This window comes from Bufo bufo, chromosome 3 (genome assembly GCF_905171765.1).
Source record: "Bufo bufo chromosome 3, aBufBuf1.1, whole genome shotgun sequence".
Taxonomy (NCBI): domain Eukaryota; kingdom Metazoa; phylum Chordata; class Amphibia; order Anura; family Bufonidae; genus Bufo; species Bufo bufo.
Window position 1 is genome coordinate 542,408,553 of NC_053391.1, and position 72,089 is coordinate 542,480,641.

General features: G+C 46.1%; 1 long non-coding RNA gene across 1 annotated transcript; it reads right to left on the bottom strand.

The window, feature by feature from the left end:
* Nucleotides 1-33,518: 33,518 nt before the first annotated feature.
* Nucleotides 33,519-60,197, bottom strand: LOC120993525. The gene is made up of 5 exons (XR_005777298.1): nt 60,186-60,197; nt 49,915-49,919; nt 48,879-48,882; nt 38,666-38,675; nt 33,519-33,612 (listed from the first exon to the last, which is right to left on the bottom strand). It is a non-coding gene; the product is annotated as an uncharacterized LOC120993525 (long non-coding RNA).
* Nucleotides 60,198-72,089: the final 11,892 nt, after the last annotated feature.

Below are 72,089 nucleotides of genomic sequence, written 5' to 3' on the forward strand. Positions count from 1 at the left end.
AAAAGGGGGTTCATGTCGCCCAGCAATAGAACAGAGGATTTTAGGAGATTTAGGACCCTGTCACCCAGGCACAACAGGGGTTTGTATACGCCAAAAATGGTAAAATGTCACCCGACAATTGAAAATAAGAATTTTGCACTTTTTTGCATTCAAATAGCTCTAAAATAGTCCTTGAAAAGGCTAGAGGGATGTAAAAGGCAGTAAAATGTGCTTAAGAGCATGGCAACTGCTCTGCAAACAAATGTGGATAGCGAAATAACTTAAAATGAAATAAAATAACAAAAAATTACAAATTATTAACCTGCAACTCAGAGAAGAAGGTGGATATGGAGTCGGAGGTTGAGGAGGCGGTGAATGTGGTTTTGTAGGTGAAGGCAGCAATGGAGGAGGAGGGGGTAGTAAACAATGTTTTTTTATTTTTTTTATTGGGGTAGGTAGCCCCCAAAATATTGGGACAAATAAAAAAAAAAAGAAAACAAAGAGTCATTGAACTTGACTTGAGTACAAGAATGTATGTTTGATGGTGGTATAAATGTCTATTCTGCACAAGGTACAGACAAGTCTTGTGGGATCCAAGCCTGGTTCATTTTAATGAACGTGAGCCTGTCCACGTTGGCTGTGGATAGGCGGCTGCGTCTGTCTGTAATGACACCTCCTGCCGCGCTAAATACACGTTCAGAGAGTACACTGGCTGCAGGGCAGGCCAGCACTTCCAAGGCATACAGGGCAAGCTCTGGCCATGTGGACAATTTGGAGACCCAGAAGTTGAATGGGGCAGAAGCATCAGTCAGTACATGTAGGCGTGTGCACAGGTACTGTTCCACCATGTTGTTCAAATCCTGCCTCCTGCTAACGCGCTCCATATCAGCAGTTGGGGCCGGTTGTTGCGGCGAGGTGACAAAGCTTTTCCACATGTCGGCCATGCTAACCCTGCCTTCTGAGGTGCTGGCCCTGACACAGCTGCGTTAGCGACCTCTTCCTCCTCCCCTGCATTCGACTTGTGCTTCCACTTGTCCCCCGGCGTCAGTCGGGAACGCTCTCAGTATCGCGTCTACCAGCGTGCGCCTGTAGTTGCGCATCTTCCTATCACGCTCCAGTGAGGGAATTAAGGACGGCACATTGTCTTTGTAATGGGGATCCAGCAGGGTGGCCACCCAGTAGTCAGCACACGTTAAAATGTGGGCAACTCTGCTGTCGTTGCGCAGGCACTGCAGCATGTAGTTGCTCATGTGTGCCAGGCTGCCCAGAGGTAAGGAGAAGCTGTCCTCTGTGGGAGGCGTATCGTCTGCATCCTCCGTATCCCCCCAGCCATGCACCAGTGATGGGCCCCAGCTGCGTTGGATGCCACCCCTCTGTGAACATGCTTCATCCCCATCCTCCTCCTCCTCATCCTCCTCCTCCTCCTCCTCATCCTCCTCCTCCTCGTCCTCCAGTAGTGGGCCCTGGCTGGCCAAATTTGTACCTGGCCTTTGCTGTTGCAAAAATCTTCTTTCTGAGCCACTTCTAAAAGACTGGCCTGAAAGTGTTAGAGATGACCCCTCTTCCTCCTCCTCATCCTGGGCCACATCCTCTTCCATCATCGCCCTAAGTGTTTTCTCAAGGAGACATAGAAGTGGTATTGTAACGCTGATAACGGCGTCATCGCCACTGGCCATGTTGGTGGAGTATTCGAAACAGCGCAACAGGGCACACAGGTCTCGCATGGAGGCCCAGTCATTGATGGTGAAGTGGTGCTGTTCCGCAGTGCGACTCACCCGTGCGTGCTGCAGCTGAAACTCCACTATGGCCTGCTGCTGCTCGCACAGTCTCTCCAGCATGTGCAAGGTGGAGTTCCAACTTTTGGGCACGTCGCATATGAGGTGGTGAGCGGGAAGGCCGAAGTTACACTGTAGAGCAGACAGCCGAGCGGCGGCAGGATGAAAACGCCAGAAGCGCGCACAGACGGCCCGCACTTTATGCAGCAGCTCTGACATGTCGGGGTAGTTGTGAATGAATTTCTACACCACCAAATTAAGCACATGCGCCAGGCAAGGGATGTGCGTCAAACCGGCTAGTCCCAGAGCTGCAACGAGATTTTCTCCCATTATCGCACACCCCCAGGCCAGGCTTGAGGCTCACTGGCAGCAACCACTCGTCAGTCTGTTGTTCTATACACCACCACAACTCCTGCACGGTGTGGGGCCTGTCCCCCAAACACATCAGTTTCAGAACGGCCTGCTGACGTTTACCCCTGGCTGTGCTGAAGTTGGTGGTGAAGGTGGTGTCGCTGACCGGATGAGGAGGTGGTAGAAGAGGAGGAGGAAGCCGGGTAGGAAGAGGAGGCAACAGGAGGCAAAGAATAATGCCCTGTGATCTTTGGCGGCGGAAGGACGTGCGCCAAACAGCTCTCCGCCTGAGGCCCAGCCGCCACTACATTTACCCAGTGTGCAGTTATGGAGATATAAAGTGTCCCTGGCCGGGCTTACTGGTCCACGTATCTGTGGTTAGGTGGACCTTTCCACAGATGGCGTTGCGCAGTGCACACTTGATTTTATCCGATACGGTTGTGCAGGGAGGGCACGGCTCTCCTGGAGAATTAGTCTGCGGCTTGGAACGACGTACTGTGGGACAGCAAGCGACATGAGCTGTTTGAAGCTGTCCATCTCCACCAGCCTGAATGACAGCATTTCAAAGGCCAGTAGTTTAGAAATGCTGGAATTCAGGGCCAGGGATCGAGGCAGGCTAGGTGGGAATTTACGCTTTCTCTCAAAGGTTTGTGAGATGGAGAGCTGAACGCTTCCGTGTAACATGGTGGAGATGCTTGGTGACGGTTTGCTGGGCGGCAGGTGCCAACGTTTCTCCAGAGGCGGAGGAAGAGGCCGAGGCGGCAGCAGAAGAGGTAGCAGGAGGGGCCTGAGCCCTTTCTTGGTTTTGAAGGTGCTTACTCCACTGCAGCCCGTGTCTCGCATGTAGATGCCTGGTCATGCAGGTTGTGCTAAGGTTCAGAACGTTAATGCCTCGCTTCAGGCTCTGATGGCACAGCGTGCAAACCACTCGGGTCTTGTCGTCAGCACATTGTGTGAAGAAGTACCATGCCAGGGAGCTCCTTGAAGCTGCCTTTGGTGTGCTCGGTCCCTGGTGACGGTGGCCAGTAGCAGGCGACGGCTGCTCTCCTTTTGCACCCTGCTCCCGCTTTTGCTACGCTGTTGGCTCGGTCTCACCACTGCCTCTTCCTCCAAACTCTGAAAGTCAGTGGCACGACCTTCATTCCATGTGGGGTCTAGGACCTCATTGTCCCCTGCATCGTCTTCCATCCAGTCTTCCTCCCTGACATCCTTTTTGGTCTGCACACTGCAGAAAGACGCAGCAGTTGGCACCTGTGTTTCGTCATCATCAGAGACGTGCTGAGGTGGTATTCCCATGTCCTCATCAGGAAACATAAGTGGTTGTGCATCAGTGCATTCTATGTCTTCCACCCCTGGGGAAGGGCTAGGTGGATGCCCTTGGGAAACCCTGCCAGCAGAGTCTTTAAACAGCATAAGAGACTGCTGCATGACGAGGCTCAGACAGGTTCCCCGATATGCATGGGGGTGATGTGACAGACTGATGGGCATGGGTTTCAGGCGCCACCTGTGCGCTTTCTGCAGAAGACTGGGCGGGAGTTAATGTGAACGTGCTGGATCCACTGTCGGCCACCCAATTGACTAGCGCCTGTACTTGCTCAGGCCTTACCATCCTTAGAACGGCATTAGGCCCAACCAAATATCGCTGTAGATTCTGGCAGCTACTTGGACCTGAGGTAGTAGGTTCAGTAGGAAGTGTAGCTGTGGCAGAACGCCACGTCCTCTCCCTGCACCAGAGGCTCCACCAACACCACGACCATGACCGCGCCCCTTATTAGATGTTTGCCTCATAGTTAGCTTTCACAAAGCAAAGTAAAAAGTGGTTAAGTCTGTTAAAAATAATTAACCGCCAATAAAAACCCTGATGTAGGGTATTGCACAAAATTATTTATTTTTAAACTCTATATGACAGCGGTATTTGTGGCCTAAATTTCACAGTAACTTATGCACGTCTAATCCCAGATGTGCAGTATATCAGAGGGTTTTTTCACCCCAGTAACCAAAAAGCCGTATTTCTGGCCTAAATGTGACAGTCACTTATGCACGTCTTATCCCAGATGTGCAGTATATTAGAGGGTTTCTTCACCCCAGTAACCAAAAAGATGTATTTCTGGCCTAAATGTGACAGTCACTTATGCACGTCCTATCCCAGATTTTGCAGTATATTAGAGCAATTTTTCACCCCAGTATGCAAAAAGATGTATTTCTTGACTTGCAGACATGCAGATAGCCTATTCTGGTGCACTATCGTTGCATAAAATGGCTGCCGATTATGTATTGATATTGACAAACTGAAGTAAAAAAAAGTTAGTTTTTAGCAGGGCAGGCTTCAGGCTCAGGGCTGGCTTAAAAAAATTGTGCACTGCACCCACAAAACACATTTGCTGTAGATCGCTGAGTAAAAAAAGCAGTTCTTGATAAGATTTCTCCCTAATCTCTCCCTCACAGCAGCTGCAGCCTCTCCCTCTACACTAATCCGAGCAGAGTGACGGGCGGCGCTAAGTGATTCCAGCTTAAATAGAGGCTGGGTCACATGCTGCAGTTGGCCAATCACATCCATGCCAATAGTAGGCATGGCTGTGATGGCCTTTTGGGGCAAGCAGTATGACTCTTGTTGATTGGCTGCTGTGCAGCCTTTCAAAAAGCGCCAAGAAAGCGCCGAACACCGAACCCGAACCTGGACTTTTACGTAAATGTTCGGGTCCGGGTGCCGAAAAACCTAAAGTTAGGTACGAACCCGAACTTTACAGTTCGGGTTCGCCCAACTCTACTTATATTGCAACAAATACAATGTTCAATTTATATGATCCCAGTGGATACATGAAGTTCTAGTGGGTGCATCACATGTTCCTCCTGCTAAGTATAGAAAAAAAACATATCTTTCTACCAGAAATAGAGAAAATAGATTGTATTCAAACAATAGATTGCGTTCAAACAGTTGTTGCAATAATTTGGTAATACCTTTTCACACCTACACACAGGCAAGAGTTATACAATCAAACATAGATTTTCATGCCACACTGACTTTGTTATTAATCTTATACAATGTACGTGTGGCCTGTATTATTTTGGTGAGACAATCAATGGATGTGGAATCCGACTGAATGGTCATAAATCCTCAATCTGAAAGAAGAGGATGGATCTCCTGGTATCAAAACATCTTACTGAACAAGGCCAGAGGATTAGTCAACTTAGATTCAGAATAATAGATCATGTCCCCCCACTACGGAGAAGTGGTGATAAAGAAAAAATTCTGTATGTTTTTAACCTCCTTCGTTTTTTCATTCTTTTTGTCATATTTTTATGCATTTTTGGTTTTACTTAAGGATATGTTTTTTTTCTCTACACAGCTGCTAGAACTCCATGTATCCACCGGAATCATATAAATTGAATACAATATTTGTTGCAAGTAGCTTGTTTTTTTTTACTTACCCCTGCGATGCTGTGGCCCTTTTTTTTTTGGCATGTGAGACTGAACTGCTGTACTGGGTGACTACGTGCACACCAGAAGAGTATGTTTGCTGACCCCTTTCTGTTATTATTAGTCACTCATCTAGTTACTGGATGACATTGACAAGTCAACTGAAAAAAAGTCATTTAATTGAAGACTCAAAAAGAACCGGAAAAAAAGAGAGATAAAATTATTCGAACTGTATTCAACATGAATTTGCAATGGACAATTAAATGGACAATTAAAGTGCATTTGTAGCGTCCCACTACGTGTGTGTGGGCACTGCTTAAAAGCACTTTTTACTCTAAAAATGGAACTATTCTGTATTATATGAATTTGTACTAATTTATCTGCAAAATCCCTGTTACCAGGCAGATTAGGTGTAATTTATACATCCCACCACTAGATGGGGATAAAACTTAGGTTCTATATATATCTATGTCAGGCCTAGTGAGGTAGATTAGTGGAGTTTTCCATCTGTGGCCGGACTATATACTTGCATCCCTGACCAGTAGGAGAGAGTTTGCCTCCCTGGAATAGAAAACAAGCTTCCTAATGATTCATCGGTGATAACAGCCATTATTGATGGGCTACAGACACCTTTGCACATGGTGGAGGATTTATAGCTTCCGGCAGCCACACCATACTTCTGGGAAACAGATGAGTTACCTGTTCCAATATTCTGCTTGTAGGGAAAAGACAAGGTATAAGACTGAGCACATCAACAGGAATAAGGTACTCCACAACCACAGCTAAAACCAAAACCTAAATCAAGCCTAAGAAAGCCTGGAAACAGTGGATCTGCAGAATTATCTCTCATACCAACAAGAGACTGTATTTTGTACTGCTGCAACCAAAGTCATCAACAATAAAAGTTGTGAGTTGCATCTTACCACTGTCTACCTCATTATTACCACTATTGGTTCTACCTCCATTAATGGTACTGGCGTCACGACAAAAACCATCAAGGGACTCAGCCGCAACAAGCACCCTAAGCACCCCTAACATCAAGGGCACCTGAACCACCATCTTGGCTGATGCTTCCCTACCACAGAGCGTGCCCCAGAGGATTTCGTGCTGTCCACCTCAACACTGTGCTGCCAGCCCAGGGAGGCTCTGCTAACTGTGAGTAAACTGATGAACTGTGTGTTATTATTTGGCCCCTCATGGGTCCACCGTGCACCTCATGTGTTGCCCCTGCGCTACTGGCTGGCTGTACATTTATAAAGTTATATTAAAAAGCTATTCCAGGAGGTACTATTAGATTGAAGTTACATATGCAAAATGTATATGCATACAATTTTAATCCGAATATTCTTTCCAGTTCATTAAACCAGGACCAACTGCAAATAGTGTAGGACAGCTGTTGTAAAGGGAGGGGGGGGGGATTTTGCTCTTTTGGTGCTACAATGGCTCGTCTGGACCATGAATTTCACCTAATCAATTCTACATGCTCATGAATGTTCTCTTACTCTGCTCATAGGTAAAGAGGAGCGAATGTCCCAAAATATGTTTTGAGTCAAATTCTGTAAATACAGCCATCATATTCGATTTGGTCCAAATAAATTCAACCTGAATTTGAAAGTGCCCCAAAAGTCCTGAATAGTCATGTATAACACTCTGGTGTCATAAGACTTTATCTGACCTCTTGTATGCTCTTTAATGCCAAGAATTTTTTAATTAATTAAGTGGTCCAAAAATTATTCCTATTTGGTGGAAGAATTCATGCAGGAAAAAATCACAAAAGTTTTTGTGAAATTAGAATAGTTTGGGAAATAGCTAATACTAATAGCTCGTTCTTGGTTTGCGCGAGTTCCCCCCCAGTATGAATACATGGTTAAATCTGATAAATACCAACAAGAGATATGAACATATTCTGTATAAGCAAAGAAATATCGAGAAAAAATGGCTTAGAATTTAGGGAGACTGGAGTCCCTAGAGCTTCCTCCGTTTTCTCCAGCCCTCTCCATCTCTCCCCTGTCTGGTTAAGGGGGAAAGGTGGTGAAGGGAGGACGCATCATAGGTGGGATTGGGAGGGAATTTTGTTTGAAAATTTTTTAAGATTTATATGTTTTTATAACACTGATTGTAAATGTTGGATCTTTAATAAAGAAAGTTAATAAAAAAAAATTGAAATGAATTTGATTCATGTAGAATAGATTTGCTCATCTCTTCTCATAGTTGCTCTATATATTGATGACAAAATGTGGCAATCATAGAAAACTATTATAGAGTCTACTGAAAGCCATGTTTGATCACAAAACCTCTGTACAAGCACTGACAGACATTTTCCTCCTCTCTATTCTGGATGTTCTCCGTGCATATAACAAAAAGGTTGATGCTTGTCCTTTGGATATGCCCTATTATTTCTGTGCCTAATAAGAGACATATATATTGTTCTGCCCAGCAGAGTTAGAGAATCATTACAGATCACATCTGCCCCAGTCTTGGTATTTCTGAAGTGTTTAGTGTGGTTATAGCACAATCTAGTGGTGGTAAGTTGTAATACACTTAGTTTTTTCTGTTACAAAGACTACTGCATTGTGGGTGGTGCACTGCATTGTGGGAGTGCAAAGCATACTGGGAACGAGAAGTCTTGAGTCTCCAGGACACATCAGCAGAGCTGTTCTATGCATTTCTCCTTCTCAAACTCCACCATGCTTGTAAAACATATCTGGTGAGAGAACTACCTTTGTTTCAGGGACATTATGTTATGCAGAGCTGTTCAGTTAGTTGTAATTGTTACTCATGGAGTTGTTATTACTGTTAGCTAGCCATACAGTCTTATGTACAGGCATCCATTTTACCATGTGATTCAGTGTTAATGTAATGTTATAGTACATGCCACGCTATTTCCTAATACTTATACATGTTATTTGTATTGTTGTAGTACCAAACAATCCTGTTTTATCAATCAATAAAAAATCATACTTGTACAATCTCTCACTCATGTGCATCGTGCAGAGAGTACAACCTGTTGACCAATAAACAAGTTAGACTACAAAGAACAGTCCTCTTATTTGGAAGACAGGAATGGTTTATGCTGATTGTCAGACACACTTTGTGAATGTATATGAAGACAGAACATATATCACTATCATGTTCATTAGCACAAGAAACCTCTTATGCTCCTATGGCACCAGAGACTGCTAGAGATAAAATCCACTACGCCCACACCACATACCATATGGGGATAGCACAACAAATTATCCACTGCTCAAAACTATTAATGGTCTATCCACATTCAGAGAAACACTGACTGCAATGTAATTCTTATTATAACCAGTTTGAATCCTGCATGGTCCTTGATCTGCCCAGGGTGGATATCCTCCAGATAGAAGTCATTAAATAAGTCCCAGTGCTGTTGCAGAGAGCCCTTGAGGATCCGGTGCGGAGGATGGGAGTGGTAATGGTTCTGATGAGATGATGTGTTACAGTGTACTCCCATTGCTCCCTGTGAAATAGTGGTTTAACCACTTAAGGACCACAGGTTTATACCCCCCCTAGTGACCAGGCCCTTTTTTACAAATCGGCACTTCACAACTTTAACGGTTTATTGCTTGGTCATGCAACTTGGCACCCAAATTAATTTTACCTCCTTTTCTTCTCACAAATACAGCTTTCTTTTGGTGGTATTTGATTGCTGCTGAGATTTTTCGTTTTTCTGATATTAATCAAAATAGACCGCAATTTTCTCAAAAAAGTGTATTTTTAACTTTTTCTGGTAAAATTGTTCAAATATAATTACATTTCTATACAAGTTTGTGCCAGAATTTATTGTGCTACATGTCTTTGATAAAAAAAAATCCAATAAGTGTATATTTATTGGTTTGCGCAAAAGTTATAGCGTTTACAAACTATGGTACAAAAATTTGAATTTCCGCATTTTGAAGCAGCTCTGACTTTCTGAGCACCTGTCATGTTTCTTGAGGTGCTAGAATGCCAGGATAGTAAAAATACCCCCCAAATGACCCCATTTTAGAAAGAAGACACCCCAAAGTATTTGCGGAGGGGCATGGTGAGTTTATGTATGATTTAATTTTTTTTCACAACTTAGCGGAAAATGACACTTTCTGAGGAAAAAAAAATAATAATAAAGTTTCCATTTCTGCTAACTTCTGGCAAAAAAAAAAAATCTCCCACGGACTCACTATGCCCCTCAGTGAATACCTTGGGGTGTCTACATTCCGAAATGGGGTCATTTGTGGGGTGTGTTTACTGTTCTGGCATTTTGGGCGGGGCTAAGTTGTGAGCAACTCTGTAAAGCCTGACCCTAAGTTCACACTTGCGCGTTTTACAGCGCGTTCGAACGCGCTGTAAAACGCATAACCGATGCAAACCAATGCTTCCCTATGGGACTGTTTCACATTTTCGCGTTTTACAGCGCGTTCGAACGCGCTGAAAAACGCCCGACGCATAAACAAGTTCTTGAGCTTCTTTGGGGCGTTTTGTCGCGCGTTTGCGGCCATAGGACACTGCTGTCATTCACACAAACGCGCGTAATACGCGCGTTGACTATGGACGAAAACTCGCACAAAAACGCGCGAAAAAAACGCGCGTTAAACGCGCATATCAAATACGCTCAGGTCTGAACCCAGTGTAAAGGTACTCGTTGGACTTTCGGCCCCTTTGCGCACCTAGGCTGCAAAAAAGTGTCACACATGTGGTATTGCCGTACTCAGAAGAAGTAGGGCAATGTTTTTTGGGGTGTATTTTTACATATACCCATGATGGGTAAGAGAAATATCTTTGTAAATTGACAACTTTGTATAATTTTTTTTTTAAAGTTGTCATTTACAGGTCTGAACCCAGTGTAAAGGTACTCGTTGGACTTTCGGCCCCTTTGCGCACCTAGGCTACAAAAAAGTGTCACACATGTGGTATCACCGAACTCAGGAGAAGTAGGGAAATGCGTTTTGGGGTGTATTTATACATATACCCATGCTGGGTGAGAGAAATCTCTGTAAATTGACAACTTTGTATAAAAAAAATTGAAAAAGTTGTCATTTACAGAGATATTTCTCACACATGGTATGGGTATATGTAAAAATGCACCCGAAAACACATTGCCCTACTTCTTCTGAGTACGGCGATACCACATGTGTGACACTTTTCTGCAGTCTAGGTGCGCAAAGGGGCCCAAATTCCAATGAGTACTTTTAGGATTTCACCAATAGGCGTCGCTGAGACCTGAGAGCGCTGCCGCCCGGACGCCTATCGGCGTTACAGTGGCGGCAAACGGTTAAGGAATCAGGCCAGAAATAAATAAATAAAAGGCTCTCTTTACTTAGGGCAAAATAGGAGTTGTAGCACATACAGCAGTAGATGTGTGCAGTGCAATTTCTATCCTCAGATAATGAGGTATGCTGGCTGGCAAAGTAGCTGATAATGGTACCATTGCTGCCGCAGAGGGTGCAACTGTGACTGGGCCCGGCGGGAGGGGGGTCCGAAGTCCCGCAAGTGATTTTAGTAGCCAGTCACCATCGGGACCTACTTAATTTGCTGGCTGCGCTACTGCGCACATCCCCGACAAAACCCATACCGTCCCGAACCCACCCATACCCTCTCTGCCTGGCGTTGCGCCACCAGACTCACATACACTGTCAATTCATTCTGTGACAGAGCAAGAGCCGGCGCTGAGGTCACGGGTCTAGCCGGATCACAGGATGACGTAATGACGTGGCGCCGCAAAGAATGTATGACGGGATTGCGCAGAGTCTGACACCTCCCTGAAGGCCACAGCCAGCAGCACGCAAGTACAGACCAACGGACGGAGCGGAACAAAGTAGGTAAGTATTATTTTTTTTATGTATGTCCACACCAGCTTCATACTGGGGGGAGAGGGGGCACCTGGCAGTGGCGGCATATAATTAACTACCTAACCCTGCATTCAGAAAGGGGGGCCATATGACGGCAGGGCGGGGCACTGGAAGTCTGGCAGCAAATCATTAATTACTCAGGGGGCAAAATGAAATATATAGGGGGCAAAAAATTAAATATATAAATTGAGAGAAGGGGCAAAAAAATAAATACACTGCTCAAAAAAATAAAGGGAACACTTAAACAACACAATGTAACTCCAAGTCAATCACACTTCTGTGAAATCAAACTGTCCACTTAGGAAGCAACACTGAGTGACAATTAATTTCACATGCTGTTGTGCAAATGGGATAGACAACAGGTGGAAATTATAGGCAATTAGCAAGACACCCCCAATAAAGGAGTGGTTCTGCAGGTGGTGATCACAGACCACTTCTCAGTTCCTATGCTTCCTGGCTGATGTTTTGGTCACTTTTGAATGCTGGCGGTGCTTTCACTCTAGTGGTAGCATGAGACGGAGTCTACAACCCACACAAGTGGCTCAGGTAGTGCAGCTTATCCAGGATGGCACATCAATGCGAGCTGTGGCAAGAAGGTTTGCTGTGTCTGTCAGCGTAGTGTCCAGAGCATGGAGGCGCTACCAGGAGACAGGCTATTACATCAGGAGACGTGGAGGAGGCCGTAGAAGGGTAATAACCCAGCAGCAGGACCGCTACCTCCGCCTTTGTGCAAGGAGGAACAGGAGGAGCACTGCCAGAGCCCTGCAAAATGACCTCCAGCAGTCCAAAAATGTGCATGTGTCTGCTCAAACGGTCAGAAACAGACTCCATGAGGGTGATATGAGGGCCCGACGTCCACAGGTGGGGGTTGTGCTTACAGCCCAACACCATGCAGGACGTTTGGCATTTGCCAGAGAACACCAAGATTGGCAAATTCGCCACTGGCGCCCTGTGCTCTTCACAGATGAAAGCAGGTTCACACTGAGCACATGTGACAGACGTGACAGAGTCTTGAGACGCCGTGGAGAACGTTCTGCTGCCTGCAACATCCTCCAGCATGACCGGTTTGGCATTGGGTCAGTAATGGTGTGGGGTGGCATTTCTTGGAGGGCCGCACAGCCCTCCATGTGCTCGCCAGAGGTAGCCTGACTGCCATTAGGTACCGAGATGAGATCCTCAGACCCCTTGTGAGACCATATTCTGGTGTGGTTGGCCCTGGGTACCTCCTAATGCAAGACAATGCTAGACCTCATGTGGCTGGAGTGTGTCAGCAGTTCCTGCAAGACGAAGGCATTGATGCTATGGACTGGCCCGCCCGTTCCCCAGACCTGAATCCAATTGAGCACATCTGGGACATCATGTCTCGCTCTATCCACCAACGTCACGTTGCACCACAGACTGTCCAGGAGTTGGCAGATGCTTTAGTCCAGGTCTGGGTTTTAAGGACATTACATCAAAGTTGGATCAGCCTGTAGTGTGTTTTTCCACTTTAATTTTGAGGGTGACTCCAAATCCAGACCTCTATGGGTTGAAAAATTTGATTTCCATTTTTTTTTTTTGTGTGATTTTGTTGTCAGCACATTCAACTATGTAAAGAACAAAGTATTTCAGAAGAATATTTAATTAATTCAGATCTAGGATGTGTTATTTTTGTGTTCCCTTTATTTTTTTGAGTAGTGTATATACATTGAGAGAGGGGGCAAAAAATTAAATATATACAGTGAGATAGGGGGCAAACAATGAAATATATAAATTGAGAGAGGGTTCAAAAATTAAATATATACATTGAGAGAGGGGGCAAAAAGGTCAAAGGGGGGCGGGCTAATGGGGGTGGGGGACCCCAATACAAAGTTTGACCTGGGGCCCATAGAACTCTAGTTGCGCCACTGAATGGCACATTTGGTATACTATCTTGCGAATGTATCTCTCCTGAACTTCTGGCTAACACTGGGAAGCTGGCACTTGTGGCTGTAGTTGTCCACTGTGTAATGTAGGCTTTTGAGTTGGTTTGCCCTGGATGTAATCTAGTTGATGGGTGTCTGAGCCATAGTCCCTCATCTGCAGCAGGATCTGTAAAGCTGTGGCTTGATGGTCACTCTGATGACTGTAAACACTGTAGCTTTTTAGGTATCTATATATTTGATATTCTTACAGTCTGGAGTAGTAGTCTACCAAAAGAGTTGGAACAAGAGCTGGTCTGTCCCGAGGGGTAAGGGAAACATGCACCCCTGACTCCACCCACTCTTCTGTCCCTGCCTACTTTCACTACACGTCCTAGGCAACGGAGCACAACTGGGCGGCGATCCCTAACCTGCGTAAGTGCGGAGCGACAGACAACAGACAAAGTCAGGGAGGTCAAACAAGCAAGGTCAAAACCAGGATATCACAATGGTACCAGGGAACAAGCAGAAGCAGCTTTAATGTACAAACCGAAAGTCAATACCAGGAGAAGCAAAAATAGGACGCAGGGAGCAAGCAAGGAAAGTCAAAGTCAAGCAGAGGTCAAATACCAGGAGATGCAAAAGTACAAAAGGAGCAAGCAAAATACGAAGTCGAGTAACTAGCCAAAGTTCAATACAAAGTGAAAAGCCAACGGAATATACACTAGGTATAGGACCTTAATCTCAGGCCACCGGTGGCAAGCAGGCTGCCTGTTAAATAGGGGAGAGCAGTTCGCATGAGATGCTCTGATGCCAACATCAGGAGGGCTGCCTGGGTGAAAATAAGGGTATGTCCTGGTTCACCTCTGAACCCGGACAACCCCTTTAAATGAAATAGATTAAATATACCCATGCGAAGCCGGGTCCTTCTGCTAGTCCTATATATAACTGTTTTGTACTTTGACATATGCTTAATTATCATTAACCTATCTAAAATAATACCAAGCTCTAGACATTTTCTTTATATATGCACTCTTCCTATATCCTACCTTCTCCAAACCACACACATCCGTATCCTTCACAATCCCTCCATGTCACTCCAAATAATGCTTAGATAAAGGATGTCTCAAGAATTCCTTTTGAATATTATTAAAGTGATCTTGGATCCTCCTTTGCTGCCTACATATACCATAGCAATCCGAAGTCGGGTTTGGTACCGAGGTACCAGTTTGTAACAAACCTGACTTCAGATTGCTATTTTAAAATGTTTTTAAAGACATATATGTGATTACTGAATTAATTCACCGAAATCTCGAGCGACTTCAGGTGAGATGAATTTTGTCTACAAGGAGGCAATACATTTTAACTCTGTATGCGGAGACAGCATTAAAACCAAAGTGTTTGAAAGAAACGACTTCGGATCTCTGATCAGAAGCTCAATTCGCTCAAGACAAGTTACGACCACCCTGTAGTCCATGTAGAGGGAAGTCAGGTGGGCGTATGTACAGGGAGTGCAGAATTATTAGGCAAGTTGTATTTTTGAGGATTAATTTTATTATTGAACAACAACCATGTTCTCAATGAACCCAAAAAACTCATTAATATCAAAGCTAAATATTTTTGGAAGTAGTTTTTAGTTTGTTTTTAGTTTTAGCTATTTTAGGGGGATATCTGTGTGTGCAGGTGACTATTACTGTGCATAATTATTAGGCAACTTAACAAAAAACAACTATATACCCATTTCAATTATTTATTTTTACCAGTGAAACCAATATAACATCTCAACATTCACAAATATACATTTCTGACATTCAAAAACAAAACAAAAACAAATCAGTGACCAATATAGCCACCTTTCTTTGCAAGGACACTCAAAAGCCTGCCATCCATGGATTCTGTCAGTGTTTTGATCTGTTGTTCACCATCAACATTGCGTGCAGCAGCAACCACAGCCTCCCAGACACTGTTCAGAGATGTGTACTGTTTTCCCTCCTTGTAAATCTCACATTTGATGATGGACCACAGGTTCTCAATGGGGTTCAGATCAGGTGAACAAGGAGGCCATGTCATTAGATTTTCTTCTTTTATACCCTTTCTTGCCAGCCACGCTGTGGAGTACTTGGACGCGTGTGATGGAGCATTGTCCTGCATGAAAATCATGTTTTTCTTGAAGGATGCAGACTTCTTCCTGTACCACTGCTTGAAGAAGGTGTCTTCCAGAAACTGGCAGTAGGACTGGGAGTTGAGCTTGACTCCATCCTCAACCCGAAAAGGCCCCACAAGCTCATCTTTGATGATACCAGCCCAAACCAGTACTCCACCTCCACCTTGCTGGCGTCTGAGTCGGACTGGAGCTCTCTGCCCTTTACCAATCCAGCCACGGGCCCATCCATCTGGCCCATCAAGACTCACTCTCATTTCATCAGTCCATAAAACCTTAGAAAAATCAGTCTTGAGATATTTCTTGGCCCAGTCTTGACGTTTCAGCTTGTGTGTCTTGTTCAGTGGTGGTCGTCTTTCAGCCTTTCTTACCTTGGCCATGTCTCTGAGTATTGCACACCTTGTGCTTTTGGGCACTCCAGTGATGTTGCAGCTCTGAAATATGGCCAAACTGGTGGCAAGTGGCATCTTGGCAGCTGCACGCTTGACTTTTCTCAGTTCATGGGCAGTTATTTTGCGCCTTGGTTTTTCCACACGCTTCTTGCGACCCTGTTGACTATTTTGAATGAAACGCTTGATTGTTCGATGATCACGCTTCAGAAGCTTTGCAATTTTAAGAGTGCTGCATCCCTCTGCAAGATATCTCACTATTTTTGACTTTTCTGAGCCTGTCAAGTCCTTCTTTTGACCCATTTTGCCAAAGGAAAGGAAGTTGCCTAATAATTATGCACACCTAATATAGGGTGTTGATGTCATTAGACCACACCCCTTCTCATTACAGAGATGCACATCACCTAATATGCTTAATTGGTAGTAGGCTTTCGAGCCTATACAGCTTGGAGTAAGACAACATGCATAAAGAGGATGATGTGGTCAAAATACTCATTTGCCTAATAATTCTGCATGCAGTGTATATGGATATATATATGTATCTGTCCCTTCTTTGATATGTCTATATATGTATATACAGTACAGACCAAAAGTTTGGACACACCTTCTCATTAAAAGAGTTTTCTTTATTTTCATGACTATGAAAATTGTAGATTCACACTGAAGGCATCAAAACTTTAAATTAACACATGTGGAATTATATACATAACAAACAAGTGTGAAACAACTGAAAATATGTCATATTCTAGGTTCTTCAAAGTAGCCACCTTTTGCTTTGATTACTGCTTTGTACACTCTTGGCCTTCTCTTGATGAGCTTCAAGAGGTAGTCCCCTGAAATGGTTTTCACTTCACAGGTGTGCCCTGTCAGGTTTAATAAGTGGGATTTCTTGCCTTATAAATGGGGTTGGGACCATCAGTTGCGTTGAGGAGAAGTCAGGTGGATACACAGCTGATAGTCCTACTGAATAGACTGTTAGAATTTGTATTATGGCAAGAAAAAAGCAGCTAAGTAAAGAAAACGAGTGGCCATCATTACTTTAAGAAATGATGGTCAGTCAGTCAGCCAAAGAATTGGGAAAACTTTGAAAGTAAGGGCTATTTGACAATGAAGGAGAGTGATGGGGTGCTGCGCCAGATGACCTGGCCTCCACAGTCACCGGACCTGAACCCAATCGAGATGGTTTGGGGTGAGCTGGACCGCAGAGTGAAGGCAAAAGGGCCAACAAGTGCTAAGCATCTCTGGGAACTCCTTCAAGACTGTTGGAAGACCATTTCAGGGGACTACCTCTTGAAGCTCATCAAGAGAATGCCAAGAGTGTGCAAAGCAGTAATCAAAGCAAAAGGTGGCTACTTTGAAGAACCTAGAATATGACATATTTTCAGTTGTTTCACACTTGTTTGTTATGTATATAATTCCACATGTGTTAATTTAAAGTTTTGATGCCTTCAGTGTGAATCTACAATTTTCATAGTCATGAAAATAAAGAAAACTCTTTGATTGAGAAGGTGTGTCCAAACTTTTGGTCTGTACTGTATACAGTATATTGGCCCTGTATGGCCAGAGGGGGGAAGGGTATATATAATATATATAGATATGCCCCAATTGTCTTATATGTACTTATACATGTGGCCAGTTATGTCCCCCAGTCACGGCGCCCCCCACCCCCGCCTCCTCCTGCATACCTGCGGGTGATGGCACCAGGTGGCTAGATTGTCCAGCTTCTGGTCACTTCAGAAGATCAATAGATCCTTTTGAAACATCCCCAGCAGGGCTCCCCCACCTTCTGTTTAGGGACTGTTTATGACATGGGTGTGTGTGTGGTGCCATGGTGTCTTTGGCTGTACAGATTCTGAGCCTCAGGGGGCCAGTTAGTTATCTGCTGCAGTCTGAGTGCATGCATTCCGTCACACGCACACGATGATGTAATTTCCCTACACCTTGGATGGGGGAAGGGGGGGAGTGAGAGTGACTTATACAGTACAGACCAAAAGTTTGGACACACCTTCTTATTCAAAGAGTTTTCTTTATTTTCATGACTATGAAAATTGTAGATTCACACTGAAGGCATCAAAACTATGAATTAACACATGTGGAATTATATACATAACAAACAAGTGTGAAACAACTGAAAATATGTCATATTTTAGGTTCTTCAAAGTAGCCACCTTTTGCTTTGATTACTGCTGTGCACACTCTTGGCATTCTCTTGATGAGCTTCAAGAGGTAGTCCCCTGAAATGGTTTTCACTTCACAGGTGTGCCCTATCAGGTTTAATAAGTGGGATTTCTTGCCTTATAAATGGGGTTGGGACCATCAGTGGCGTTGAGGAGAAGTCAGGTGGATACACAGCTGATAGTCCTACTGAATAGACTGTTAGAATTTGTATTATGGCAAGAAAAAAGCAGCTAAGTAAAGAAAAACGAGTGGCCATCATTACTTTAAGAAATAAAGGTCAGTCAGTCAGCCGAAAAATTGGGAAAACTTTGAAAGTAAGGGCTATTTGACCATGAAGGAGAGTGATGGGGTGCTGCGCCAGATGACCTGGCCTCCACAGTCACTGGACCTGAACCCAATCGAGATGGTTTGGGGTGAGCTGGACCGCAGAGTGAAGGCAAAAGGGCCAACAAGTGCTAAGCATCTCTGGGAACTCCTTCAAGACTGTTGGAAGACCATTTCAGGGGACTACCTCTTGAAGCTCATCAAGAGAATGCCAAGAGTGTGCAAAGCAGTAATCAAAGCAAGAGGTGGCTACTTTGAAGAACCTAGAATATGACATATTTTCAGTTGCTTCACACTTGTTTGTTATGTATATAATTCCACATGTGTTAATTCATAGTTTTGATGCCTTCATAGTCATGAAAATAAAGAAAACTCTTTGAATGAGAAGGTGTGTCCAAACTTTGGTCTGTACTGTATATCAGTCCAAGACAAAAGGAAGGGCGCTTGGAACTGGACTACAAGGAGAGACACATGGGAGAGAGCAGCTTCATGACGTGCCCCTGGAGAAGGCCTAGTAACCCTGGAAGGGCTAAGTAACCCCTGCTCCACCAACCATCCCCTAACCCCGGCTGCTGAACTCCTGCAGTAACCCCTGCTGCTGACCTCCTGTAGCATTAACCTCAGCCCTGTCTGCCTCTGCCCATATCCTTAACTCATGCATTCCCGGTGTGCAGCCCCAGCATACCCTTGCTGGCCTGTAATATCCTGGTTCCCTGCAATAGCCCCAATACCCCTGACCCAGGAAACCCTGGGTTTACCCCTTTATGTCCATCATCCCCTGCACTGTGATTATCCCTACATTGCAGTGATTGTGTAGTTTACAGCCCCGCTTTAACCCTTCCATTGCTGGGCTGTATTAACCATGTATTCCCTGAACCTGTACCCCTGCCTGTATTTACCCTTACAACCCTGTGTCTGTGGCCTGCAGTGCCACTGTTCCCTGTAGGGATAGTTTTTAGTCCAGGTTGGGTGGGCTGCTAATGTATGTGTGTGTGTACTGTATAGTTAGTTTGTGGGTGGAACTTGGGATTGAATAGTGTATTTAGTGCTGTATCTTTGGTGCTGTATTGTGTGTATTGTGCATTGTAGGTTAATAATAAATATCTTGTATTATTCGTATTATACCTATCGTGCTACGTGTGGTTATTAGCAGTAGCTAGCTCAGTTAGGCGCTTGCAGCTAGTTTAGTGATTAGCGTAAGGCAAAGTGAAAGTGTTACTATTATAAAGGCATAAATAGGCGGAGTCATCGGTAGACTCCTCCTATTTATGAAAATTATTGATATTTGCATAAATATTGGCAATTAATATTCTCCCTTTACAGTCCATCACTGGTGGTCTTGCTTGCGCACTGTAGGAAAAAGCATCGACCACTCTGGTGGCCGGGACTGTGGGAGCACACATAGGCTAGTGCTTTTTTCTATAGTGTGCAAGTACAGTTACCACAGCTGTATTACAGAGTGGTCGTAACCATGGAAACAAGCAGTGTATAATGTGATGAAAAAATGAATAAAGACAGCAAAGGAGGCAATATGGACAATAACAATACATTAGTAAGTGGCTTGTATTAACTTCCTCTACATAATAAATGCCACTTACTGAAGTGAGACAACCCCTTTAACTGTAGGGGCTACTAAATTCCCAATTGTCTTTGCCCGTCTAAACACAAAATTAGGTCTATCTAATAATAGGTCCTGTCTTCCTGTTTTTAAAATGGCCATTATCTAGAAAATAGACGTTCAAATGTTCCAATTTGATAATTATATATCTCATGATCATGGGAATTTTTTTTTTTTCAAAAGCCATATTTTTTTTCGGACTATAAAATGCACTGGACTATAAGATGCAACTAGGATTTGGAGGAGGAAAATTTGAAAAACAATATTTTTAATCAGACCTCAGATCAGATCCTCAATTCTCTTCAGACCCCCAAATCAAAACCCCATTCTTAATCAGACTTCAGATCAGACCCCCAAGCTCCATCAGACCTCAGCTCAGACCCTCATCAGATACGCATGCTCCACCAGCCTCCGATCACACTTCCCAGCCTCCATCAGCCTCAGATCAGACCCCCATTAACCTCAGATCAGACCCCATCAGCCTCAGATTGAACCCTAACCTCCATTAGCCTCAGATTAGTTCCCCCATCAGCCTCAGATCAGACGCTCATCAGACATTAGATCAAATTTTAAAATAAAATAAAAATTCTTACTTTGCTTGCTCCAGGTGGCACTGCCACTCAGAGCTCCATGGTCTTCTTCCAGCCCGCACTGCACTGTGACCTATAGTTGCATGGAGGCAGGTCATAGTGCACATCTACATCCACTACATCCTGACGCTGTATGCCGTCAGGAAGCAGTGCAGAGCGGGGCCCGGAAGAACACCATGGAGGGCGAGTACAGCCATGTAGCGCTGTCCTCACCGCTCCCCATGCCTCCGATATGCTGATGACCACTTCTGTAATGGAAGCGGTCATTAGCAGTCAGACTATAAGACGAGGGTATTTGTATCCTGTACATACTCCTCAACATGGGTGCAGTTATACCAGGCTCTTGTAAATTGCACTTTCAGGATATTGGTAAGCCATATTGGAAACAAAACAGCTTGATATATGGACAAAACTATTAGAATCTATGATTTTGCAATAGCTCTTAGTCAAAATCTGATTGTTATCATTATGTCTAAAAAAGTTGATAGATGTCTTGCTTCAACTTGGAGTAAAGGAAAGAAAGAAGGAAGTCTGATTTAAATCCTCCAAAAACTGAGAAAGTTATTCCTCATTCCTCCTCCATATCAACACAATATCGACTATGAAACGTTTCCACAGGACCAGTTTTGCCCCAAGCTCGCCTCCAGAAAAGAAGGCTTTCTGTGCCTGCTCAGATTTATACACCAAGAAAGGCTCATGACATGTACCCCACAGATATAGTAGCAGTGCAAACAAGTACTTTAAGTTTATTCAGTCCAATAGATGCCAATAGCCATTACCTGGGAAAATGTATCATTCCCTGTACACCAGAAAACTGGCATCTAAAAGTCAGAAATTTTGCTGCAGACCATGGTTTTGCTAAATTTTTTGACTTTTTGGGGAATACTACTGAACCTATTTCTGAGTCATCACTCATGCAATACAAATGAACTGTATCTATACTGACTACCTGAAGACAATTGATTCAGCAAATGTTCAACTGTTTGATTACAACCGACTCCTCATCATTTCTACTACTACACTCAATATTTGCACCTTAATGTGCTGGCATCACGAACACAGGGGCCCAGCCACCAAAGCACCTTAAACACCTATACCATCAAGGGCACCTCAACTTCCATCTGGCTGATGTTCCCTGCAATAGAGAGTGACCCGGAGGATTTAGTGCTGTCTTCCCCATCACTGTACGCCTGCCCAGGGTGGCTCTGCTAACCGTGAGTAAATGAACTCTTACCCCATCAGCCCACCGTAGCCTCACATGTTGCCCCTGCGGCCTGGTCACTGCACATCCCTCTGCCTTCACTCACAGGTACCGCAATCAGCGTTGATTGTGGCACCTGAGGGATTAAGTGACAGGGGCGGCACCATCGCCGCTTCCTGTCAGTGTGGGTGGGAGCCGGCTATATTATACAGCCAGCACCCTCCGTGCTCATGAATACGGGGACTCATTGGCTGCGCTGGAGCTGTTAGGATTTAGGCTCCATTCGTCCGCAATTTGTAATCTGCATCCGTTCCGCAAAATTGCAGAACAGATGCGGACCTATTTATTTCAATGGGGCCGTAAAAGATGCGGACAGCATTCAGTATGCTGTCCGCTTCCGTAGTTCCGTTTTGTTATATGGATCTGCACAAAACATAGAGCATGTCCTACTTTTGCCCGCAAATTGAGTTCCGTGGCCACATTGTATTCAATGGGTCTGCAAAAATGCGGATGACATGTGGAAAGGTGCCAAATGTCATCCGCAATTGCGGATCCGCAGGAAATAGAAAAAAAATAGGCCTGCCCCCTGTGACTTTCAGAACCACGGAAAGTAGTGAGAAGCAGAAGTAGAAAAGAGAAAAAGAGAAGAATATGACAATGGCCTCATTTGAGGTAGAAAAATTTATAGTCTTAATTGAGGAGCGCCCAGCCCTATGGGACACCCGTTCTGAGGTCTATCATGATTGTGTCAAAAAGGACCAGGCATGGGAGGAAATATCCAGAGAACTGCTACCGACAGCATGGTCCTCAGCCTCAATCCAGAAAAAAGAAAAAATTTGTGAGTATATCAATTCATTTAAAAGTATGTGTATTTAAAATTTCTTCATACACACATCCGTGGAGCACGGTCTGTGAAAACCCGGCCTGCCGTGCTGCTTAGTGCAGGAGCGCACAGCGTCATTGGTTGCTATGACGCCGTGAGCTCCTGCACTCATCAGCACGGCACGCCGGGTTTTCACGGACCGTGCTCCACAGATGTGTGCATGACGCCTCCGTGAGTGGGCCATATCTCCTGGAACAGCATAGATAGTGTACTTTTGAGTGATACAGTACTTTATATGCTCATTTGCACATATTCTATGCTTCTTCATGACAGATGCCAACTCACCTTTGTGTATATATTGCAAATTAAATATATATTGTGCAAAAGGCCTAGTCATCAAATGTCTTGCATAGCATACATTATAAATTCCTTTTCAGCAATGCATAACTTATTGCATAGCAACCGATGAACATGTAAAAAAAAAATTTACACTTTAATAACCACATTTTTTATTCAATATTTCTAATGTCTTTGATTTAAATTGATAATAGATAGGCCTTTTTCACAAATTTGATTATTAGGGCTCATGCAAATGGCGGTTGAGCGGCCATTCCGTGCATTGGGGAGTGCCGTATGCTGCCCGCAATACGGCCACAGCCGTGCAACGGCCATGTGCATGTGCCCTAATAATCGAATTTGGGAAAGAGGTAAAGAGGCCTATTATCAATTCATATCAAAGACATTAGAAATATTTAATAAAAAATGTTTGTATCAGCCGTACCGTATGCCCTTTGAGACACATGGTCCATGAGCGGGCTATATGTCCTAGAACCGCATTGATTGTGTGCACGGGAGCAAAATAACACTTTGAGCTTTAATTTAAGTTGCATTAATAATAAATGTATAATATTTTTTTATTTATTATTTTCTATTCAGTACAACAACTTAAGAAAAGATGGAACACGTGCAGGGACCAGTTCCGCTGAGAAATTAAGGCCAAACAGAGAAGTGGACAAGGTTCTTTTAAGTAAAATCTGTATATGTGCACCCGATATCACCAATTTTTGAAGCCAATAATGGAAATGAGAACGTAAGTCATTTTATATTATATTTTTAACTCCTTAAGGACACAGCCTTATTTTACCTTAAGGACCAGGCCATTTTTTGCAAATCTGACCAGTGTCACTTTAAGTGGTGATAACTTTAAAACGCTTTTACTTATCCAGACCATTCTGAGATTGTTTTTCCGTTACATATTGTACTTTATGACACTTGTAAAATGGAGTAAAAAAAATCATTTTTATTTATAAAAAAATACCAAATTTGCCCAAAAATTTAAAAAATTTCAAAATTTCCAAGTTTCAATTTCTCTACTTCTATAATACATAGTAATACCTACAAAAATAGTTATTACTTTACATTCCCCATACGTCTACTTCATGTTAGGATCATTTTGGGAATGAAATTTTATTCTTGGGTGACGTTGCAAGGCTTAGAAGTTTAGAAGTAAATCTTGAAATTTCTCAGAAATTTTCAAAAAACAACTTTTTAAGGACCAGTTCAGGTCTGAAGTCACTTTGTGAGGCTTACATAATAGAAACCACCCAAAAATTTCCAGTTACAAAGCAATGGTTAACAGCCAAACAAATATTTATGGCCCTGATTCTGTCGTTTACAGAAACACCCCATATGTGGTCGTAAACTGCTGTCCGGGCACACGGCAGGGCGCAGAAGGAAAGGAATGCCATACGGTTTTTGGAAGGCAGATTTTACTGGACTGTTTTTTTTGACACCATGTCCCATTTGAAGCCCCCATGATGCACCCCTAGAGTAGAAACTCCATAAAAGTGACCCCATCTAAGAAACTACACCCCTCAAGGTATTCAAAACTGATTTTACAAACGTTGTTAACCCTTTAGGTGTTCCACAAGAATGAATGGAAAATATCGCGCTGCCTTCCATGCCTTCGGGTCCCCCCTACAGCCCCATGTGGACCCGATGTCACCGCCGCCCGCCGGATAAGGTAAAACCGCAAATCGCAGGTCTGAATTGACCTGCGGTTTGCGGCGATCTCTGACACGGGGGGGTCACGGGACCCCCCCTCGCATTTAGCCAAGGTGCCTGCTCAATGATTTGAGCAGGCATCGGGTTCCGATCACCGCCCGCCGAGCGGCGGTGATCGGAAATACACAGGGCGTACAGGTACGCCCTGTGTCCTTAAGTACCAGGACATAAGGGCGTACCTGTACGCCCTGTGTCCAGAAAAGGTTAAACTTTATATACATTTTTATATAAAAAAATGTAATTAGAATATTTTTTTAACAGAACTGTAGACAATCTGTCAGAAGAATGCGGGTCTCAACCACTGTCTACAGCGTTGGAGGCGACAGAGATGGTGGAAGATAACCAGGAGGCCAATGGAGAAGATTCAGTAACTCCACCACTGCAGCCTTCTGACCAAATTGAGGCGATTGCTGAAGAAATCACAGAGCCCAACCATGAAGTCACCCCTGTAGGTGCTGCGCCAGTTTGCCGTTCATCTGGCAAACCAGGGTGACGTACACAGATCAATTCCGATTTAGATCTTCGAGGCCATGTTGATAGTCTGGTACTGGACGGCAAGGAAGAATTGGCTTTAAAAGAGCTAGCTCCTTCCTTGCGTCGTGTGCCAGATGAACGGCAAACGTGGTGCATTGCAGCTATAGCACTGCTGATTGACCAATTTGCAGGGCCTGAAGAGCTGCATCATGTGGTCAATTTATTAGAAAATTCTCGCTGTAAAATGTTGGATATTTTTACCCCACCTTCCCGTCTAAATCGCCCTGATCCCCCGGTCGTTCATACCCCTGGCCAATTTTTGCGAGAATTGTTTAATCTGTAAATTTATTTTGTATTTTGTTCTAATAAAAAGCATTTTATATTGTTACTATTTTGTCTGTATTTTATCTTGATGACCTATTATCTGTTTAGGTCATTATTATTTAAAAAAGCCTTGAATGGGTCCGTGAGCCGTCCGTTCCACAAAAAGATAAAACATGGAGCTTGAGTAAACAGGCTGTTTCACATGAGCGGATGCCATGCGTGCCATCCGCTGTGTGAATGAGAGCCAAGACTCGCTGCGGACAGCAGAAGCACAGAGCATGACGGTGGTATTGGTTATCCACCGTTCGACCCCTAACCATTCTCCCCTCTATTCACTCCAAACCCCATCACCAACCCTCACATCTATCACATCCCAACATGCCCCCCAACATGACACACGGACACCTTGGTTGGAATAAATCGGCCACAGCAGCCGTCTTTTATTAACATATAACATAACATATAATAAATAACAATTCTCCACCCCCCCGAGGGGAAGTCCTTGAAGCCCCCAAACAACCGCAAATACCCCAGTGGGTTAGCCATCTTGCTTCCAGCCGTTGTCCTCCAGCTCAGAAGCACCACTGAATGGCCCCTTTAAAATCCGTCACCACTGGGAGTCCAGCCCCAACCATGGAGCCCTCCCAGCATCCTCCTCTGTGAATATGACCAACTTCAAGGACCTCCCCCCGCCACAGCCACCGTGACACCAAAACTACCATAACCTGCCCCATTCCCCCTTTTTTACCACCACCGCACCCCCATAAAACAAGGGAGGGTGGGCGGGAGCTCTTTTGGATCCTGACAAAATGGCCCCCGGTCTCACCTCAGCTACCCTATTTAACCCTATAGCCACACCCCTAAGCTTAAACCACCCAATCCCCCCATTTCCAACGATCCTCCTCCCATCCCCACTAACTCCACCTAACCTACACACTGGGGTCTCCCTAAACCAAACCCCCGTCATGCTGCCCTCCCCTAAGGCTGCGCCCCCAGTCCGGCCATGACTTGACGGTGGTATTGGTTATCCACCGTTCGACCCCTAACCATTCTCCCCTCTATTCACTCCAAACCCCATCACCAACCCTCACATCTATCACATCCCAACATGCCCCCCAACATGACACACGGACACCTTGGTTGGAATAAATCGGCCACAGCAGCCGTCTTTTATTAACATATAACATAACATATAATAAATAACAATTCTCCACCCCCCCGAGGGGAAGTCCTTGAAGCCCCCAAACAACCGCAAATACCCCAGTGGGTTAGCCATCTTGCTTCCAGCCGTTGTCCTCCAGCTCAGAAGCACCACTGAATGGCCCCTTTAAAATCCGTCACCACTGGGAGTCCAGCCCCAACCATGGAGCCCTCCCAGCATCCTCCTCTGTGAATATGACCAACTTCAAGGACCTCCCCCCGCCACCGACGCACAGACTTGACCGCCTTAAGTCTGCGCGTTCCTCCACAAACGCAAGGCCACTTCAATCCCCTCCTGGATTGCAAGGCTCCACATGTCCAAGCCAACCGCATTCAAATGCACCCCGTCCGCCCGCCAAAACCCCCCTACACCCTTCTCAAGCTCCAAATGCCTCACTGCCACAGCACCATTCCTGGCCATGAACCGTCCCATCGCCCGGTTCACCTTAACCCGCGCCCTATTAACACCTACCACTGAACGAGCATCCCTCCACACCTTCCTAGGGACAATATCGGACCATACCGTCACCATCCGCGGGAACAATACCCACAACCGCAGCAAGTCAAATTTTATCCCTTGCAACAACTCCCGGAACGGCCGCGCCACCAGGTCGTTACCTCCCACGTGCAGAACTAAAACCTCGGGTGCCCTGTCTTGCCTTGCAAACCTGTGAACCTCCGGCAACACCCCAGCCCAAACCATACCTCGTCGCCCTATCCACCTCACCACCGCCACGGACCTCGAGAACCCTAGTTGCTGACCGTCCGGCCGAACCGCTGCCCGGACGGCCCCCCAAAAGACATACGAATGCCCGAGGATCCAAACTAGGGCCGGCACTGCATCTGCAACGAGAAACAAACCCAAGAACAAACAATAATGACATTGCAAAACACCATCCACCTATCCTACCCTGACCCCCCCCCGGCCGCTCCCTCACAGACTATGCAATCTAATGTATGATCTAAACCGCACAGACTCCCAACGACCAATCCTTTTTATAATTTCGTCGCCCAACCCCCACCTCGCCGCCTCCGTTGCCGCCCCTATCCTAAAAGAATGACTCGAGTACCCCTCCGGCCCCAAGCCCAAACGAACCAGGCATTTTGAAAAAACCGCCGCAAACTGAAAACGCGACAAAAAAGAATTATCCTCATGCACCAACAGTGGCGACATCCCACTCCTCCTGTCCCCCCAGTAATCCCGTAAACTCCTCACTGGGCACATGGTGCAATCCGGGACCCCAAACAATACCACTCTCCGACCTCGACCTTCCGCATCCGTCTTGGACCGGCGAATAACGAATTCCAATCTGTCATGGAACAACTCCACATCCGCCATCTGTAACCCCCCAGCCTTACGCACTGACGGACTCACCAACTCCCCCACCCTTAACGCCCCAAAGAACGCCAAGGAAAATGCCAACCGGAACAACCGAACCTCTGAGGCGGAAAAACACACCCCCCCCAGCTGCTCCCCCAACTTCAACAATAACCCGAAGGACACCGGTCTCCTGTTATCCCCTCCCGTACTCGCCCTTCGCCACCCTTTCATCGCCCGCATTACCAAAAATGACTTAGTTACATCCGGCCGCTGCCTACACTTAAAACCGAATGCCAAACCGGCCATGCAATTATTCATCCTAGACACCGACCACCCCTCTTCCCTACAGTGCCCCACAAACAACAACATTGGGACCTCTAACTCCCCATCCCCCACATCCAACTTACTGCACCAATCCTCCCAGTACTGCCAAGATTTCCGATATAACTCCCACGTCCTTGGTGCCAGCGATGCCTGAATAAGCTTTGCTACCGTTCGTCCAGTACCTCCCATAGACAACTCGGGCATTCCCTCCCAAACTCTTCCGCCTCTGGAGCCAACTGCCGGAAACGGTCCCACTGTGAACGAGAAAGAGCGTCAGCAACCCCGTTATCCACTCCCGGCACATGAACCGCCACCACCCAGGCATTGATCAACAGACACTCCAACACCAACCGTTGCAACAACCTCACCACCAACTCCGACGAAGCCGACAACCCATTAATCGCCTGCACCACCCCTAGGTTATCACAGTGGAACCGAACCTTCCTATCTCGGAACTTGTCACCCCACAAAACCACCGCCACTACAATAGGAAACAACTCCAACAAAGCCACATTCTTCACTCAACCTCGCTCCACCCAACTGTCAGGCCATTGACCCGCACACCACTGCCCCCCGGCAATAAACCCCAAAGCCCTTGCTACCCGCTGCATCCGAAAACAACTCGAAATCGAAAGAATTCACCACATCACCGATAAACAACGAGCGACCGTTATAACGCTCCAGAAAGGAACTCCACACCCTCAAGTCTGCTCGCAATTCCTTACCTAAACGCACATAATGATGTGGCGAAATCACCCCCCCCGTTGCCATAGCCAACCTCCTACAGAACACCCTCCCCATAGGCATGATCCGGCAAGCAAAATTGAGTTTCCCGAGCAGCGACTGCAGTTCCCGCAACTGCAATTTCTTTAAACGAGACGCCCTTGCCACCTCTCCCCTCAAATCCTCCAACTTATCTAGGGGCAACCTACATTCCATCCTACCCGAGTCAATCACTATCCCTAAAAAACTCAACTCTGTAACCGGCCCTACCGTCTTATCCGTAGCCAACGGGACCCCAAAGACCCCAAACAACGACTCTAAAGTATGCAACAATAAAGCGCACACCCTAGAACCCGACGGACCAATACATAGGAAATCATCTAGGTAATGAATGATGGATTCACACCCCGCCGAGTCCGCCACCGCCCATTCCAAAAATGAGCTAAACGCCTCAAAATACGCGCAGGACAGGGAACAGCCCATAGGCAGGCACCTGTCCACAAAAAACTCCCCCCCCCAATAACATCCCAACAAGTGTAAACAGTCTGGGTGCACCGGTAACAACCGAAACGCCGCCTCTATGTCAGTCTTTGCTAACAGCGCCCCCCTCCCAAACTTCTTAACCCACTGCACTGCCGCATCAAATGAGGTATAGACCACCGAACACAAGGCGGGGTCAATACCGTCATTGACCGACGAACCTTTCGGAAAAGACAGATGGTGGATAAGCCGAAACTTACCCATCTCCTTCTTCGGAACCACCCCCAATGGTGACACCCGCAAATTCGGCAATGGTGGAGCCGAAAAGGGGCCCGCCATCCTGCCTAAACTGACCTCCTTGCCCAGTTTCTCAGTCACCACCTCCGGATGCTCCAATGCTGACCTCAAATTTTTCCTAAGCAAAACCGCTTCACACTGAACAAACGGGATCCGAAAACCAACTGAAAACCCATCCCACAACAACGCCGCCGCCTCTCTATCCGGATACCTGTCTAGAAACGGGCCCATCCTTCCCAGACGTACCGGCGTCTCCCCCTTTGCTATTGAAATCCCCCCCCCTCTGTCTGTTCCCCCTAAAGCATCGCGCTGCACCGTGAGCCCCCCCACACACTGAGCACTCGTGCTTGAATTTGCACTTGGCTCCGAATTTACATGTTCCATCATTAAATGCGAAACACAGCCCCTTTGCTGACGCTGACGCAACATTAGACTGCCCACTACCTCCTGCCTCCCCCCGAAAGGACTGGCCCTGTCTCACTGGCGCAGTAACCTTCAACCACAAAGCTATATCTTTGTGGTCCCACTTAATCTCTGGCCTCACCGCCTTCCGCTGTCGGAACTGTTCATCGTACCGCAGCCACGCTATTCCCCCATACACCCTGTACGCCTCCCCAACTGCATCCAAATAGCAGAACAACGCCGAACAGCACTCCGGCGCCTTCTCCCCAATTACGCTCGCTAATATCGCGAACGCCTGCAGCCAGTTTGCAAACGTACGCGGTATCAGGCGGTATCTTCGCTTCTCTTCCTCCTCCTTCTTACCCTCATCCCGTCTCACTCTATCCAAATTAAATTTATCTAGCGGAAGCAAAGAAAAAATCTCTACATACTCCCCCCTCCAAATCTTTTCCCTCACCTCCTGCTTCAAATGAGCCCCCAAAGGGCCCTCAAAGCACACATAAACTTCACCCCTTGCCCTATCATCCAACCGAACTGTCTCCTCCTCAACCGCGCCCCCCGCCTGCGTCTGCACCGACGACGACACAGTCCCACCACTCACACTGGCCCCCCCAACCCCGCTCGCTCCCCCAGAGGGCCCGGACACCCCCCACGCTGTTAACGGAGACGCCCCCCCCGTACCCCATCCTGCAAGCAAACCTGCCAGCCCCCCCAACAACTGCCCCAAACCTCTGCTAACATCTACTGGGGACCCCCCAACACCCCCAGCCCCCCCAACAAACTGTGCTAGTGTTCCCCAAGAGGCCTCACCTGGCTGCCTGGGTGCTGTGTCCCCACCAGCCGACAATCCGGACTCCAGCAGATCCATCCTCTGCGTCGCCGCCTCATCTTCAAGTCTCCTAGCCAGGCCCAGGCTAGAGACGTCAGGCCCTCCATCTTCTTGGGCTGCGACGGAGTGGGCGGGGCTTCCTCCTATGCGCGCCGAAATCACTTCAGACAGGGGCCTGCTGCCGGACACCGGAACGACTGCAGCAGCCCCGCTCCTCCCGCCGACTCGTCCACGCCGAGGGGTCTCAACCTCCGGTCCTGGGCTGACGACCCCCGCTCCTGGTCCTTCTCCCACGCTGTCGATCACCGCAGAACGAGGTGACCGGGCCCGGCCACCCCGCAGGCTCCGCCTACTATTCGGATTCCTCCCACGCCGGGGGGTACTGGAGGAAGCGTTCCCCGCCGACCCCCGGCGTGGAGGGTCCCTTGAGGGGCTCCGCTTGCGGCGCTGAGCCTTGGGAGGGGGCTGGGCAGACTGAGAAGCCTGCGGGCTATAGCGCGCCGGCGGCCTGGCCCGCCGCGGCCGGATCAACTCTGGCTGAGGCCCAGCTGGAGCCTCAGCCGCCCCCTGGAGCATCTGCTGTACCTGCGCCTGAATCCAGTCGGCGCCGCAGACCTCCGCTGCTGCCCTCAAACGAGCGATGGTCTCCTCCAGCTGCTCCATTTCGGTCACCAGCTCAAGCACAAGGTACCAGCTCTTTTGGATCCTGACAAAATGGCCCCCGGTCTCACCTCAGCTACCCTATTTAACCCTATAGCCACACCCCTAAGCTTAAACCACCCAATCCCCCCATTTCCAACGATCCTCCTCCCATCCCCACTAACTCCACCTAACCTACACACTGGGGTCTCCCTAAACCAAACCCCCGTCATGCTGCCCTCCCCTAAGGCTGCGCCCCCAGTCCGGCCATGACTTTACCATGATTGATAATGCTCCGTTCCTCTCTGTGATCTTTTTACTACAAAATCACAGTGACAACATTATCTCACTGTGATTTTGTAGTAAAAAGATCACAGAGAGGCACGGAGCATTATAAATCATGTTAATGCTCCGTGCTTCTGCTGTCCGTAGTGGGTCTTGGCTCTCATTCACGCAGCGGAAGTCACGCACGGCATCCACTCGTGCGAAACAGCCCTGAAAGTTATCATGTCCCCTTGCCCAAGGGGTTGTCCGGGTTCAGAGCTGTACACGGACATAACCATATTTTCATCCAGGCAGACCCTGTGATATTGAGCATTGGAGCATTTCATGCTCCAATGCTCTCCCTTGCCCTGCGCTTGATCGTGCATGGAAAGGGCTCTTTTTGTTAAAACACACTGCCGGGCAGATGCTTCCAGCAAGCAGTGTGTTTGATGACGTCACCAGCTATGATGGGCCAACTTTAGCACTGCCCTAGCCTTTTTACAGGCTAGGTCAGCGCAGAAGCCCGCACATTAGTGCCGGTGTGTAGCTGGCCAGCTAAGACCTGTCCTAGGTTGCTAAAATATAGCTTATATGTTTATACAGCTAGACCTGCCAATAACCTTAATACAGTTCCTATGTTTCTTTGTTAAAGACAAAAGCAGAATTATTTACAGTGACTTCATGTTTGGATGTCATATAACATATAATATATGCCTTTAAGATTCATTATATGGACGTGAGGTAAGCTCAATGACACAGCAGAAACAACAGAAAGCATAGAGTTAAACGGTTGTTGCGCAGGAGTCTTGACCAATCACAGCCAGCCTCACACACAGCCTATGTGGGAAATGCAGCCAGCCAGTAGCGCAGGGGCAACACGTGAGGTGCACGGTGGACCGATGAGGGGCCAAATTATAACACACAGTTCATCAGTTTACTCACGGTTAGCAGAAAGCCTCCCTGGGCTGGCAGCACAGTGTTGAGGTGGACAGCACAAAATCCTCCAGGGCACGCTCTGTGGTAGGGAAGCATCAGCCCTTGATGCTAGGGGTGCTTAGGGTGCTTGTTGCGGCTGAGTCCCTTGATGGTTTTTGTCGTGACGCCAGTACCGTTAATGGTGGTACAACCATTAGTTGTAATAATGAGGTAGACAGTGGTAAGATGCAACTCACAACGTTTACTGTTGATGACTTTGGTTGGTAGCAGTACAAAATACAGTCTCTTGATGGTAACAGAGTTGGTCTGCAAATCCACTGTTTCTAGGCTTTTTAGGTTTTGGTTTAAGCTTAGCCGGATATTTTCTGTATCAGTGTAATTTGGTGAGGTGGCCGGAGGCTATGGTATCCTTCACCTGAATATCCTAAAGGTCCTGGATGCCTGATTTGTGGCTTTTATCCTTTGGATGTTTAAGTCTTTTCTGTTGTCCCTTTCTGGACTAAACTTTCATCAGAGCAGAAGTGCTAGATCTGCACTCTCTCACTCTCAGCATCAGTCTACTAATCACTGATCTCTGGTCTCAACTCTGTCCTGTCTCACTAGGCCTGAACTAGGTATATATAGAACCTAAGTTTTATCCCTATCTAGTGGTGGGATGTATAAATTACACCTAATCTGCCTGGTAACAGGGATTTTGCAGGTAAATTAGCACAAAGTCACATAATACAGCATAGTACAGTTTTTAGAGTAAAAAGTGCTTTTAAGCAGTGCCCACACACACGTAGTGGGACGCTGCATACTCCCATGGTAAAATGTAAGTCGACCTCGACACATTCTTGACTCGATGTTGTATCTTCCTGTAAGATATAAAAATGGGAAAAGCATGCATGCATAGGGAAACAATACCATAACTTCATTCTTGTACTTCTTGTACCTATAAATAAAATGGGTTAGGCAAGCATACCTCAGGCAACAATGAAATGTGACAAATGGGGTAACACAATTTTTTATTTTTTTTGAAGAATGATGATGTACCGGAAACCAAAATTGCCCACAATGATGAAGAGAAACAAAAATAAACATCTCAGGAGGCTCAGAGGGTATAAGTCCGTTCCCTGGGCACAAGTAAATGTCAAAATGGAATATCACGGAGGCTCAGGTACGTGAAAGTCTATCTCCGGGTGCAGGCTTGAACATTGAAAACAGGCAAATAGTGCCTTAAAAAGTCCTTTAAGGAAAATGAAACATGATAACTGTAGATTAGTCTTTTTCTGGATCTCTGGAACTTCAGATAAGTTAAGAATGTCCTCAACGCTGAATTAACAGAGCTGTAAGTTATCTTCTCGGCTGCTGGAGCAGGAAATCTCCGTAACGGACTGGTGGTTGTCCTCTTGTAATCCGGTCAGATCTACGAAGCAGCTGAGACTCTTCAGACCTTGCTTCAGGGGAACTTGAGGTTGCAGTAACTTCAGCTTCTGTAGTGCTGGCCAATCACAGCGCTCAGCTCATAGCCTGAGAGAAAAAAAAGCCTCTCAGGCTATGAGCTGAGCGCTGCGATTGGCCAGCGCTACAGCATGGGAGAATGAGACGCCGGCAGGCTCAACTGGGTGGAGCCTAACTATGAAGATACCGGAGGCTATACCGGGAGAACGGAGGGGCGCCCAGGTATAACAGTAAGTGCAGGGGGATCCCTGGGCGCCGCTCTACATATCTGTATACTTAGTTTAGATGTTTTATTCTAGTGAAAGGTCCTCTTTAAGACACAATTTTAGCCGGTTTCGATGTACTAAACGAGATTTGTCCTCTTGGGTAATCTCATACGTATTAGTTTCTGGATTGAGAATAGCAGTAATGGTGTAAAGTTCTCTCTCCCATTTACTATCTAATTTGCTGGTACGATGGTTAATTTTTAACCACACACGATCACCAATTTTGAGTGGTTCTGCCTTGGCAGATTGGTTATAGTCCTTCTGTTGTTTTTCATGGGCATGTCCCATGCGTTGTTGAACAATTTCCTGTGCATCAATCAAACGTCTTTGGTGCTCAGTCACCCAATCAGTTTTTGGTAGAGGGTTGATTGCATCAGGCACTTGTACGCCCAAAGTGTGATCAGCAGGTAATGTACCTTGTCGGCCAAACATAAGGTAGTAGGGTGTATACCCAGTAGAACAATGGATAGTGTTGTTGTATGTATACATCAGCTGAGGAAATAAAGTAGGCCAATCATTTCTTGTAGCAGGTGGGACCGCTCTTAACATTTCAATTAGAGTTTGGTTCATTTTTTCGCAAAGTCTATTCCCTTGGGGATGGTATGCTGTGGTCCTGATTTTCTGACAGTTGTGAAAGGTACACAGTTTTTTGAAGAGTTGCGATTCAAAGGCAGATCCCTGATCTGTAAGGATTCTCTCTGGGCATCCATATGGCAACAAGAAATGTTTCCAGAAAGCATCTGCAGTTGTTTTTGCGGTCAAGTTTTTGACAGGCTTGTGACAGTATGTGCAGATAGGCCGCCTAGGGGTACTAGTGCGGTCAGGTGGGCGTCCGCCTGAATTTCTAGAATAAGTCTCTTTATAGTCAGGAGAGAAGAGCCTTCTGGACACAGGTTTCTCATCCTCCAGCAATAATGGTTTTTCCCATTGTTCCAATTTTTGGTGAACTTTCTCCAGACTTTTAGTCAGGAATTGGACTTGCTCAATAAGGGCAGCAACTGCGTCAGGAATTGGGGCTTGAGTTGCCTGACTGACAACAGGTAAAGGTTTTACAGGGGTGACCAGCTGTGTCACTGGCACTGCAGCGGATTCAATAGGTTCTGTTGGTGAATTTTTCCCAGTATACTGATAGCTAATTCTTTGAAGTCTAAGAAAGCAGCACTTGGATGCTGGGCGGCTAGCATTCTTAGTTGGCTCTTTAAATTGTCTGTATTGACACCTTCAATAAATTGCTCTTTCAGGGTTTTATCCTGATTCTCTGCCTCACGGGGGTCTACTTGAACAACAGCTCTAAGGGCTTCCTGCAAAGATAATGCAAAGTCTCTGAGTGACTTACCCGATTGCTGTTTCTTGCTGAAGAACCTCATCTTGACCTCTGACACGGTTCTGGGTTCAAAGGTGGTGTAGAGACGTTCAAATATCTGCTCCAGTGTCCTCCTTTCTGAGCTTGGCCAGGATTTCACTTCTGGAATTTAAAAACTAACACAAGGGTTAACCGGCGATGACATGCCATCTACAGGGTGGGCCATTTATATGGATACACCTTAATAAAATGGGAATAGTTGGTGATATTAACTTCCTGTTTGTGGCACATTAGTATATGTGAGGGGGGAAACTTTTCAAGATGGGTGGTGACCATGGTGGCCATTTTGAAGTCAGCCATTTTGAATCCAACTTTTGTTTTTCAATAGGAAGAGGGTCATGTGACACATCAAACTTATTGGGAATTTCACACGATAAACAATGGTGTGCTTGGTTTTAACGTAACTTTATTCTTTCATGAGTTATTTACAAGTTTCTCTTTGTTTACAGCCATTGACATGTCGCCGAGGTTAATACATGAGGAGCGGATAGAAATTGTGTTGATGTCTGGTGAACACAGTAACCGGGTCATTGCAGCGGATTTCAATGCAAGACACCCTACGAGACCACCCATCTCCCATGTTACAGTTAGCAAACTGCTTGCTAAGTTTCGTGAAACTGGTTCAGTGTTGGATTTGCCAAAATGTGGACGCATGAAATCTGTCTCTAATGAAGAAACATCAGTGGCTATCCTAGCTTCATTCAGCAAGAGCCCACAGCGTAGCACTTGCCGCATGTCACTGGAGAGTGGCATTAGTCGAACATCCCTTCGGCGGATATTAGCTACTCACAAATGGCACCCTTACAAACTCCAGCTACTGCAGCATCTCAACGAGGATGACCCAGATCGGCGCACTGAATTTGCAGAATGGGCAAACAAAAATTGGAACAGGACCCTCAGTTTACGCAGAAGATTTTGTTCAGTGATGAGGCAAACTTTTATGTGAATGGTGAAGTTAACAAACAAAACCACCGCTATTGGTCTGACACTAACCCACATTGGATAGATCCCTCCAAGACTGTTGGAACAAAAAAATTGATGGTATGGTGTGGTATATGGGGTACAAAGATAGTGGGGCCATTCTTCATCAATGGAAACCTCAAGGCCACTGGATATGCGAAATTGCTACATGATGATGCGTTTCCCTCTTTATGCACTGAAGCTGGCACGTTCCCTGAGTTTTTCCAGCAAGATGGGTGCACCCACCACCACATTATGGGTGTCAGGTCCGAGCATTCCTAGATGAACAGTTTCCTGGAAAGTGGATTGGTCGTCGTCGGCCAGTTGAATGGCCCCCAAGGTCTCCCGATCTGACCCCCTTAGACTTTTATCTTTGGGGGTCATCTGAAGGCAATTGTCTATGCTGTGAAGATACGAGATGTGCAGCACCTGAAACTACGGATACTGGAAGCCTGTGCTAGCATTTCTCCTGCAGTGTTGCTATCAGTGTGTGAAGAGTGGGAGAAGAGGGTTGCATTGACAATCCAACACAATGGGCAGCACATTGAACACATTTTATAAGTGGTCAGAAACTTGTAAATAACTCATGAAAGAATAAAGTTACGTTAAAACCAAGCACACCATTGTTTTTCTTGTGAAATTCCCAATAAGTTGGATGTGTCACATGACCCTCTTCCTATTGAAAAAGCAAAAGTTGGATTTAAAATGGCCGACTTCCAAATGGCCGCCATGGTCACCACCCATCTTGAAAAGTTTCCCCCCTCACATATACTAATGTGCCACAAACAGGAAGTTAATATCACCAACCATTCCCATTTTATTAAGGTGTATCCATATAAATGGCCCACCCTGTACATACAAATAGTGAGCTGGTCCCAATTAAAACCTCCTCATTAGTTTTCCAAAACAGGGCTCATCATGAATGATGCAGAGTACGCAGCTGCAATCATCCAGCAGATAAAAGAATAGCTATTATTTTACCATTAGACCTGGCAAGATTTTTTTAATTTTTTTTCATGAGCTGAACAATGTTGAACTAGGCATGTTTATTTATAAAGGAAACATTTCTGTTCTCTGCAATCTGATGTTAGGAAAAACAGGATGAGATAAATAGCATCATTAATAGAAAGTGCAAGTTACATATCTGCCATATGGTGCTAAGTGCTTCTCTCCACTGACAACAAAACAGTGACTGCTCAAACAGAAATCTTGAAGATCTGTCTGTAAAATAAACCAAGAGATGATTCAGGATCAATGTAATGTCTTAATAGAGCAGCTGAATCAATACTTGCTAGGGTGGCCAGACATCCGGTTTTAGGCCGGAAAGTCCAGTTTTCTGTCTCCCTGTCCTCCGTCCTGTGCAGGGCCTGGACGGACACAGGTTGGTCCACCCTTTCAGTAATGTAAGAGGAATACCAATAACCTATTTAGTAACATAGTACATAAGGCCGAAAAAAGACATTTGTCCATCCAGTTCGGCCTGTTATCCTGCAAGTTGATCCAGAGGAAGGCAAAAAACCCTGTGAGGTAGAAGCTAATTTTCCCCACTTTAGGGGAATAAAAAATTCCTTCCCGACTCCAATACGGTAATCAGAATAACTCCCTGGATCAACGACCCCTCTCTAGTAGCTATAGCCTGTAATATTATTACGCTCCAGAAATACATCCAGGCCCCTCTTGAATTCCTTTATTGTACTCACCATCGCCACCTCCTCAGGCAGAGAGTTCCATAGTCTCACTGCTCTTACCGTAAAGAATCCTTTTCTATGTTTGTGTACAAACCTTCTTTCCTCCAGACGCAGAGGATGTCCCCTCGTCACAGTCACAGTCCTGGGGATAAATAGATGATGGGAGAGATCTCTGTACTGACCCCTGATATATTTATACATATTAGATCTCCCCTCAGGGATAATCTTTCAGGGTACTGTAGTTGCCCCATTCCAGTTATTACTTTAGTTGCCCTCCTCTGGACCCTCTCCAGCTCTGCTATGTCTGCCTTGTTCACAGGAGCCCAGAACTGTACACAGTACTCCTTGTGTGGTCTGACTAGTGATTTGTAAAGTGGTAGGACTATGTTTTTATCACGGGCATCTATGCCCCTTCTGATGCAACCCATTATCTTATTGGCCTTGGCAGCAGCTGCCTGACACTGGTTTTTGCAGCTTAGTTTGCTGTTTATTAAAATTCCTAGATCCTTTTCGATGTCAGTGTTACCGAGTGTTTTACCATTTAGTATGTACGGGTGACTTGCATTATTCCTTCCCATGTGCATAACTTTACATTTGTCAGTGTTAAACCTCATCTGCCACTTATCTGCCCAAGCCTCCAATCTATCCAGATCCCTCTGTAGTAGTATACTGTCCTCTTCAGTGTAAATTACTTTACACAGTTTAGTGTCATCTGCGAAAATTGATACTTTACTATGCAAGCCTTCTACAAGATCATTAATAAATATATTGAAGAGAATAGGGCCCAATACTGACCCCTGAGGTACCCCACTAGTGACAGTGACCCAATCTGAGTGTGTACCGTTAATAACCACCCTCTGTTTTCTATCATTGAGCCAGTTACTTACCCACATACAGACGTTTTCTCCCAGTCCGAGCATTCTCATTTTATATACTAACCTTTTATGTGGTACAGTGTCAAATGCTTTGGAGAAGTCCAGATATACGACATCCATTGATTCGCCGCTGTCAAGTCTAGAACTTACCTCCTCATAGAAACTGATTAAATTAGTTTGGCATGACCGATCCCTCACAAAGCCATGCTGATATGGCGTTATTTGCTTATTTCCGTTGAGATGCTCTAAGATAGCATCTCTCAGAAAACCTTCAAACAGTTTACCCACAACAGATGTTAAACTTACCAGCCTATAGTTTCCAGGCTCTGTTTTTGGACCCTTTTTGAATATTGGCACCACATTTGCCATGCGCCAATCCTGTGGGACATTCCCTGTCAGTATAGGGTCCGCAAATATCAGAAATAAGGGTCTGGCTATGACATTACTTAATTCCCTTAGGATACGGGGGTGTATGCCATCCGGTCCTGGCGATTTGTCTATTTTAATCTTTTTAAGTCGCTGATGTACTTCTTCCTGGGTCAGACAGGACACTTTTAATAGTTTTTTACATGTTCTATTTTTTTCCTTATAGTTTTTCAGTGCTTCCGTGCTACCCTCCTGTTTTAGTGATTTATATGCTTTCTTTTTGTCATTTATTGCTTTCTTTACAGTTCTATTTATCCACATTGGTTTATTTTTGTTCCTTATCCTTTTATTCCCATACGGTATGTACCTCTCACAATGAGATTTTAGGATGTTTTTAAAGATATCCCATTTTGTGGCTGTATTTTTATTTTTGAGGACTTTGTCCCAGTTAGTTAGGCCTATGGCCTCTCTTAGTTGGCTAAATTTAGCTTTTTTGAAGTTTGGTATTTTTGTTCCTCCCTGTAGAAGCACTCTTTTGAATGATAATTGGAAGGATATTACTTTATGGTCACTATTTCCCAGGTGTCCCCCAACCTGCACGTCTGTTGTTCTGTCAGGCCTATTGGTTAATACTAAGTCCAGTATGGCCGTCCCTCTAGTCGGGTCCTGAACCAGTTGGGAGAGGTAATTGTCTTTGATTATTGCCAAGAACCTGTTTCCCTTATGAGATATACAAGTTTCAGTTTCCCAGTCTATATCTGGGTAGTTGAAGTCCCCCATAATAACCACCTCATTATGATTTGCCGCCTCGTCTATCTCGTTTAGTAGCAGATTTTCTGTGGACTCTGGTATATTAGGTGGTTTATAGTAAACTCCTATTAGTAATTTATTGTTGTTTTTAGCTCCATGTATCTCTACCCACAGTGACTCCACATGTTCATGTCCCTCACTTATATCTTCACGGAGTGTGGGCTTTAGACAAGACTTTACATAAAGGCAGACCCCCCTCCGGTTTTGGCGATCCTTTCTAAACAGACTGTAACCTTGTACATTAACTGCCCAGTCATAGCTATCATCCAGCCATGTCTCAGTTATTCCCACTAAGTCATAGTTCTCCTCACACATCACTAATTTCAGCTCCCCAGTTTTATTAGTCAGGCTTCTGGCATTAGTATACATACATTTGAGAGGTTTATGTATATTTTTACCCTACACCTTTTCTTCTGAACTGTTCTAGTCCCTCTTTCCATTCCTCCCCCAGTCCCACTACCTTGCCCCCGGTCTCTATCTGCACTATCTTCCCCTCCTATAATGTAATTTCCCTCCCCCCCTTTCCCTAGTTTAAACACTCCTCCAACCTTCTAGCCATCTTTCTCCCCAGTACAGCTGCCCCTTCCCCATTGAGGTGCAGCCCGTCCCTACGATAGAGCCTGTAGCCGATAGAGAAGTCGGCCCAGTTCTCCAGGAACCCAAACCCCTCCTTCCTACACCAGTTCTTGAGCCACTTGTTAATCTCCCTAATGTCCCACTGCCTTTCTTGTGTGACTCGTGGTATTTCGGAAAATACTACCTTTCAGGTCCTTGCCCTAAGCTTTTGACCTAAATCCCTGAAATCATTTTTAAGGACTCTCCACCTACCTCTAACTTTGTCATTGGTTCCGATATGGACCATGACCGCTGGATCTTCTCCAGCTCCTCCCAGTAATCTGTCAACCCGATCCGCGATGTGTCGAACTCTAGCGCCAAGAAGACAGCACACTGTTCGGCGATCACGGTCTTTGTGACAGATTTCCCTATCTGTTCCCCTAATAATGGAGTCTCCCACTACCAGCACCTGTCTGGCCTGCCCTGCTCTCCTGGTTCCCTGCTTACTGGAGCTGACATTCCCCTGACTGGCAGAGGAAGTGTCCGGCTGCGGCAGTGCCGTCCCTGGACTGACATCCCCCTCATCTGCCAAACGTGCAAACTTGTTGGGGTGTGTCAGATCAGGGCTAGCCTCCCTGGCACTCTTCCCTCTACCCCGCTTTCTAACTGTTACCCAGCTAGCTACCTCACTTTCCTCAGCCTCCTCTCTGTCACCCTCCCCCTCATCTACCCCAAAGAGTGCTTGCTCGGTGAGAAGCAAACTCTTTTGCAAAATGTCAATGCCTCTCAGTGTTGCAACTTGCCCGTTTAGAGACTCGATTTGCGATTCCAAACGGGTAATTTGCTCACATCTTGAACAAAGATATACACCCTTGAACGGCTGTTCCAGGACTGCATACATCATGCAAGATGTGCACTGGACTGCATTGTCAACTTTGCAACACATACTAAATGGGGATTACAACAGTAAAAAAGTAAAACAGTAAATATGATTTAGAATTAGACGCTGTAGTTGAAGGACTACCTAGAATTAAGCCAACAACAAACAAGGAAATTATATCCAACCTTAGTTTCCAACTCCTTTTCTTAAACTCCTCTTTTTTTTTTTAACTCCACTTAATAAGAAGCCCACTTAGTAGAGCAAGCCTCAGGAAGAGCAAAACGCACTAGAGAGTCTAGTGGGTCAATTTATAGCACCTGGTTGCCCAAGCCACTCCCCTTAATCAAGCAGAGAAAAAAAAAAGTTTTAAATGGCAGTACTAAAATGCAAAAACGTAACTTTCAAGGATCACTGCTTCAAACCACACTCAGCCACCTGCAATCACTCCCACAAAATCACACTCAGCACTAGAACTCATTTTTTTTTTTTTTAACTCCACTTAATAAGAAGCCCACTTAGTAGAGCAAGCCTCAGGAAGAGCAAAGTTGGAAAATAGCAAATTTATGGGCCGTTTTGGCGTGGGATAGCAAACTGAATATGCAGGTTTGATACTGCACTTAGCAAATGATTTATTGCATCACACTCTCCCTGTGTAAGGGGAGGAGGTTCCTCTTAAGGCAGGAAGTCAGCAGATGGAGGCTGTGCTTGGTGCTGCTAGAAACCACAAGGGATCATCTCTGCTGAATATGGAATGGAATGGACCGACTCACGGTGGAGAATGGCGACAACACGAAGGGGAGGTTTGCAGCGACGACCCCAGGAGTGTCTTGTCTGTAGGATCCAGTTCTGGAGTGGACCAGGAAATAAGAAAAAGCACCAAGAACCTGCTCAAGAAACTGTAAGTGCGACTTTGCCGCGTCACAATACACCATACTGTTAAAGTGGCATTTCATAATACAATAACACTCCAAGTACAGTTACATTGCGGTGTACGGGCTGCAAGCTAGCTAATTCATAGCCCTAAGGGACTCATACGCTGACACCTTCCTATCTCACTGGCTGCTCATAGGGTGTTATATGCTGTGAGCTGGAGTAAGGATTAAAGTTACAAGAGACAGACATAATTTCCCTGCGGATTACAAATAGTATTGCGCAATACTTAGGGTTCACTCCAACGAGAAACTCGCCCAGGAACATACAAGTGCAGCTAGGCTGCTTAATGGACTTTGGGGAAAACATCACATTTACTGGTTTACTGTTAGGCAGTGTTAGGCTACTTTCACGATGGCGATTCTGGGTTCGCTTATGAGATCCGTTTCAGGGCTCTCACAAGCGGCCCAAAACGGCTCAGTTCAGCCCCAGTGCATTCTGAATGGATAAGGATCCGTTCAGAATGCATCAATTTGGCTGCATTTAGTCTCCGTTCCGCTTTTGAGGCGGACATTAAAACGCAGCTTGCAGCGTTTTGGTGTCCGCCTGACGATGCAGAGCCAAATAGATCCGTCATTACTTACAATGTAAGTCAATGGGGACAGATCCGTTTTCACTGACACAATATGGTGCAATTGAAAATGGATCCGCCCCCAATTGACTTTCAATGTAAGGCCTCATGCACACGACCGTTGTGTGCATCCGTGGCCGTTGTGCCGTTTTCCGTTTTTTTTCGCGGACCCATTGACTTTCAATGGGTCCGTGGAAAAATCAAAAAATGCACCGTTTTGCAGCCGAGACCGTGATCCGTGTATCCTGTCCGTCAAAAAAATATGACCTGTCCTATTTTTTTGACGGACAACGGTTCACGGACCCATTCAAGTCAATGGGTCCGTGAAAGAACACGGATGCACACAAGATTGGCATCCGTGTCCGTGATCCTTGGCCTTAGGTTACTTTTATACAGACGGATCCGAAGATCTGTCTGCATAAAAGCTTTTTCAGAGCTGAGTTTTCACTTCGTGAAAACTCAGAACCGACAGTATATTCTAACACAGAGGCGTTCCCATGGTGATGGGGACGCTTCAGGTTAGAATATACTAAAAGAACTGTGTACATGACTGCCCCCTGCAGTTAACACATTGGTGGCCAGTGTGGCCGGCCCCCCTCCCTCCCTCCCCTGTAGTTAACTCATTGGTGGCCAGTGCGGCCGGCCCCCCCTCCCCTGTAGTTAACTCATTGGTGGCCAGTGCGGCCGGCCCCCCCCCCCCTCCCCTGTAGTTAAATCATTGGTGGCCAGTGGGCCCCCCCCCTCCCCTGTAGTTAACTCATTGGTGGCCAGTGCGGGCCGGCCCCCCTCCCTCCCCTGTAGTTAACTCGTTGGTGGCCAGTGGGCCCCCCCTCCCTCCCCTGTAGTTAACTCGTTGGTGGCCAGTGGGCCTTCTCCCCTCCCTCCCCCTCCTAATTAAAATCTCCCCCCTATCATTGCAGCGGAGTGTACCGATCGAGTCCCAGTTTAATCGCTGGGGCTCCGATCAGGAACCATGGCAACCAGGACGCTACTGCAGTCCCGGTTGCCATGGTTACTTAGCAATTTGTAGAACCATTATACTTACCTGCGAGCTGCGATGTCTGCGTCCGGTCGGGAGATCCTCCTACTGGTAAGTGACAGGTCCGGCCGGGAGCTCCTCCTACTGGTAAGTGACATGACCTGTCACTTACCAGTAGGAGGAGCTCCCGGCCGGACCTGTCACTTACCAGTAGGAGGAGCTCCCGACCGGACGCAGACATCGCAGCTAACAGGTAAGTATAATGGTTCTACAAATTGCTAAGTAACCATGGCAACCGGGACTGCAGTAGTGTCCTGGTTGCCATGGTTACCGATCGGAGCCCCAGCAATTAAACTGGGACGACGATCGGTACACTCCGCTGCCACCAATGGTAGGGGGGAGATTTTAATTAGGAGGAGGAGGGAGGGGAGAAGGCCCACTGGCCACAAACGAGTTAACTACAGGGGAGGGAGGGGGGGGCCCACTGGCCACCAACGAGTTAACTGGGAGGGGGGGCCCACTGGCCACCAACGAGTTAACTACGGGGAGGGAGGGGGGGCCCACTGGCCACCAACGAGTTAACTACAGGGGAGGGAGGGGGGCTGGCCGCACTGGCCACCAATGAGTTAACTACAGGGGGGGGCCCACTGGCCACCAATGAGTTAACTACAGGGGAGGGGTGGGCCGGCCGCACTGGCCACCAATGAGTTAACTACAGGGGAGGGAGGGGGGTGTTAACTACAGGGGGGGGGGGGCTGCCCCCTGCTGCCTGGCAGCACCTGCCAGGCAGCAGGGGGCAGTCATGTACACAGTTCTTTTAGTATATTCTAACCTGAAGCGTCCCCATCACCATGGGAACGCCTCTGTGTTAGAATATACTGTCGGATTTGAGTTTCACGATGTAACTCAAATCCGACGGTATATTCTAACATAGAGGCGTTCCCATGGTGATGGGGACGCTTCAAGTTAAAATATACCATCGGATTGGAGAAAACTCCGATCCGATGGTATATTAACTCCTGACTTTACATTGAAAGTCAATGGGGGACGGATCCGTTTGAAATTGCACCATATTGTGTCAACGTCAGACGGATCCGTCCCCATTGACTTGCATTGTAATTCAGGACGGATCCGTTTGGCTCCGCACGGCAAGGCGGACACCTAAACGACTTTTTTTTCATGTCCGTGGATCCTCCAAAAATCAAGGAAGAGCCACGGACGAAAAAACGGTCACGGATCACGGAAAAACGGAACCCCGTTTTGCGGACCGCAAAAAAATACGGTCGTGTGCATGAGGCCTCAGTCAAGACGGATCCGTTTTGCCTTAGACTTTTTTTTAAAATGAATAATGCAAACGGATTCATTATGAATTGATACAAGCATTTGCATTATCGGTGCGGATCCGTCTGTGCAGATACAAGACGGATCCGCACCGAACGCAGGTGTGAAAGTAGCCTAACATTTACTTTTGGTTTATTCTCTGGTACCAATCTGTTTTATATATTCTCAGCTTCTTGTTCACTGCATTGCTCAGTAAGCTCAACTGCTGGGAAAGAACCGTTGTCTGTGTGGCATCATGTACCCTCTGTACCTGTGGGCCCAGCCATCGGTCTTCTTTCAGTAGCTCACGCTCAGACAGCAGCACTGCGCTGTCTGAGAGTGAGCTGCAGCAACTGACTGAGGCTTCTCTCACACCCAGACAGTCACTAGAGCCGCATACATGGCTCCCTGTGGCTGACTGAGGGGGAGAGAAGCACCCCGGCTTCCCACAGCTCACCTTCCCGTCAGAAACTTCTTCCCTCTCCTCCCCCCATTTTTTTCCCGGCTGGCAATGTGGGCGTGGTTTATCGGTTTGGGGGCTTGGACGGTGAGGTCCAACTTTCTTGGGTGAAGCCAGTGGCCACCCCTAATACCTGCACATATACTGTTCATCACACAATATGCACTTTTCAATGTGTAAAAGAAGCTGGGATATGTCCAGATACAACTGAGGCAAAACATAATCTTCTGTTCAATTTGTTGCAGAATTGGCATAGGAACAGAACACTGAACTTGCCCCATCCAGGATATGCCGGACACTGCCGGTGCCTGACAGATCCAAATCACTATAATCCATAAGGTCCGTCAGGCTTCCTACATGAATAACAGCATTCTGCTGGGAAAAATACGTTTGTGTCACTATATTTAATCCTTTTTATTTTATTTTTTTTGCTGAAATATGCAAACAAGGCTTCTGGTAGAACCTCTGCAAAGTTCCCAGCTCCCTTGGCATCGCCACCCTGGAGCCGCACTTTTACCAATGTGGCTCATCTGAAATGTCCATATCATCATGCCAAAGATACTCCCACCCAGTGGTGATATGCCATTGCAGACTGCCTGTAGCATTTCCCAACAGTATGCCGCTACTGTATGTACTGTATGTTCAGGGCCTATGCGCACAAATAATAGTTGTTTCTTAGTGGAACCAGATGCATATCAATACATCGCTGGCACCTCACATCAGCTTAAAGGGGTTGTTTACCCCGAGGGCCTTTCAGTTCTTTCGCTCCCTGAGTGCTGCTGCAGGTCTCCCAGCGTCAACATCTGGACCTATTGACATAACGAATGGTAGTCTCCTCACCGCTGTAGCCAGTCATTGGCTGCAGCTGCCACATTACCTACATCAAACCGGATGGTGGCACTGGGAAACCTGAGGCCTGCAGCAGCTCAGGGGGAGCAAAGGAGCCGGAACCCGGGGGGAGGGTTGTAGGTAAGTATGATTTCCTCTGCAGGTCTGGCCACACTGGGAGGTCTGCTTGAGAGGCCCCCAGGGGGTGAACAACCCCTTTAAAGGAGTAATATTCATGATGTATTAAACATGGATGCAAGATACAAGGCACACTCAAATACAAGGGATATAATAACCTTCAATAAACATAACATATGCAATAACCCCTTCGCGCAAAATCATGTACATGAGGGAATGTGGTGCCTTACCACAACCTCACATCCTCTGTTACTGATAGCCGGGCCCCTGCTGCATCCACTGGCATTGCTGTATGCGGTGATACCGGCGGATTAACCCTTTCACATGCTGAGGGGGCTCCCTCTGACTCCATGGTTGCCATGGCAGCTCCGATGCCTTACACAGGCATCAGGGTCTGCCAGCTACGGAAGCCTAGAAGAGGGCTGGGTCTCCTAGGCAGCTGTCAGCGTCTTACTGTGTAAGACGCTGATAGTTCAATTCAGTACAATGCAGAATGTATTGTACTGAATTGAAACAGGGTTCAAACCCTGAAAAGGTGAAGTCCCTATGGCTCTCAGAATATAGAGACACTAAAACATGATTTTTTGTTGTTTCAAAAATGCTGTTATTGTGTAAAACTTAAATAAATAACAAAAGTATACATATCAGGTATTTCCATGTCTATAGAAACCTGCTCTATAAAAATATCACATAACCTAGCCCCTCAGGGGAACACCAGAAAAAAAAAATTGTTAAAAAGTGCCCTGCCGGGTGCCCGTACAGCAGTTTACGACCACATATGAGGTGTTTCTGTGAACTACAGAATCAGGGCTATAAATATTGAGTTTTGTTTGGCTGTTAACCCTTATTTGTTAACGGGGGAAAATGGATTAAAATGGAAATCTGCCAAAAAAGTGTAATTCTATCTACATTTTCCTTTAATTCTTGTGGATCACCTAAAGAGTTAACAAAGTTTATAAAATCAGTTTTGAATACCTTGAGGGGTGTAGTTTCTAAAATAGAGCCATTTATGGGTGGTTTCTATCATGTAAGCCTCACAAAGTGACTTCAGACCTGAACTGGTCCTCAAAAAGTGGGTTTTGGATATTTTCTGAAACATTTCCAATATGATCCAAACATGAAGTAGATATATGGGAAATGTAAAGCAATAACTATTTTAGGAGGTATCACTGTCTGTATTTAAGAGCAAAGAAATAGAAATGTAGAAAATTGCTAATTGTTCAAATTTTTGGTAAATTTGGTGTTTTATTTAATAAATAAAAAAGAAATATTTTGACTCAATTTTACCACTGTCATGAAGTACAATATGTGACGAGAAAACAATCTCAGAATGGTTTGGATAAGTAAAAGCATTTTAAAGTTATTACCACATAAAGTGACATGTCAGATTTGCAAAATTAGGATGTGTTCTGAAGGTCAAAATTGGCTGTGTCCTGAAGGGGTTAATGGCTTCAGCAATTGGCTTATTTCTCCACCAATTTAGGATTTTATAGTCACATAACACATACCAGGGGGTAATTCTGCATATAGTTTGTATTATTACTGGGTTGCTATGTAATGTTATGTTCTTATATATTTTGTACTTATGGCCATTATTACCAGTAGGGAATGGCTGGAAAAGGTTGACAGGGACCAGGCTAACCATCCTGTTCCTCCCCTCTTGGTAGGAGTGAGCTGGTCCTCCTTACTGCCAGGAGGGGGACCTTCTCCTGAGACAGGGAAAGGAGAGGAAGCACACACACACACACCTACACTCTTGCTCCTTCTACAGAGTCTCTAGAGAAATCGACCAATCCTAAGCCTCAAGTGAATCCTTGAGAAGACAGACAGCGGAGTGAACAGTTTTATCCAGCATTTGAAGACACTGCTGTGAGGTAAAGGACTAGGGCTAAGACACTAATCACCCAGAACATTACTAGGCCAATACCACTGTCACGGGGTTCCGAAGGTGCACTCGGTCCCCCATCGCCCGCAGACCTGTTGCTTAGCTTTGGGAATGAGGATCTGTGTTTGACCTAATTCCCAGGGCGGCTTTACTAGCTGGGTGGCTCCCTGCTCCTAAGTCTGCCTTGAGCGCAGAGCTGATCACTTGGTGCTCGACTGGTTGGTCTGTCGGTCATGTGACGCTGGCCACGTCACATGACCCTCACTCCCCACTATAAATACAGGCAGCCTGCTGGCTACAGGTTGCCTGTTAATTTCTATGTTCCTGGCTATCTGTTGGACTGCTGAATACTTACCTGATCCTGTTCCTTGACCATCCTTTTGCCTGATCCTCCTGTACTGCGCATCCGTCTGGTATTGTGACCTCGGCTCCCACCTGACTACTCTCTTAGGACTCCTCTTGTACTTCTCTGCTCTCCTGGTATTTATGACCCCGGCTTCTCCTGACAATTCTCTGCTTGCTCCATTTGTACTTTGCAGCTTTCCTGGTATTGACTCGGTCCGTTCACGTCCTGTTGTTTGTCTGTCTGTCATCCCTGCACTTACTCCAAGTTAGGGATTGCCGTCCAGTTGTCCCCTGTCATTAGGACTCGCGAGGCAAGTAGGCAGGGCCAGGGGTAAGGGTGGAGCACAGTGGTCACTTCCCTCCCCCCTGTGTGTGTGTGTACGCGACCGTTACAGATTAACAGGCCCAATAACCACTGTATTATGAATCCTCTGGTGACCCTGACTGACTATGTCTCTAATCTGACGCAGATGGTGCAGGAGTTAGGGGAAAAACTCAGCTCTTTTGAGTTGGGCAAGGCTCTTCCACTCCTCAGGCCTCCAGTCCGCATTTTGAGCCCCAGATTAAGCTCCCAGGAAACCTTTTCTGGAGACCGGAAGAAGTTTCTCTCTTTTAAGGAGAGTTGCAAACTTTACTTCCGTTTGCGCCCCGTGTCCTCTGGGCCCGAGAGTCAACGCGTGGGCATTATCATTTCCCGATTACAGGGTGATCCCCAGGACTGGGCGTTCTCTTTACCTGCTGGCGCCAGTTGTTTATATTCTGTGGAGGGGTTCTTTCAGGCCCTAGGTACCCTCTATGATGAACCAGACAGGGCTCTAGTAGCCGAGACGGCTCTAAAGGCACTGGTTCAGGGCAATTTAGCAGCGGAGGATTATTGCACCCAATTCAGAAGGTGGTGTGTCCCCTCAGGATGGAACGAACCAGCCCTGAAGAGTCAGTTCAGGTCAGGTCTGTCTGATAAATTAAAGGATCTTCTGGTCAGTTATCAACTTCCAGAGATCTTAGAGGAGATGATGACCCTTGTTGTCCGACTTGACCGACGGGTTAGAGAGAGACGACAGGAACAACAGTTCTCTTTCCAGATGGTGGTCCAGCCAGAGGCCTATCCCAGAGACAATGCTGAGGTCTCCACCGAGGAACCCATGCAGGTTGGCATGACCCGAGGGAATCTTCGCCGCAGACGTGGAGAATGCTTTTACTGTGGAGATTCTGACCATTGGATCAACCAGTGTCCTAAGAAGGTCCTCTCTGTCAAGTCTCCTAAGGCAAGGCAACCTAAAGACCAGGTACACCCTGAATTTTCTAAATGTAAGCTTTCGGTACCCATTACGATTTCTCTGGGAGTAGATAAATGGCCGGGTAAGGCCTTTATTGATTCTGGCTCAGCGGCTAGCTTTATTGACTCTGAGTATGCTGTTAGATTGGGTATTCCTATGTTTGCCTTACCAACTCCTATCCATGTCATGGCTATTGATGCTACTCCTCTTATTGGTGGTACGGTGAGCTTATGTACCTCGGAGATTTCTCTAACCGTGGGTGTGTGCCACTCAGAGACATGTTCGCTTCTAGTCCTGGAGAACCTACCTGCTGAGGTGGTACTAGGGTTGCCTTGGCTCCGACTACATAACCCCACTATAGATTGGTCCAATGGGGAGTTGGTGAGATGGGGGCCTAAGTGTGACTCGTGCCTGTCCGTGTTACAGGCTGGGGTCTCAGTAAAGTCTGATACTTTACCCTCTGTTGTTAGAGAATATTCTGATGTATTCTCAGCACCAACCCCGGAGGTTCTACCCCCCCATAGACCTTATGATTGTACCATAGAGCTAGTGGAGGGGGCCAAGTTTCCTAAAGGACGAATTTATAATCTTTCTATGCCCGAACGCAAGGCCATGGAGGATTATATTAAGGAGAGCCTTGGTAAAGGGCATATTAGACCTTCTGTCTCTCCTATGGGGGCGGGGTTTTTCTTCGTTAAGAAAAAAGATGGTGGTCTTAGGCCATGTATCGATTACCGGAGATTAAATAAAATCACTGTCCAGAATAGATACTCCCTCCCATTGATTCCGGATTTATTTAACCAGGTCCTGGGGGCAACCGGGTTTTCCAAAATTGACGTGAAAGGGGCATACAATCTAATCCGAATCAAGGAGGGAGACGAATGGAAGACGGCGTTCAATACTCCGGTAGGACACTTTGAATATCAGGTGATGCCTTTTTGGACTCAGCAATGCCCCAGCTGTGTTCCAAAACTTCATGAATGACATTCTTAGGGAGTTCTTAGGTAAATTTGTTATTGTCTATCTTGACGACATTTTGATATTCTCTCCTGACTTCGAATCCCATGTGTCTCATGTTAGACAAGTATTAGAGGTGTTGAGGGAGAATCAGCTATCCGCTAAACAAGAGAAATGTGTCTTTGGTGTGCAGGAGATTCTGTTTCTAGGGCATGTTCTGACTCCTCATGCCTTCAAGATGGATCCTGGTAAGGTACTAGCAATAAAGGAATGGGTAAGACCTTCATCTTTAAAGGCCTTACAACGGTTCTTAGGTTTCGCCAATTACTATCGTAAATTTATTATGAATTTTTCCTTAATTGCTAAACCGTTGACCGACCTTACTAAGAAAGGGGCGGATTTGGAGAATTGGTCTACTGAGGCCATTTCTTCATTTGAAAAATTAAAAAAAAGGCATTTAGTAGCGCTCCTATTCTGATCCAGCCTGATCAGGAGAAACCTTTTATTGTGGAGGTGGATGCGTCCGAGGACGGCGCAGGAGCAGTCCTTTCACAAGGTCCTGCTAGCCTCACTAATCTGAGACCATGTGCCTTCTTCTCCAGGAAATTCTCTCCCACGAAGAGAAACTACGACATAGGGAATAGGGAGCTGCTGGCCATTAAATGGGCATTTGAGGAGTGGAGGCATTTTCTGGAGGGGGCAAGGCATTGTGTAACTGTTGTCACTGACCATAAAAACCTTATGTTTCTTGAGTCTGCTAAGAGGTTGAATCCCCGTCAAGCCAGATGGGCTCTGTTTTTTACTCGTTTTGATTTTTCCATCACGTTCAGGCCGGGAAGTAAAAATGTGAAGGCGGACGCATTATCTCGGAGCTTCCAGGCTTTTCAACCTACTGAGGTACCACCTGAATCCATCATACCAGCAAAAATCTTCTTAGCAGCTCTTACCCAGGATATCTCGGCTCGCATTAGGTCGGAACAACATCTGGCACCGGTATCCACCCCAACAGATAAGTTGTTTGTTCCCGTACAATTTCGTCTCCAGCTGTTGGGTGAGTGTCACGATTCTGCCTTTTGTGGACATCCGGGTGTTGAGGGCACTAAGGATCTGGTTTCTAGATCTTGGTGGCCCACTCTAACTAGGGATGTCAAGTCCTATGTGTCAGCCTGTGAGGTTTGTGCCAGGTCCAAGACACCTAGGACTCGCCCTGCTGGTAACCTACGACCCCTACCCATTCCCAGTAGACCCTGGTCCCATATCTCGATGGACTTTATAACTGACCTACCGCTGGCGGAGGGTAAGACTGTAGTGTGGGTAGTGTGGATAGGTTTAGCAAGATGGTCCATTTAATTCCCCTGTCTAAACTCCCGAATGCCAAAACCCTGGCGTCTATTTTTGTGAAAGAAATTGTTCGATTGCATGGTATCCCGGAAAAATATTATTTCTGACAGGGGTGGTGCAGTTTGTGTCCAAATTCTGGAGGGCCTTCTGTCAAAAATGTAAAATTTCATTGTCTTTTTCCTCTGCCTACCACCCTGAGAGTAATGGGCAGACTGAACGCCTTAATCAGTCTGTCGAACAATTCTTGAGGTCGTATGTTGCTGATGACCAGCAATTATGGGTGAAATTTCTTCCATTGGCTGAATTTGCTTTGAATAACCGTGTCAATTCTTCCGCTGGGTCTCCCCTTTCTTTTGTAACCATGGTTTTCATCCCCGTTTTCATTCTGGGTCGTCCGTCTCCTCCTCTAACCCTGAAGCTGATAAACTCTCCTCCGAACTGTGCACAGTTTGGGGCCCGGGTTCAATCGAACCTAGAAAAGGCTCAATGTTCTCAGAAACTCAAGGCTGATAGGAGACGTTCAAGGGGGGGTAAACTTTCAGGTTGGGGATAAAGTATGGTTGTCTTCCAAGAATCTATCTCTCAAGGTAACTTCTAAAAAATTTGCTCCTCGTTTTATTGGACCATATAAGATCACGGAAGTGATTAACCCGGTATCTTTTTAGGTTGGAGCTGCCCGAGTCATTCCACATTCATAATGTGTTCCATAAATCTCTGCTTAAAAAATATTTTGAACCGGTAGTACCATCAAAAGCCTCGCCTCCGCCGGTTCTTGTTAATGATGCTGTCGAGTATGTGGTGTCTAAAATAGTGGATGTCCGGAAGGTGCGTAATTCCTTGCAGTACCTGATTCACTGGAAGGGGTATGGACTGAAGAGAGATCTTGGGTACCTGCCAGGGAGGTTCATGCTCCTAGACTTGTTCGTAAATTTCATTTAGAACACCCTGAAAAGCCATCGCCTGAAGTCTTGGGTCCGGTGGCCCCTCGTTAAAAGGGGGGGTACTGTCACGGGGTTCCGAAGGTGCACTCGGTCCCCATCGCCTGCAGACCTGTTGCTTAGCTTTGGGAATGAGGATCTGTGTTTGACCTAATTCCCAGGGCGGCTTTACTAGCTGGGTGGCTCCCTGCTCCTAAGTCTGCCTTGAGCGCAGAGCTGATCACTCGGTGCTCGACTGGTTGGTCTGTCGGTCATGTGACGCTGGCCCACGGTCACATGACCCTCAACTCCCCACTAAAAAATACAGGCAGCCTGCTGGCTACAGGTTGCCTGTTAATTTCTATGTTCCTGGCTATCTGTTGGACTGCTGAATACTTACCTGATCCTGTTCCTTGACCATTCCTTTTGCCTGATCCTCCTGTACTGCGCATCCGTCCTGGTATTGTGACCTCGGCTCCCACCTGACTACTCTCTTAGGACTCCTCTTGTACTTCTCTGCTCTCCTGGTATTTATGACCCCGGCTTCTCCTGACAATTCTCTGCTTGCTCCATTTGTACTTTGCAGCTTTCCTGGTATTGACTCGGTCCGTTCACGTCCTGTTGTTTGTCTGTCTGTCATCCCAGCACTTACTCCAAGTTAGGATTGCCATTCCAGTTGTCCCCTGTCATTAGGACTCGCGAGGCAAGTAGGCAGGGCCAGGGTAAGGGTGGAGCGCAGTGGTCACTTCCCTCCCCCCTGTGTGTGTGTGTACGCGACCGTTACAACCACCTACTGTAAGTGCTAAATTTCAGCCATTCAACCTGCCTCCATAATCATTACTGGTGCCAGAAGATTTCACTTCGTCAGGTCCACTACCACTTCCATTCTCTTCACCGGCTCCTACAGAGCTTGCTTCATGAAGTTGGCATCGCGAACAGGATTTTGCCTTCATGCATTACTGATGTTGGCCTAATTACTGTGTGGACCCTAAAAGAGACTTTATTGCCTAGCTGGAGGAAATTAATTGGAAGCTACAGCAACTTAATTTTGCAAAGGGCAAAAAAAAGCTCCAGTAAAAATCTGCACGGGCCATCATCACCATTAGACCTGCGGAAGTTGACCGATAGGACAGCAACCAAAACCGACGCCCCTTAATCCGAGTTTGCCAGAACCCCCATCAGCCACCACCATGAGCAACATCAACCTAGTGGTTAACATCAACCCTGGGTCAATGCATATCTCCATGTTGCCATGGAAGCTGCCACAGGAAGGAGCAACAATGCTACCAATCACAGCCACAAAGCTACCTGTTCTCAGCCACCACGGGAGCCAGAGATACTCCATGCACAGGCCCCAGACATTGCTTCTGGATCCAGGGACATTCCTGCTCAACAGCCACTGAGTTTTGGATCATCTACAGTGGCCACGGGAGGTCCTCAGCATTTCAGTTATGCTGCAGCTGCAAAGAGTAAGCATCCGGAGCCATGCGAGGATCATCTCATTGACCTGGGAGAAGAAGAAGAAGAATTCCACTCACTGATCTAGTCTCTTCTAAAAAACTGGAAAATCCAGAAGCCCCGACAAGGCCCCCGGTTTTGTCTTTGTTTTATGGGTCCTATTTTGCCACCCTCACGTTATAGGCCATACGGGACTCCACGTTCACGCAAGTTGCACCTGTTGTGCCTATTCCAAAATTTCTTAGGTGTTTTTACCATCTCTTGCCTGAGAAGGGATGGGGAGGTGTAATGTTTAAAGAAGAGCACCCAAGGAAAGACTCTAACTTTCCACAGCTCCTTGTGCCCCTCACCTGTGTTTCCGGGACTCTCTTTTTAAGAGTTTCAAGTGGGGGATACATTGTTTTATGCAATTAAGTATTCCTTCCCATCACCAGGTGTCAGACGCACTTGAGTAGTGCCATGATTCGGATCTGTGTTACTGGGACTAGCTAAAATGTGCCCCTGGTATGCAGCATGTTTAGCCTAGGCAATGTATATACATGTATGAACTTATGCCCTTAACCTCTCCACAGAAATGGCAGTGTGAACAGCGGCTTTGGGTATCTGATGCCTGACTACCAGGAGGGACCACAAGCACAACCCGGAGATGGCCTGTTTTTCAGCAAGGGAGGGGGTAGTCACTCAGTCCTACAACAATTATGTATTATGTTATGTTGTTATGTATTTTGTATGTCTGGCCATTATGACCTGTAAAGAATGGTTGGCAAAGGTTGCCAGGAACATTGCTAACCACCCTGTTCTTCCCCTTTTGGAAGGAGTGGGATGGTCCTCCTTACTGCCAGGAGGGGGACTTCATGCTGAGACAGGGAAAGAAGAGGAAGCACATGCCTGTGCTCCCACTACAGATTCTCTAGAGGAATCTACCTTATCCTAAGGGCCCGCTCACACAACCATATGACCAATACAGCAAAAGATAGGACATTTCCTATCTTTTGCGGTGTGGAGGCACGGACAGAGAAGCCCAGAAGGGCTTCCGAATGATTCCATGGGCTTCTGATCCGTGCCTCTGCTCCACAAAAGATAGACATATAATATCTTTTGCTGTTCATGTCAATAGGTCCACACGGCAGCATGGAGTTCATACGGTCAGTGCCTATATATTGCAGACCCGCTATTTGCGGTCTACAAACACAAGCACAGAGGCCATTCATACTTCTGAATTAGCCCTAATCCTCAAGTAAACCCTTGAGAAGACAGGCATCAAAAGAGCTTTATTCAACATTTGAAGATACTGCTGTCAGGTGATGGACTAAGACACCCATCAACCAGAACATTACTAGGCCAGTACCTGCTAAATTGCAGCCATCCAACCTGCCTCCATAATACTTACTGGTGCTAGAACATAGCACTTAAAATCTGCTGCAATGTATTTGATGTTCTATGTTGCACTTAGTAAAAAAGACTTTTTACATTTAATTATGGCCTCATTCTTGAAAACTACATTTCCACTACACCAATCCCTAGGGAGCACCAGCCAGAGAGAGTACACCGTGATCAACAGTTCATCAGGGCTATTACCACTCCCATCTTCTGCACCAGCTCCTTCAAAATCCGCTGCAGATTAGCCACTGCGACCGGGGTCAAATGGTAATAAATTCAAAAAGAAGATTTGAAAAGTATTTCCTTGTTACAGAGGCAAGGCTGTTTCCAGCCCCCTTACATGCTTCTCACATTGAGCTGTAAATGTAGATCACCATATAGTTATTCCATAGTCATCTCCTGGGCACAGCAACTGTGGAGGGTGGAGGTGAGTGACACCTCATAGCCATGTTATCAGAAAAAAACTCAGATCTAGGCTCTTTGTCACCCCACCTGGCCCAGTGCAAAACCTTTAATAGATCCCCATGCAACATGTGTTATTTACATAACTGGTATCTTATGCGGCATAGGGACCATGGGGTCCTCTCAGACACCAGGGTCAGTGGCAACTCCTACCCCTGCACCACTTATAACTATGACCCTGGCCTCATGATATACCAGTAAGATATGTAATAAACAACTGGTCGACACAGATTTTTCTAGTAGGGCTCTAATCAAACCTTAAGCACTCTGCAGTTTTCATAACTATCTAACTTCAATGTTGACTCATGGCCCAGACCAAAACCATTGCATTCCCATGATCATTATGATATATGTCATGATATCCAATTTGTGAAAATTTCTTTACTCTACAATCCATGCTGCCACATTTCTTTTACATTATGAAACCAGGATTTCAACTGACAAAATCTATAAAGTTTTGTTCACTGGCGTTAATATAAAATATTCAGCAAGATGTACAGGCAACAAAACCTGAAAAAGTAATCCAGCAGCGACCATATAAATTATTGGATTTCAAGCGAAACTAAGAAAACAAGTCTAAAAGATCACGTCTCTCGGGGAAAAAAATCAATGGGCACATTCATTAAGTGCAAACAATCAAGCACGAACAATTGCATGTTGATTTTCTTTATGTTCATTAAATTAATTTGAGAATACTTACAACCATGATGAGGTGGGACTACTCACCCATCACTTTCTACATGTTCATTATTTACAAAATGTCACTGAACCTACAATAGCTGCACATTAAAACACATATCTTCTTGTAAATCACCATATAGATCACAGTAACAGCCCTCGGTAATACATGTGTAGACATGGGAATACTTACAACATGCCAGCAAAGTGCTTTTCATATTTAGTCACGCCATGTTCATAAGTGCTCCCCAACTGTTGGCAGATTTGGGAAATATTGTACACTAGTGATGCCAGGAAGTCAGAGCACTACTTAAATTTGGTGCTATGACACTATGGACTGAGCCAGATCATTGATTGTCTTTTAGTATTCTCTTCCTTCCTTAGGTTTTAAAAACTGATGGCCTATCTTTAGGATAGGCCATCAATATTAGATCATAAAGTTGTGACTTTTGGCAACCCGCTGATCAGCTGTTTGAAGAGGCACTCCTGCAAGCGCTGTTACCTCTTCATTGCAATTGGTAGTACTGTACATTGCCATACTTTTCCTAGTGGCTTTGATTGGTATTACAGCTTTGACCCATTCAAATAAATACATGGAATAATATAAATAAATGTCCTTTTATGTCATTGCATGAACCAGTGTTTTTCAACCAGCAGTTTGAGAGTCACGTGTGGTTCCCCAACTGCTGACAGCAGCAGTTATCACTATGCACTAGAGCCAACATTACTAACACTTACTACTAGGGCCACCAATAGTAATGTAGGCCATACAATTGATAGACTGTGTCCCTTCTAATATATTCAGTGTAGCTCAACACCAACTTTCATGGAGTGGATCTCTCAGTGCACATTGGTGGCTAGGCCACCTCCAAACCACCGGTAACAGGGTGAACGGTAGAGCAGGGAGATGATGGCTCCTGACTTCACCACTATATTCAACTGAAGATGCGGATGCAGTTGAAAGTGGTGCCGCTGCCAGTGGGCAGCCAAGGGTCCCTGGGGCCCCATACACGCTGAAATAGTTTTGTATATGTATAAACACAGTGTTGCTGCAAATTTTATAGCAGTTAGACAGCCCTGATATAGAACATTTATATGTAGTATCATCATGTGAGGAACACAATGTAGATAGTGACTCAATATTCATTAGAAAGAAAAATAACGGGCAAGTGCAGCATGACACAATCAGAACAGGGAGGTATCTCAGGACTTGATCGCCGACTTCTTGTGCATTATTCACACAGTTACATCATATTCCTGCATATGATATGTAGTGATGGATGAACATCGGCCAGGACGATTCACGAACGCGATCGCGCAAACTCAATCAAATATTGTAGACAAATATAGTAGATGGCTGCTCACCCTACACAACTAGTGGACCTAGGTGCTCTTGTGCCAGGACTGCCCAACAGTCCTTTAAGGGGATGTATCAGGTAAGTATATGAGGTGGAACAGGCACTCTATCACCTGAAGCTGCGAAGAGGTGTTTCTATAGGTCGATATGGTGTTTGGATATAGTGTGCACTGAGACAGTATATCGTATAAAAATATTTATTTGATTTAGAACATCCAATTCATAGGATTTCTCAAAATAAGTTAAAAGAGTGGTGGATAGATAAAAAAGGTAGATAAAAAAGAAAAATGATAAAAGTATGATAATAAAAATAGTCAAAAATGGTGGAAAGTCCAAATGAAATATAGTCTTGCTAAAATAGTTCATGCAAAACTAGTTCATACAGTCCTGATCAAAAGTTCTCATCTTTGCAAGATTTGGCCTTTTAAACGCATGTGTCCTAAAATTTTTGATCAGCTGAAAAACAGCCTGTTTCAGTTTAATCGTTATTTTCAATTAATTGAATGCTCAAAAAATGTTTTGTCTCACTCTCATTTCTTCTTGTTGCATGTTGAAGCTCTACTTGAAACCTTGTTAAGATCCAACAATGTAAAATATGATTTGTTGCCATTTTTCAAGTGGTCTTAAACTTTTGATCAGGACTGTATATACCAACCAAATGCCAGCTATGGGGAGAGGGGTGGATACCATTCTCTAGGTATTTGACCTGGGTATGTCCCCTGTGATCCGCTTTAAGGTGTGTAAAGGAAGTTGTTCACCTGTTCGGTTTGTTGTCTCCTCAGCCCTTCTTTCTCCCCCTATGGTCTGGCATGCTGGGGCGGCGTTGTGTCTCCCAGCCTGCGGTTAATGCTGTGCGCTACTTCCGGGTGGTGGATCACGTGACTGCTGGCGGGTCAAGTGGCGTCCCACGTGACCGGAGTGCCGGCCGGAGTGAAATCTTCTTAGCTCGCTGTTAAATGGATACCGCTTCTCCTCCAGTCTATGCAGTATGTTGCGATTTCTTGTGGGATAATGCTATAGGCCAGACGCGTTTCGAAGCTGAACTGCTTCTTCCTCAGTGGCTTGGCATTATCCCTGATGTATGTGTCTTTTTATATCCGCCCTGGGGGTGTGGCTATGTGGTTAATTAGGGTATCACGGTCGGCGTGACTATCACATACGTGACGCAGAGGGAGGGAACAAGGAAGGCCCTGCCCAAGTGAGAGGGAAGGTGGTGAGCCCTGACTCACCTAGCGGCTGGCACCTGGCTGCCCTGACGTCCCTAGACGGGTTCCTCACCCGTACGCCGATCACGTGCCTAAAGCCCTGGCTTTCCCTAAGCTGAGCCCTAGATAGTGAACAGGGCGGTGGGGCACACTAGTCCGCACCACTAGCTCTAAAGGAAAACACCAAGGGAAGGACAGACAATACAAACTCAACATATAATCCCAGGTGGGCGACAACAGGAGACAACAAGAAGCCCAACAGGGATCCGGAGGGTAGCACTCTGGAACGACAACCAGGATTCACAACTCCAGTGGGTCAGTATAGATGTCCAGGCAGGAAGCTCTAAAGGAAAACACCAAGGGAAGGACAGACAATACAAACTCAACATATAATCCCAGGTGGGCGACAACAGGAGACAACAAGAAGCCCAACAGGGATCCGGAGGGTAGCACTCTGGAACGACAACCAGGATTCACAACTCCAGTGGGTCAGTATAGATGTCCAGGCAGGAAGCTCTATAACTGGCAACTAGAGAAGTGTGAGGGGAGAATATAAGGAGGTTGGGAGTGGCAGACAAGAACCAGCTGAGGAGGAGAAGCTACAGATCCCTGATTGAGACAAAAAGGATAGCAAGGCAAACACAGAAAACAATCACTAAGAAACAACGTGATCTTTAGATATAGAGCGCGCAGCCACCCGCTGCGACCTCCTGACCCCGGGTATAACGAAGTCAGACGTGGCTCTGATACCCTCGTGACAGTACCCCCCCCTTTCACGAGGGGCCTCCGGACACTCAGGACCAGGTCTCTCCGGATGAGAGGTATGGAAAGCCTGAATTAACCTGTTGGCGTTTACCTCTGACGCTGGAACCCACATTCTTTCCTCGGGACCGTAACCCCTCCAATGCACCAGATACTGAAGAGAGCGGCGGACCCGACGAGAATCAACAATTCTGGCTATTTGAAACTCCAGATTACCATCCACAATAACAGGAGGAGGTGGCAGTGGTGATGGTTCTAGAGGTGGAACATACTTCTTGAGTAACGATTTATGGAAGACGTTATGGATCTTAAAAGTCTGAGGTAGCTCCAGGCGAAAAGCCACAGGGTTAATAACGGCTACTATTTTATAAGGACCAATGAACCTAGGGCCCAGTTTCCAAGAGGGAACCTTCAACTTAATATTCCTAGTAGACAACCACACATAGTCATTCACTCCTAGGTCCGGACCTGGCGACCGTTTCTTATCGGCCATGCATTTATATTTACCACTCATCTTTTTCAAGTTAACTTGCACCTTCTGCCATACCGATGAAAGAGATGAAGAAAACCTTTCCTCTTCGGGAACCCCAGAAGACCCCCCCTCTTTGAAAGTACAAAATTGGGGATGAAAACCGTATGCACCAAGGAATGGTGACTTGCCAGTGGACTCCTGATAATGATTATTTATGGCAAACTCAGCTAACGGTAAATATGATGACCACAACTCTTGGTTTTCAGACACAAAACACCTTAAATATGTTTCTAGGTTTGGTTGGTACGCTCAGTCTGTCCATTCGACTGAGGATGGAAAGCTGAGGAAAAGGACAAGTGTACCCCCAAACGGGAACAAAAAGCTTTCCAAAACTTAGAAATAAACTGGGTTCCCCGATCCGAAACCACATCGGAAGGGACCCCGTGAAGCTTCACGATTTCACTGATAAACACCTGAGCAAGAGTTTTAGCATTAGGAAGTGCGGGTAGCGCAATAAAGTGTACCATTTTGCTAAACCTGTCTACTACTACCAAAATAACTGTTTTACCCGCAGACAACGGTAAGTCAGTGATGAAATCCATTGACAGATGTGTCCATGGCCTATTGGGGATAAAAAGTGGCAATAAAGACCCTGCTGGACGTGTATGAGAGACTTTCGCGCGTGCACAAGTAGAGCAAGTAGACGCGAAATCCATTACATCCTGACGCAACCTTGGCCACCAAAAACGACGAGATAATAGCTCCAAGGTTGCTTTACTACCCGGGTGCCCAGCAAGTGCCGAATTATGATGTTCTTTTAATAATTCAAGACGCAGGTTTAACGGTACAAACAATTTCTCTGAGGGGGCAAGAGGCCGGGGCGTCCCCCTGGGCCTCTAACACCTTTCCCTCTAGAACAGAGTGTACAGCAGAGACAACCACTCCTCTTTGTAAAATAGGTACCGGACCTCCAGGGAAACTACGAGATAACGCGTCTGCCTTGGTATTTTTTGCCCCAGGACGATAGGTGATTACAAAGTTAAATCTGGTAAAGTATAGCGACCACCTAGCTTGTCTAGGGGTGAGACGCTTAGCCGATTCTAGGTACAGAAGGTTTTTGTGATCCGTAATCACCGTGACGGGGTGGATTGCTCCCTCTAAGAAGTGACGCCACTCTTCAAGCGCCAGTTTAATCGCCAACAGTTCCCTATTTCCAACATCATAGTTCTTCTCTGCAGAAGATAATTTTTTGGAAAAGAAAGCGCAAGGGCGCCATTTGCCAGGAGACGGACCCTGAGACAATACAGCCCCCACTCCCACCTCTGACGCATCTACCTCAACAATAAAAGGCTGGGAGACATCAGGTTGAATTAGAACAGGTGCCGAGGTAAACCTCTCTTTTAGAGAGGAAAATGCATTTTTAGCGGCGTCAGACCATTTGGAAAAATCAGTCCCCTTCCTAGTCATGTCGGTAAGGGGTTTAACGATCACTGAATAATTTTTAATGAACTTTCTATAGAAATTTGCGAAACCCAAAAACCGTTGTAGGTCTTTAAGGTTCTCAGGAAGATCCCAATCTAAAATTGCCTGGACCTTCCCAGGATCCATACGGAAACCTGAAGCAGATAACAGATATCCCAGGAACTGTATTTCCTGAACGGCGAAGACACATTTTTCAATTTTCGCATATAATTTATTCGTCCGTAGGACCTGCAGTACTTGCCTGACATGCACCTCATGTGTTTTCAGATCAGCCGAATAAATTAAGATATCATCTAGGTATATGACTACAAACCTGCCGATGAGATGACTAAAAATATCATTAACGAAATGTTGGAAGACAGCGGGGGCATTGGTCAGACCGAAAGGCATAACTAGATTTTCATAATGCCCCTCAGGGGTGTTAAAAGCTGTCTTCCACTCATCCCCTTCCCTGATACGAATCAGATTGTAGGCCCCCCTAAGATCAAGTTTGGAGAACCACCTAGCACCCGCAATCTGATTAAAAAGGTCAGGAATGAGAGGAAGAGGGTATGGGTCTCGGATGGTTATCTGGTTTAGCTCACGGAAATCTAGGCAAGGACGCAGGCCCCCATCTTTCTTTTTAACAAAAAAAAACCCTGCAGCCACGGGTGAAGAAGAGGGTCTGATGTGTCCCTTAGCCAGACTCTCGGAGATATAATCTTTCATGGCTTGTCTCTCGGGACCCGAAAGATTATACAACCTGGACTTGGGTAATTTTGCACCGGGAATCAGGTTAACCGGGCTATCATAAGGACGATGAGGTGGTAGCTTCTGACAACCCTTTTCAGAAAAAACGTCCTCAAAGTCCGAAATAAATGTAGGTAGGGAAGCTATGGAGGCGATTAAGCAATTGTTATTTAAGCAATTCTCTCTGCAATGCTCACTCCACTCCAATATCTCCCTGGCCTGCCAATCCACCACTGGATTGTGCGCTACCAACCAGGGGAGACCCAATACCACAGGAGAGGGAAGGCCCTCCAGAACGTAACATGAAAGACACTCATTATGGTGGTCCCCTACCCGAAGGTGTAAATTATGAACAATGTGGGTGAGGTTTCTCTGAGACAGAGGAGCCGAATCTATAGCGAATACGGGAATAGGTCTCTGCAGCGTGCAGAGAGACAAACCCATAGTGCGGGTAAATGGGCATCTATCAATTTACCCCTGCTCCACTGTCTAGAAAAAAAGAAATAGACTCCGTCTTAACACCAAAAACAATAACCGCTGGTAACACAAATTGAGATGTTCGTATGGAGGAAACGTATACCCCCCGGCTGACATCCTCCGCACAGCCTGGGGTTAGTAGTTTTCCTACGGTCTTTTGTTTTTGAGAAAAGAGGGACAGACATTAATGAAATGACCCTTCCCCCCCACAGAAAAAACAAGCCCCCCCCCCCCTGCGGCGAACCTCAGGAGGACGGACCTGACGAGAAGTTACGCCTGGCTGCATAGGCTCATCTAAGTCAGTACAGACTAATTGTTGTTTGGGAGAGGTAACCAATTGCTCAGGAATTTTCGATCTCTCCCTAAGACGCCTATGTATTCTGATAGAGAGGGACATAACAGCATCAAGGGAAAGGGGGGTCTCATACAGCGCCAGTGCATCCTTAACCCTTTCAGATAACCCAGAGCAGAACTGACTCCTGAGAGCCGGGTCGTTCCACTGAGTATCCGTAGCCCACCTACAGAACTCTGAGCAATATTCCTCTGCTGACTGATCTCCCTGTAGGAGTCTCCGTAACTTCGACTCAGCCAGAGCGACTCGGTCAGGGTCATCATATATGAGACCCAAAGCCCCAAAAAATCCCTCCACTGACCGGAGAGCCTGGGAACCAGGGGGTAACAAGAACGCCCAGGATTGTGGGTCCCCCTGAAGCAGGGAAATGACAATCCCTACCCGCTGTTCTTCATTACCTGAGGAGTAAGGGTGCAACTTAAAGTATAATTTGCAGGCCTCACGGAACGTCGCAAATTTGTCCCTTCCCCCAGAAAATCTGTCAGGAAGAACAACCTTGGGTTCTGTAACTACCTGGTTACCCATAGCAACCGCTGGGGGTGCGGTCAGCTGCATTTGCTGCTGTTGTTGGAGGACAGACGACTTCAATCCTGCCACCTCCAAAGACAGGCCTTGAAGCTGTTTTGCCAAGGCAGCAATAGGATCCATATTGGATTCTAAGTAGAGAAAAAAAAAACAACAAAAAAAAAATTATTATTATTATTATTTTTTTTTTTTTTAAAAGTAAAGGCCAGTTATAATATTACGGTCGGCGTGACTATCACATACGTGACGCAGAGGGAGGGAACAAGGAAGGCCCTGCCCAAGTGAGAGGGAAGGTGGTGACCCTTGACTCACCTAGCGGCTGGCACCTGGCTGCCCTGACGTCCCTAGACGGGTTCCTCACCCGTACGCCGATCACGTGCCTAAAGCCCTGGCTTTCCCTAAGCTGAGCCCTAGATAGTGAACAGGGCGGTGGGAACACTAGTCCGCACCACTAGCTCTAAAGGAAAACACCAAGGGAAGGACAGACAATACAAACTCAACATATAATCCCAGGTGGGCGACAACAGGAGACAACAAGAAGCCCAACAGGGATCCGGAGGGTAGCACTCTGGAACGACAACCAGGATTCACAACTCCAGTGGGTCAGTATAGATGTCCAGGCAGGAAGCTCTAAAGGAAAACACCAAGGGAAGGACAGACAATACAAACTCAACATATAATCCCAGGTGGGCGACAACAGGAGACAACAAGAAGCCCAACAGGGATCCGGAGGGTAGCACTCTGGAACGACACCAGGATTCACAACTCCAGTGGGTCAGTATAGATGTCCAGGCAGGAAGCTCTATAACTGGCAACTAGAGAAGTGTGAGGGGAGAATATAAGGAGGTTGGGAGTGGCAGACAAGAAACAGCTGAGGAGGAGAAGCTACGGATCCCTGATTGAGACAAAAAGGATAGCAAGGCAAACACAGAAAACAATCACTAAGAAACAACGTGATCTTTAGATATAGAGCGCGCAGCCACCCGCTGCGACCTCCTGACCCCGGGTATAACGGAGTCAGACGTGGCTCTTGATACCCTCGTGACATAGGGTTGGCTGAAACAGTGTGCCAGATTCCCATATTACTGGGTGGGAATAGAGAGGAATGAATAGATAAATAAATTCCTTATAAGGAGAACATGACAAATAAATGTATGGTGTGTCAGTTGTGTATATTGTGTAGTTGCCTTTAAAGTGAAGTTTTACCTTGGAGAGGTTTTGTAGTCCACTTCTGTCATTAAAGTCTGTCTATGTTCAATATTAAAAAAAACGCAAGTGTGTTAGAGTTGCGTTTTTGGTGCGTTTCGGGTCTATTTTGGTAATTCATTAAGACATGGTGTGTTGGTCTTTATTTTGATGTTTTTCTATGTTTTTTTGTGTTTTTTTGTGTTTTTTTCTTTTTTTTCGTGTCATTTTTTGGGGAGTTTTTTCTTTTTTGTCTGTTTTTTGGTTTTCATTTTAATGTGCCTGCTTAACGGTAATATCTAGTTGGTGATCGGTTACAGTGTATCGTGTCCGTGAAAAACGTGGTGGTGTTGTGGTTCTAGTCTCACTGCGTTATTGGTGCGTTTAATGTTCATGTCGGTGTGAGGGGTTTGTTTAGACGTTGTTACTTCATTTTTTTATATTGAACATGGACAGATTTTAATGACAGAAGTGGACTACAAAACCTCTCCAAGGTAAAACTTCACACTAAGGCAACTACACAATACACACAACTGACACACCATACATTTATTTGTCATGTTCTCATTATAAGGAATTTATTTATCTATTCATTCCTCTCTATTCCCACCCAGTAATATGGGAATCCGGCACACTGTTTCAGCCAACCCTAATTAACCACATAGCCACACCCCCAGGGCAGATATAAAAAGACACATACATCAGGGGATAATGCCAAACCACTGAGGAAGAAGCAGTTCAGCTTCGAAACGCCTCTGACCTGTAGCATTATCCCCACATGAAATCGCAACATACCGCATAGACTGGAGGAGAAGCGGTATCCATTTAACAGCGCGCTAAGAAGATTTCAACTCCGGCCACACTCCGGTCAAGTGGGACACCACGTGACCCGCCGGCAGTCACGTGATCCACCACCCGGAAGTAGCACACAGCATTCACCGCAGGCCGGGAGACACAACGCCGCCCCAGCATGCCAGACCATTGGGGGAGTAAGAGACACTGAGGAGAAAACAAACCGAACAGGTGAACAACTTCCTTTACACACCTTAAAGCGGATCACAGGGGACATACCCAGGTCAAATACCTAGAGAACGGTATCCACCCCTCTCCCCATAGCTGGCATTTGGTTGGTATATATGAACTAATTTTGCATGAACTATTTTTGCAAGACTATATTTCATTGGACTTTCACAATTTTTTACCATTTTTATTACCATACTTTTATCATTTTTCATTTTTTCTTTTTTATCTACCTTTTTTATCTATCTATCCACCACTCTTTTAACTTATTTTGAGAAATCATCTGAATTGGATGTTCTAAATCAAATAAATATTTTTATACGATATACTGTCTCAGTGCACACTATATCCAAACACCATATCGACCTATAGAAACACCTCTTCGCAGCTTCAGGTGATAGAGTGCCTGTTCTACCTCATATACTTACCTGATCAATCAAATATTCACAAACCGCAAGTTTGCAAGTTTGTGGCGGGCCCCATTCGCTTTAATGGCAGGCGAACCTGAAAAACCTTCAGGTCATTATTGCAGCCACCAAATACTTACAAGACGTGCACAAATCGTCCCACAACATGGACAATGACATACTGTACCAGAGGGGGATCAAAAATTCCCACCAAAAAATATGTATTTTAATCAGGGGCCATTTTAAAGGGAAACTGTCAAAAATGTGGCCTGCTGGAGCCTAGTGAAATTTTATTTTAGGCCACGGGAGTACAGGTCCCAAAAATTAGGCATTCACCGGACAAAAGATCAAGTGATTATGTGGCTGGAGGTATATTAGACGGTCATTGGATAATAATTTTACTTCAGGCCAGTGGAGTACAGGCCCCAAAAATTATTAATTCACTGTACAGAAAAGAACAAGTGATTATGTGGCTGGAGGTATATTAGATGGGCATTGGATATCAATTTTACTGCAGGCCAGTACAAATAAATGTCAAATACATATGTTTAAAAGAACTAAAAATATAAAATTTTATTAAAAACATGGCTAATGAAATCCCCCCTCTTGAATAAACCTCAAATGATAATAGGTATAATTCGATAACACATGGTCATCACAGGTGTTGAATTCCTCTGAGGCCCCAACAATTAGGCATTCACATTACAGAAAAGATTAAGTGATTATGTGGCTGGAGGTATATTAGACGGTCCATGGATATCAATTTTACTGCAGGCCAGACTACAGGCCCCAAAAATTATTAATTCACCGGACAGAAAAGAACAATTGATAATGTGGCTGGAGGTACATTAGGCGGTCAAGTATAACAATTTTACTGTTGGCAAGTTAGATTACAGAACCCAGAAATTATGCATTCAACTTACATAAAAGATCAAGTGATTATGTGGCCGGAGGTATATTAGACGGTCAATGGATATCAATTTTACTGCAGGCCAGTGGACTACAGGCCCCAAAAATTATTCATTCACCGTACATAAAAGCTTAAGTGACTGTCCCAGTGGACAGTAAAAGATATGTACCTTCCCTACCCGTGTTTACTAGACCAAGTGTCTGTCGTCAGATGTATCTTGGCACCGACACTGTGTGCCAGAGATACATTCACTTGCCACTGAACATGGCCATATAGCTCTGGGATGCCCTTCTGGGAGAAATATTTCCTTCCGGGGACCTTCCATTGCGGTGTGCCAATGTCCACAAATTTTCTAAAGGCCTCCGAGTCCACCAGTTTATATGGCAGTAGTTGGCGGGCTAGCAGTTCTGACAAGCCGACGGTCAGCTGTTGGGCAAGAGGGTTATCCGGCGTCATCTTTTTTTTTACGTTCGAACATTTGGGCTACGGAAGCCTGCCTTTTGCCAGATGAACGCGATGATGGCACGGTAGAAGGTGGAGTGGAGGACAAATGGGAGGAGAGAGGAGAAGGAGAAGAGGCAGGATGTGGAGTGCCTGGAGTGTGGCTTTGTGGATTCTGACAGTGTTGCTCCCACTGGGCTCGGTGATGGGAGGCCAAGTGCTTTCTTAAGGCGGTCGTCCATAGTTGAGTGTTGGGCTAACCACGACTTATGCGTTGACAGCACAGGCTGTGCACTGCGAGTTCTGCCTGCTTCTCTTCCTTCTCCTCCCTATCTGCTGCTCCGTCTCTCCCTCTGAACTCCCCTCCCCTTCCTCTCTTGTAGGCACCCACATGACGTCCATCGACACGTCATCATCGTCACCTTCACCACCACTGACATTAGAGATCTCGGAGTAGGCAGCAAAAGTGGGGACCACCCTCCTTGGGCTGATCTGAATACTGTCGTCAGACCGCTGGGTGGCGGCAGTTGCTACCTCCTCTTCCTCATCCGATGCCAAGAATGGTCTGGGAATGGATGGGAAAATAATTCCTCTGGAGTGGAGAGGCTATGGTGGTGGTGGTGTCTTTGGGGGTGCACACAGCAGAGAGTGAGGAGGGTGCTGATACATAGGATGAGGAGGGTGCAGAAGCAGAAGGCTGAGTGAGCCACTCAACCAACTCTCGTGTGTCCTTTGACGTAATCGCACGCACCTTCTCCAACTTCCCACTTAGGCACTGGCCTGGTGCACCTGCCCGACCCCTACCACCTCTGCGGAATGGCCTGCCTCTTCCTCTGCCTGTCATTTTCAAAATGACCCTGTGACAAAGTCCCTATAGAAGAGCAGTATTTGTGGAAGCAGGTATATAGAACCCCTTAATGAGTAAAAGGCAGGCTTCCGTGGCCCAAATGTTCAAGCGAAAAAAGATGATGACACTGGATAACCCTCTTGCCCATCGGCTGACCGCTGGCTTGTCGGAACTGCTAGCCCGCCAACTACTGCCATATAAACTGGTGGACTCGGAGGCCTTTAGAAAATCTGTGGCCATTGGCACACCGCAATGGAAGGTCCCCGGAAAGAAATATTTCTCCCAGAAGCGCATCCCGGAGCTATATGGCCATGTTCAGTGGCAAGTGAATGTATCTCTGGCAAACATGGGCATGGTAGGTACATAACTTTTAATGCCCACTTGGTGAACCTCGTGACGGCTGTCAAGCATGCAAACCGAGGGCACCCGTGTGGATTTGGTGTTACCGCCACGTTTTGCATACAGGCCTGCCTCTTCTTCTCCTCCTCCTACTCCATCCTCCATCTTCTCCTCGGCTGACTCCTCCTTTTCCACTGCTTCTGCCTCTTCCGCTGCCCCTCCAAATCTCCCCAGAACCTATTCGACGTGCCAGGTGAGAAGCTGCCATGCTGTTCTGCGGCTGTTGTGCCTTCAAGCCAAGAGCCACACCGTTCCTGCACTCCTTTCAGCTTTGCGGTCACAGACCTATCAGTGGCTAACCCGGCTAAATTTGACAGTTGGTAAAGTGGTGTGCGACAATGGTGCCAATCTGCTGAGCGCACTGAAACAGGGCATAATGACACACATGCTGTGCATGGCACACATCCTGTACTTAGTCGTGCAGTGAATTCGTTGCCAAATACCCTGGGGTCCAGGACATCTTGCAGCAGGCCAGGAAAATCTCTGGCCATTTTAGAAGATCTTACATGGCTCGCCTTGCTGATGTTCAGCAGCGACACCACCTACCCGTCAGACGTCTGATTTGTGACTGCCCGACACACTGGAACTCCACTTTGTATATGCTCCAACAGAAACGTGCAGTTAACGACTACCTGCGGCAGGACAAGTTCTGGTGAGCTTGGTTTTCTTTCACCAGTGGCTGTTCATGCGCGACGCATCCGATTTGATGAGATCAACAAATTGGTCAGTCGCAGCCAGGGCGCCATCAGTGACATCATACAGTCCTGATCAAAAGTTTAAGAACACTTGAAAAATGGCAAACAATCATATTTAGCATGGCTGGATCTTAACAAGGTTCCAAGTACAGTCGTGGCCAAAAGTTTTGAGAATGACACAAATATTAGTTTTCACAAAGTTTGCTGCTAAACTGCTTTTAGATCTTTGTTTCAGTTGTTTCTGTGATGTAGTGAAATATAATTACACGCACTTCATACGTTTCAAAGGCTTTTATCGACAATTACATGACATTTATGCAAATAGTCAGTATTTGCAGTGTTGGCCCTTCTTTTTCAGGACCTCTGCAATTCGCCTGGGCATGCTCTCAATCAACTTCTGGGCCAATTCCTGACTGATAGCAACCCATTCTTTCATAATCACTTCTTGGAGTTTGTCAGAATTAGTGGGTTTTTGTTTGTCCACCCGCCTCTTGAGGATTGACCACAAGTTCTCAATGGGATTAAGATCTGAGGAGTTTCCAGGCCATGGACCCAAAATGTCAACGTTTTGGTCCCCGAGCCACTTAGTTATCACTTTTGCCTTATGGCACGGTGCTCCATCGTGCTTGAAAATGCATTGTTCTTCACCAAACTGTTGTTGGATTGTTGGAAGAAGTTGCTGTTGGAGGGTGTTTGGGTACCATTCTTTATTCATGGCTGTGTTTTTGGGCGAAATTGTGAGTGAGCCCACTCCCTTGGATGAGAAGCAACCCCACACATGAATGGTCTCAGGATGCTTTACTGTTGGCATGACACAGGACTGATGGTAGTGCTCACCTTTTCTTCTCCGGACAAGCCTTTTTCCAGATGCCCCAAACA